Source organism: Oncorhynchus mykiss, chromosome Y (genome assembly GCF_013265735.2).
Source record: "Oncorhynchus mykiss isolate Arlee chromosome Y, USDA_OmykA_1.1, whole genome shotgun sequence".
NCBI classification, from domain to species: Eukaryota; Metazoa; Chordata; class Actinopteri; order Salmoniformes; family Salmonidae; genus Oncorhynchus; species Oncorhynchus mykiss.
The window spans coordinates 32,154,295-32,225,993 of NC_048593.1; the positions used below are offsets into that span (position 1 = coordinate 32,154,295).

Genomic DNA, 71,699 nt, shown 5'->3' on the forward strand with positions numbered 1-71,699 from the left:
ATACTGTCTCTTACTCATGCATACTGTATGAACATACACATACTATTGATTCTCAGGACCCACATAGACTTATCCCTCCATGCTGTCTCTACATCCTCAGGACCCACATAGACTTATCCCTCCATGCTGCCTCTACATCCTCAGGACCCACATAGACTTATCCCTCCATGCTGCCTCTACATCCTCAGGACCCACATAGACTTATCCCTCCATGCTGTCTCTACATCCTCAGGACCCACATAGACTTATCCCTCCATGCTGTCTCTACATCCTCAGGACCCACATAGACTTATCCCTCCATGCTGTCTCTACATCCTCAGGACCCACATTGACTTATCCCTCCATGATGATTCTACATCCTAAGATGCACCCACACATGAAATGAAGTTACACAATGTGTCATTTATCTCAGCTTAAGATAGGCATAGCAATTCCTTAGGTATGTAATGTGAGAGATAGACACCGATGGTTGAAGAGTGTGTATGCAAATCCTTATGCCATCTGTTAAAATAAAGCTGACACATTTATCTCCATCAGCTAACTGCATCGTTTGTGCACATATCCCTACGCTATCTATTCAGATGAAGCTGCTTCAGACGCTGTGCTGTTGTTACACAAATACTGCATCAAAGTCACACGTTACTGAAAACAGTAGTTGTGAAATGGATCCTGAACATCACACTCAGAGATATCTAGGGTCATTTTAGGGTGACTTACGTACAGTGTACTCACATTGTTTTATTGATTAAATAGGAAACATAGATCATGTATAAACACAAATATTGTCCTCATCTGAGCATGACTACCGCTATTTTTATTTATACTTATTTTACCAGGTAATTTGACTGAGAACACATGATCATTTACAGCAACGACCTGGGGAATAGGTATAGATTGGTGGGATTGGTAAAAGGGATGCACCCTTCCATAATCTGAAGCGTTCAGCATCTACTCAGTGTAACTCAAACTCCACAGGGTCCGTTATACAGGCTTACCCCCTGTCCAAACCTTCCATAGGTGCCGTCCCATCCATAATGAACTCCATCCAGAGCAACAGTCTTTCCCAAAGTACACAGTGTGATTGATTGTTATTTATGAGCAGGCAGCAGCTAGGCAGGGTCTGTACGGTTCCACACAGTGTAAATAAAAAACATGGAGAAAAGTAGGAAGAGTCGTCTGGCTCATATTGCCGTACATCCAGAGATGTTACAGGATACTGGTTTGTTTGTTGCGTTTCTTCAGAGGTGTGGACCCTCTCTTGGCACGAAGGCTACAGTATCACTTATCAAAAGAAAAAGAAAACAGGATTTTTAGACAGTAATTCAAAAAGAGGGAGTAACAAAAGATAAAAAGTATTGTAGAAAAAGTAGATTTTTCACTCTGATAGTCAGTAGGAAAAAAGCACCCTTAAGAATATCTCTCTCTTCCATGTGTTGTTGCTTCTGACCGTGGTATGCTACCGTACCGTGTCCCTTTCATGATACATCCCAAACAAACGTTGTTGTGACCGTCCTCCTCAACCACCATTTTATCCCAGGTTGAGATTAGCCCTGAACCTTGGCTGAATGCATCTGTCAAGTTGGCACAATACAAGGGAGCCATGGTCATTACTCCGGTTCCCAGGGGATATGTGTTGTTGTTCTTCAGCCTCAACCTCCATGTTAGTGTTGCTCTGAAGCTGTCGTTGGTGTGGATAAGTAAAGAGACTTCAGCAATGTGGGATAGAGAGCCATTTGAGAAAGTCATGAAGATGAACCAGAGCAAAACAATTGGACTGTCTTTGTAAATATACAGGGCAAAGGGTGCCAATGTGATAATGTTAAAATAAGGATTTTGAGTGAAAGCAACCATTTGGATGTTTATGTTTGAAGCAGTCTCTTAGCATTATTTTCTGATTTGAGTGTTGGCAGCTGTGGTGGCTGTGAGCTTATTGCCGATCCTGCGGACAGGAACCTTGGACAAAGGTATCTTGGAGCGCGGGAGCTCCTTAGCTCCTTGGGGGACAGGGATATTGCACTGGACTCCCAGCTTGACAGGTATCTTGGAGTCACGTGGTATACCCCTGTAGACTGTGGGTTGCCGGAGCTGGCGACTCTCCTCCGGGCTATGTTTTACAGGGGACAGGCTGGCCTCAACTTCAGCTTCAGCAGAGGAGTTACTAATTGTGTCCTTGCTGACTTCGTGCCGTAAGCTGGGGCGTTGACTCCCCTCTTCCAGCCCTGTAATAGGTGGGTCCCAGCACCCCTTGTGGTCAGTGGGCTGACTCTCACGGAGTGGCAACTTGCCCGTCCTGCCTCCACCACAGACAGGGATCTTACTGAGCCCTGCTGCCCTCACTGGGCGCGTCTTCTTCTCTGTGGGGGGGCCCTGGGGGACCATGTGTATTTCATTCTGTGTAACATGACGTTTCTCTTCTCTCTTGGGTGACTTTTTCCAGGCACCCCGCACATCCATGCCGTTTGGACTCGTCATGTCCTCTCCTCTATTCAGAGAGGCCTTGCGCTCACAACCCTTCACCTGAGCAGAGGCAAGGGGTGTATCCTGCAGAGGGAGAGGGGTGAGAACAGGAGAGGGCATAGAGGAAGGGACTGGGGCAGGGGCAGAGACAGGGGTTGTCTTAGACATAGGGACTGGAGTTGTGGTAGGGGCAGGGGTAGGGAAAGGAGGAGTCTTAGACATAGGGATTGGTGTTGGAGTAGGGGCAGGGGGAGCCTTTGAGTCAGCTAGAATTGAAGAGGGGGTTTGTACAGGAGCAGGGCTAGTGACTGAGGCTGGCACTGGAACCGGGATAAAGGGAATTTTAAATGTTGAGCTCAGGACAGCCATAGGATAAAATGATGTTAGGGAAGGAGGTGCGGTAATGGAATCCAGACATGGGGCAGAGCTAATTTTGGGTGGTGAGGTAAAGGTAAAAGTGGCTGGGGGGGTTACAGGAGCTGGCTTGGATGAGGTTACTACTGGAGCAGGTGGGAATGAGGTTACTACTGGAGCAGGAGGTGGGGATGAGGTTACCACTGGAGCAGGAGGTGGAGATGAGGTTACTACAGGGGGTGGAAGTGGGGATGAGGTTACCACTGGAGCAGGAGGTGGGGATGATGTTACTACAGGTGCTGGAGGTGGGGATGAGGTTACCATTGGAGCAGGAGGTGGGGATGACGTTACTACTGGAGCAGGAGGTGGGGATGAGGTTACCACTGGAGCAGGAGGTGGGGATGAGGTTACTACTGGAGCGGGTTTGAAAGTAGAGGTAGCAGTGATGCCAATAGGGGCAGGGCTTGGGGTGGATTTTGTTGTTGGTGGAGGGGAGGGTTTTGTTTTGGGGCTTGATTTGGTGGTAGGGCTAGTGATAGTTGTGGGCATAGTTGAGGGTTTGGTTGTCACAATAGGGTTAGGTTCAGGTTTTATCGACCAGCTGGTAGGTTCAGGTTTGGTAGTAGGGGCAGAGGAAGGGTTAAGCATTGGGATAGGGGTTGTACTAGCTGAATTAGCAGCAGTAGGAGCAGGGGTTGGTATAGGGGAAGGGGCAGATTTGGCTGAAAGAGTAGTTGAGGTACTCTCTCCAGGCACATCTCCCTTGGTCCCAGGTCCGGTTCCGACAGTGGTGCTGGCTTTGCCCCACTCTGCCTCCACTTCAGCAGTGATGTCTCCACATCCGGACAGCGAGTCGAAGCTTATCAGAGAGGAGATGTCTGCAAGCAGCGACCTCAGACGATCCACAGCAGGATCCAACGGTGGTGGTTCAATGGTGGGCAGAGGCGACGCTACATCCTCATTAGATCCAGTGACACTGTATGTAGCCGCTGAGAGAGCCGTTGTCTCTGGTGGGATAGCGGCTGAGCTCTCCTGCACTGTGGGGCTCTTGGATGAAACAGGGGACCCTTGTCCAGACTCAGGTTCTGGGACATCCAGGCTGTGAGGCGCAGGTCTGGGTGTCAAAGTCATGTCCTCCTTGATGATCTCCATGCTGTTTGTACAGGACGACATGAGGAGAGGGCTCGGAGGGGTATCGGTCTCGTCGCTGGCCTCCTCTCGCTGATTCCATCCCATACTGCCGAAGAGACCTTTCAAACCCCGACGCTGGCGTATTGTTGGCTGAGACTCTGTACGGAACCTCCGGTCTACTCCTCCTTGTCGGCTGCGCTGCAGCTTCATCAGGAAGCTGAGGGATTTGGCGGAGGTGATGGAGGAGATGGAGGGAAGCTCGGCAGAAGGGATGGGGGGATTTCCATCATCACCCAGGGGCTCCTCCTCTGGTTCCTGCTCCTCTCTCTGACTCACCTCTGGTTCTTGCTCCTTCTCCGGCTCCTTGTCCTTCTCCAGCTCCGACTCTGCTGCCACAGACTCCTTTAATCCATCCACTGTCTTGCTCCTGGCGATAGGTGATTTGTTGTTCCCCTCGCCTTTGCCACGTATGGAGAAGATGCTGCCTGGCTTGCGCTTCCCAAACAGCTTGAAGGCTTTTCTGATTTTTCCAGGAGGCTGGGGATCGCATGGCGAGGGTTCGCTACTCTCCGACTGTACATCCATTTTGAATCTCTATATTCCTGTCTGCTGTTATCTTCCTACTTCGTGCCTTATTTCTATCACCCACCTATAGCTAACTGAACATTTACCATTATTTTCTCGTACCTAACGCTTTTTCCCGTCTCTGCAGACTGGCTGTGCTTCAATTGCTTGCAGTATGTTTCTCTCTCCTCTCTCTATCCCTCCCTTTGCCTATCTCTCCCCTCCAGCTCTTTCTCCTCTATTTCGCCCTCACATGCCCCTCCCATCTCCCTATCCCCTCTTTTTCTCTGGCTGCTCCTGCAGGTCTCCATGGCAACTGAGGGGCTGAGCAGCTTTCGTCAGTGATGGAGCAGAGCCAGAGGCTTTCATCATCCCACCCCAGACACCACTCTCATCTTTCTTACTCTTTCTCTATCGCTGATACCCCCCTCCTCTCTCTATCTCTCTGTCTCTGTATTTTTGTTTACAACACTGTCTGAGTTTCATGTCCCCTGTGTTGTTACGCATTTTACCTGTTTTATGTTGATGTGTGTATGTCTCTGTCTTTGCCTGTAAATGCAGCGTGTCATTCCTGACCTGTTAAGCATGTAGGGCTATATTAATTCATTGATTTTAAGAGTGCATGTGGCATGAGTTTGCCTGTAAATGCTCCCTCCCAACACAAATCCTCACTGCCTTGACCTCTCCAACAACTCCAACAACAATCAAGATCAGGGAGGATGACAAACAAGCCTTTCGTATTAATTACATAAATCCAATTGAATAAAACATGGTTCCATTCCTGACGGATTCATGTCCCACATATAGGATTTGTGTAAATCTGGAAAATTAGGATTTGAAGGATTGTGGAATTTGAGAGCTATTAAAGCTCTAATGTACTTATGTTGCACATTATTGCTGAATAGCATAGAGCTCTGTCTGGGCTGAGCATGTAGTCTCTGAGAGGATCTTTCCTTCTATATCGCCTGGAAGCAGAGAACTAATTTTCTCTCACTCTCTCACACAAATGAACATACACACACACACGCACATACATCTTCTAATGGAATTCATTATGCACTCCACTCAGAGAGCTTGTTGCCATCCTATCCAACACAGTTTCTTGAGTGTGATTCCACCCTCTTCCATCTTCATTATCTCGCCTAATTTTTGCATCATTCCTCAATTTCTGTTTTTACATGCCTCTTTCCTCCACTCCTTCCCATTTGAGTAATTCAGCAGACACTCTTATCCAGAGCGACTTACAGTTAGTGCATTCATCTTAAGATAGCTAATTGACTGAGACAACCACATATCAGTCATAGTAAGTACACTTTTCCTCATTAAAGAAGTTATCAGTATAGTTATAGCTAGTAGCAAAAGACGAGTGCAAAGATTTTACTCCATCACTCTTCCCTGTCTCCATCTTCCACATCCACCTCTCTACCCCGGTCTCCATCTTCCACATCCACCTCTCTACCCCGGTCTCCATCTTTCACAACCACTTCTCTAACCTGGTCTCCATCTTTCACATCCACCTCACTAACCTGTCTCCATCTTTCACATCCACCTCTCTAACCTGTCTCCATCTTTCACATCCACCTCTCTAACCTGGTCTCCATCTTTCACAACCACCTCTCTAACCTGGTCTCCATCTTTCACATCTACCTCTCTAACCTGTCTCCATCTTTCACAACCACCTCTCTAACCTGGTCTCCATCTTTCACATCCACCTCTCTATCCTGGTCTCCATCTTTCACATCCACCTCTCTAACCTGTCTCCATCTTTCACACCTTTCTCTCTTCTCTTTTCCGCTTCATTCATTCAGACTTAAAGTACTACTTTCACCAGAACACTTTAGTATCAGGATAAGATAAGACCCAGATGCAGACAGTCTCAAAGTAACAATGTTTATTACAGCAACAGGAGCAAAGGTAAAAGACAGGAGGCAGGCTCAGGGTATGGTCAGACAGAGGTCGATAATCAAGATACGTGGTGCCAAGGTACAGGACGGCAGGCAGGGGCAAGCAGAGTGGTCAGGCGGGTGGGCTCAGGGTCAGGACAGGCAAGGGTCAAAAACCAAGAGGACGAGAAAAGAGAGACTGGGGAAAAGCAGGAGCTGATACAAAAATGCTGGTTGACTTGACAAACAAGACGAACTGGCAACAGACAAACAGAGAACACAGGTATAAATACACAGGGTGTATTTGGTGCTGCCATGGTGCTGTATCCCCGGATGAAGCGAGGATAGAAGTTGGCGAACCCCAGGAAATGTTCCAGCTGCACCCTGGACGAAGGCTGGGGTCAATCCACCACAGGCCTCACCTTCCCAGGATCCATCTGGAAACTACCAGCTGAGATGATGTACCCCCAGAAAGGTGATGGTGGAGCGATGTAACTCGCACCTCTCTGCCTTAACAAACAGCTGGTTCTCCAGGAGGCGTTGAAGAACCTGTCGAACGTGGAGCACATCTTCTTGGGGGGAGTGGGAGAAGACGAGGATGTCATCAATGTAGATGAAGATGAACCGGTTCAACATGTCGCGGAGAACATAATTTACCAGAGCCTGGAACACAGCAGGGGCGTTGGTGAGGACAAATGGTATGACCAAATACTCGTGGTGGCCACTGGCCGTGAGTTGTGCACTCATCCCTCTCCCGTATCTGCACCCGGTGGTTAGCGTTCCGTAGATCCAGCTTGGAAAACATGGTGGCCCCCTGTAGTGGATCGAAGGCAGAGGAGATGAGTGGTAGCGGGTAGCAGTTCTTTAACCTTATTGCATTGTCCCCAGTAGTCAATTGTCCTTCTTCTATAAAATAAGAACCCTGCGCCGCCGAGAGAGGACGAAGGACATATAAATCCTGCAGCTAGGGAGTCCCCAATGTAGGTGTCCATAGCCTTGAAGTGAAGTGAAGTAGCCCGAGCCTTGTTGATCATCTCCCGAATGTCCTGGTACTCCGCGGGAATGGCAGAGTGGTCCGGGGCACCTTCTCGAGCCCCGGGGAGGAAGTCCCGGGGCAGGTTGCGCTGACTTCAGACACTGGGCGTGGCAGAATGGACTCCAGCCCATGATGGCACCAGTAGACCAGTTGATTAGGAGATTGGGTCGCTGGAGCCAGGAGAATCCCAATACCACTGGAATCTGAGGAGACTTGATGAGCAGGAATTGAATAGTATCGCTGTGATTCCCTGACACCCGTAGGTTGATGGGAGTGGTAATATGAGTGACCCAGCCTATAGACCGCCCATCCAGTGCTCTAACATCCATGGGAGTGGAGAGAGGCTGAGTGGGGATGTTCAGCTCAGAAGCCAGAGTAGCATCCAAAAAACTCTCATCCATCCCAGAGTCAATGAGGACCCGAAAAGATTTAGACTGGTTTCCCCACAGCAGAATGGCATGGACAGGGGTGCGAGCAAGAGAAGAAGAAGTACTCACTCCTACCAGTGAGCCTGATCTCTTTAAAGGACAAGAGGACACAGAATTACCAAGAGTCCTTTGCTCTTTGTGTCAATCCTGTATTGCCGTTCCGCTGGCAATAGCCCAGCTCTACCTAGTTGCATAGGCTCGGGAAGCGTTGACTCAGCCGTCTTCGGCGACTCTCGGGCAAGGTCAGGAAGCCTCGGGTTCTCTTGGAAATGGGATCGTCGGGGACTTCCGGGATGACTCGGATGCAAGGTGGAATCCCTGGACGTGTGAGCGAAGTCACCCATCGATTCTGATGGTCAAAGCGATGAGGAAATCGAGATCCGTAGGTAACTCCTGAACAACAAGCTCGTCCTTGACCTCCCCCGAGACGCCTTGCAGGAACATATCTAACAGTGCTTCCTGGTTCCAAGCACTCTCCGCTGCCAACGTGCGGAAATCCACCACATAGTCGGCCACAATGCAGGAGTCCTGCCGAAGCTGAATTAGCTTCCGAGCAGTTTCTCTTCTGGAGAACGGGGTGTAAAAAACCTTCACCTCTCCCACAAATCCCTCCAGACTAACGCATATGGCCAGGCTGACTCCCATACAGCAGTAGCTCACGTGAGAGCCCTCCCGGACATCCACGTGATGTCACTCCAAGATAGCCTGAGGGGAAAGAGGAGGGCTGAAGCTCGTAAATGAGGGCACACTGAGCTAGAAGAAACACCCGACAGATGCTCTACTCTCCATTGAAGCGTTCCGGGGGGGTAAACGGTGCTCCCGAGAAGGTGGAGTGGTCGATGAGACGGCTCTGCTAACAGCTGGGTTTCCGAGCGGCTGTGGGATTACCACCATGGTAGGCTGCCTCCCAAACTGCGGAATTGCTTCGGCAAACTGTCCAATGCCCGGTCATGGCGTTTAGCCAACTCATTAAATAGTACCCGCAAAACACCCTTCTCAACATCAACAGTGAGGAGGCGAATCCGGGATGCTGGCCTTCTAGGCAGAGTTCCTCTGTCCAGTGTCTGTGTTCTTTGCACCTCTTAATCTTTTATTTTATTGGTCAGTCTGAGATATGGATTTTTCTTTGCAACTCTGCCTAGAAGGACAGCTTCCCGGACTCACCTCTTCACTGTTGATGTTGAGACTGGTGTTTTGCAGGTACTATTTAATGAAGCTGCCAGTTGAGGAGTTGTGAGGTGTTTGTTTCTCAAACTAGATACTCTAATGTACTTGTCCTCTTGCTCAGTTGTCCACCAGGGCCTCTCTCTCCTCTTTCTATTCTAGTTAGAGCCAGTTTGCGCAGTACTTTGAAGGGAGTGGTACACAGCGTTGTATGAGATCTTCAGTTTCTTGGCAATTTCTCACATGTAATAGCCTTAATTTCTCAGAACAAAAATAGACTGACGAGTTTCAGAAGAAAGTTCATGGTTCGGGCCATTTTGAGCCTGTAATCGAACACACAAATGCTGACGCTCCAGATACTCAACTAGTCTAAAGAAGGACAGTGTTATTGCTTCTTTAATAAGCACAGCAGTTTTCAGCTGTGCTAACATAATTGCAAAAGTGTTTTCTAATGATCAATTAGCCTTTTAAATGATAAACTTGGATTAGCTAACACAACATGCCATTGGAACACAGGAGTGATGGTTGCTGATAATGGGCCTCTGTACGCCTATGTAGATATTCCATAAAAATAATATGCAGTTTCAAGCTACAATAGCAATTTACAACATTAACAATGTCTACACTGTATTTCTGATCAATTTGATGTTATTTTAATGGACAAAAAATTTCTAGGTGACCCAAAAACTTTTGAACGGTAGTGTACATACCCCAACCAGAAGCCATGGATTACAGGCAACATTCGCACTGAGCTAAAGGGTAAAGCTGCCGCTTTCAAGGAGCGGGACTCTAACACGGAAGCTTATAAGAAATCCCACTAAGCCCTTCGACGAACCATCAAACAGGCAACGCGTCAATACAGGACTAAGATTGAATCGTACTACACTGGCTCTGACGCTTGTCAGATGTGTCAGGGCTTGCAGCTATTACAGACTGCAAAGGGAAGCACAGCCGAGAGCTACCCAGTGACACGAGCCTACCAGACGAGCTAAATAACTTCTATGCTCGCTTCGAGGCAAGTAACACTGAAATATTGTCAGTGAAACACCAGCTGTTCCGGACGACTGTGTGTTCACGCTCTCCGCAGCCTTTAAACAGGTCAACATTCACAAGGCACCTGGGCCAGACGGATTACCAGGATGTGTACTCCGAGCATGTGCTGACCAACTGGCAAGTGTCTTCACTGACATTTTCAACCTCTCCCTGTCTTTAATACCAACATGTTTCAAGCAGACCACCATAGTCCCTGTACCCAAGAACACTAAGGTAACCTGCCTAAATGACTACAGACCCGTAGCACTCACGTCTGTAGCCATGAAATGCTTTGAATGGCTGGTCATGGCTCACATCAACACCATTATCCCAGAAACCCTAGACCCACTCCAATTTGCATACCAGATCCACAGATGATGCAATCTCTATTGCACTCCACACTGCCCTTTCCCACCTGGACAAAAGGAACACCTATGTGAAAATGCTATCCATTGACTACAGCTCAGTGTTCAACACCATAGTGCCCTCAAAGCTCATCACTAAGCTAAGGACCCTGGGATTAAACACCTCCCTCTGCAACTGGATCCCGGACTTCCTGACAGGCTGCCCCCTGGTGGTAAGGGTAGGTAACAACACTTCCGACACGCTTTACTTCAACAAGGGGGCCCCTCGGGGGTGTGTGCTCAGTCCCCTCCTGTACTCCCTGTTCACTCATGACAGCACGGCCAGGCACGACTCCAACACCATCATTACGTTTGCTGATGACACAACAGTGGTAGGCCTGATCACTGACAATGATAAGACAGCATATAGGGAGGAGGTCAGAGACCTGATCATGTGGTGCAAGGACAACAACCTCTCCCTCAATGTGATCAAGACAAAGAAGTTGATTGTGGACTACAGGAAAAGAAGGACCGAGCATGCCCCCATTCTCATAGACGGGGCTGTAGTGGAGCAGATTGAGAGCTTCAAGTTCCTTGGTGTCCCATCACCAACAAACTAACATGGTCCAAGCACACCAAGACAGTTGTGAAGAGGGCACGACAAAACCTATCCCCCTCAGGAGACTGAAAAGATTTGGCCTTGGTCCTCAGATCCTCAAAAGGCTTTACAGCTGCACCATCAAGAGCATCCTGACGGGTTGCATCACTGCCTGGTATGGCAACTGCTCGGCCCCCGACCGCAAGGCACTACAGAGCGTGGTGAGTACGGACCCAGTACATCACCGGGGCCAAGCTTCCTGCCATCCAGGACCTCTATACCAAGACTCCAGCCACCCTAGTCATAGACTGTTCTCTCTGCTACTGCACGGCAAGCGGTACTGGAGCGCCAAGTCTAGGTCCATGAGGCTTCTAAACAGCTTCTACCCCCGAACCATAAGACTCCTGAACAGCTAATCAAATGGCTACCCAGACTATTTGCATTGCCTGTTTCTAGGTAGGAGCACTGTACTTTGGCCAATAAAATAATATATATAATAGCTCATCTCAGCTTGAGTAAGGCTGTAGGGTTTGGCCATGTGAAGCTGGGGCTAACATGTGACAAATTATAATCGTACACAAATTGACCTCAGAAATAAACAACATTTGCATATTAAAATAAAAAGAAACAGTAGGTACCCGGCACAGCCTATCTCTTATCTCCAAACAAATATGGCAAGTTTGGCAACCAGGTCATAAACTGACACATGAGGTGAAGCATATAAAACATGTTATCCATTCTCATGTGGTCTAGGCCAGGGGTTTTCAACTGGGGGTCCACGAAGATACTGTAGTGGGTCCTATAAAATAATATAAATAATATTTTATTTTCAGTGTTTTTTTTGTGTTTTTTTTTATATCGCTAGCAACATACCTACAGTAGAAAAGAGGAGAATATATTCTAATGATGTCAACTTTATTTATCAACTACTAATATTGAGCAAACTACACTCATTGGAGCCAATTACACTCACTGGAATATCTGACATAGGCCTTGAAAAAGCATCCGAGAATAGGCTACCAGTGCGGGAAGTGCCACCGGCTGCTGGTAAGCTTTCATTGGCCTAAACAACTGGCCTAAACAACTGCTCTTAGCGAACATGGGTTTGGAGTTACCTTTCTAGATAATAGGCTATGTTAGAGTTTTACACCTCCTCTTCCAATTAGAATGTCAAAATAATTTTACCTTTATTTCACTAGGCAAGTCAGTTAAGAACAAATTCTTATTTTCAATGACGGCCTAGGAACAGTGGGTTAACTGCCTGTTCAGGGGCAGAACGACAGATTTGTACCTTGTCAGCTCAGGGGTTTGAACTTGCAACCTTCCAGTTACTAGTCCAACACTCTAACCAATAGGCTACCCTGCCACCCCAAATCTATTCATTTTAAAATGTTTCAAACTTTTTGTTGCTGATGATAAGACAAGACATTAAAAAATGAATTGATAAAGTATGATGGGGTCTCTGGGTCACCGTATGCCAGGCTCCCTGGGCAAGACAAGGTTGAAGACCCCTGTATTAGGCTTACAGACAGAAGATCTTAATTTGAGCCAGTTTGCTACAGCAGGGAAATAATTTTGCAGGAACAGGAAATGTGAATTATTAAGTGGATTATAATTAATGAACATTTTTTGTAGGGGTTGATAAATGTTTCCTTATGGAAATCAAGTCTGACGTTTTAAAGTGGAAATTACAAACTTAAGAAGCCTTTTCAAACAATGAACACAAGCAGACATTGCAATAGTAATTTATTAGAATCACCCACCCCCACACAATTCGGTAATTTAATAAGATCGTCAATTCACGTCCAGTCTCCATGGCCTACCAGTTCACAGCTGTACAGATGTGTGGTGAATTAATCTGATGGAGAAGAGGCGTTCATTGTTCAGTGAGAAAGGAAGTGGTGAAGCGAAAGGGTTGATGCCGCGTTCATATCAACTGGGAACTCAAAATAATACGAGGTCAAATCATCTTGATCTTCAGGATGGAAATTCCGAGTTGGATGACTATTCGAATCGGGTTTTCCCAGTCGGAGCTCGTATTTTTTCTCCAAGTTCCCAGTTGTTTTGAACAGACTAAATTCGGAGATTTCCGAGTCCCAAACTCCCAGTGGTTTTGAACGCGGCATTACTCTGCCCAAAATCTGTCCACGAAGTGACGGATTCTTGTATGGAGGTCTGTGTCTGTGAGACAGTGTCGAATTTGGTCGAGCAAAAAATGTAACTGCTAATTTTCCACGTGAGGCTTATTTGATCGAATACACGTTTCGTAATTGTGAGGTTGTTACGAATGCACTATATAAGTGGCCGCACGTGGCGTTTCGGCAATTTGGGAAAAAACTACTACATTTATATTGGAGCTGTGCGTGTTGTTCACTCGCGTATCTTCCCTTTCTGATTGGCTAGAATGGTCCCACCTGATATTGACTCCTCCCGTTTGCCTTCCATCTTTGAGGACATGTATTTCCATTTTTCAGTCATTTGTTAGAGCAGCTACTCGACTATCTTGTCAATATAATAGATCATCTTCGGTTCAGTCAAAAAACTGGAGCTTTGACGTCACACCACTATTTTCCGCAGGATTAAAGATGGCTCCGCATCATGTACTAAAGTGCTGTCAACGGAGTTTAGCTTGGATACCTGTTATTTTCATCAACCTGGTCGTTGGCTGGTCTTATTATGCATACGTCGTGGAACTCTGTATCTGTAAGTATACAATTATCGTTTTTGGATGATTAACGGTGTTTGTTTCCTCATTGAAACAAAGTTGCTTGACTGCCCAGCTGGAGAATGTGTAGGATTCGGGAAACAGTACAGAAATGTGGTGGGACGAGAACAGGTGAAACAGTGAAAGACTACTTTGTTGCGGATAGCCAATCACGCTCATAGATAGAACCCTGTTTTAGCCTGTTTCTGCTGCTGATAGTACAATGACATGCATGTCTGTCAGTCAGTCAGTCAGTGAGTGGCTGTAATCAGGGGCATCCCTTCAGCAGGGCAAACAAAGCATTCTGTGATGGGTGGGTCCCCCACTGGTAGTGCCAGGCTACCGCTGGGGGGTGAGAGGAGGGGGTCTGTAGATGTGAGCATACTACTGTAGTACTGTAACTCTGCAGACGCATCAATCAGATGCCCTCTCTAAACTCCTATTTTCTCTCTCTGTGTGTACTTTGTCTGTTTCAGTTACAATCCCAAATAATGCAGAAAAAAGTAAGTAACATTCAGAAACATTTGGTGCTTTCACAACTGTCTTTGATCACACAAACTCTATTGTATACCTGGTTGTTTTTTGTTCTTGCTCCCTCTCTCCAACAGTATCATACCTGGTTGTTTTTTATTCTTGCTCCCTCTCTCCAACAGTATCATACCTGGTTGTCTTCCACCTGTTCTTCATCATGTTTATCTGGTCCTACTGGAAGACTATCTGCAGTAGGCCTGCCAGCCCCTCTAAAGAGGTATACAGAGTAGGGCTGACCCAATTTAGTCTACTGGTCGAAAAGGCTGTAAGGCTGATATTTTTTTTGTGGGGTGGTGGCAAGTATATGTATTTTTTAAATGTATGGCACACGAGACGCCTGTCTGAGTGGACTAATCCATTGTTTGGTTATGGAAATTTCTGTTTCCTATGGAAACGTCGTAAAATAGGCCTACCCAATTACTACTTACCGCATCTCACTAGCTCAGGATATGGCCCAGAATATTTTATACAATGTTGCAAGTTTGCTAGCTCGGACCAAATTAATAGTTGATACAATGTTTCAAGTTCCTTACAGACAGGCCATTTGTAGCCAATGTGATTTATAGGATATTTATTTTTATCAGGATATTTTCTTCCTGCGGGCTGCTATGTTTTTGTTTGTTGGCTTTTTACATATTGGCAATGGCGATAAAGTTACTTTTAGATTTGTATAATTTTCATTTAGATAGAATATTGATTAACCACATGACATTGATTCTGAGATATATAGACTTTATTACAAATTAAAATGTGCAAATGTAAATCGTAACTGGCATCCAGATCAGTAGAAATGGTAGGATAACTTGGCACTCCAAATGGAAAATGTTACTGACCGCTGGTGTAGCCTATTACAGTCTTCTGCTTCTGGTTAGGCTATCTTGATCTCTGGCTCCCACTTGAGTCATTTGTTTCTTAATTTTTAATCACAATGCTTAAAGCATCAGACAAGCTCAGTAGCCAACATATAGTTGATTTCATTCAAACATATGGTGTGTCTATATATGGGAAAATGCATGTTTTCAAATTACGAATGGTCATAAGTACAGACTACTTTCGGTCAGTCAAGATTTTCGTCGGAGACGGCCCTAATACACAGTGTATCTGTCTTCACCAGTAGTACTAATTCTGCCTCCCGTGAGATGCTACACCACAATGCCAGGGGAGTGGGCACTGGGCTGGGTGGTTCCCTAGGCGCTCTGTAATTACACTGTACAGCAGATGTTCACATAGGAGTGTGTGAGAGCATATGGTTGTGAAGTGGGGTTACTCTGTCTCAATCTCAAGTTACTTGTTTCACATTTCAACTGGGCCCTAATTTCTAGATGCATGACTACCGGTACTAACTATGTTATAACATACTTGGTGAAACTCTCTCTGTTCTCCCATCAGTTTTGTCTGGCCAAAGTGGAGAAGGAGCAGTATGAGAAGGAGCAGTCAGACGCTCAGCAGGACATCCTGAAGAAAGCGGCCATAGGATTGCCTGTCTACACACGCACTGGGACCGGAGGTGAGAATACAATACAGTCGACACATGGTTGGAACACACACACCTTGGATTTAAAGCTGATGATGATTGAGCAGGTGTATTGGTGTGTTCTCCACAGCCGTCCGGTACTGTGAACACTGTCAGGTGATCAAACCCGACCGCTGCCACCACTGCTCCACCTGTGACATGTGAGTTCAGTTAGTTCTGTCTCCATGGGGTTCAGATGAGATGCACCATTGGATTTTATGTGGGGTCTTTTTAGATGCTTCAACTCCAAAGTAATATACTATTTTCTCCTTTCCCTTGTTTGTTTGTGCTCTCGCTCTCTCTCAGGTGTGTACTGAAGATGGATCATCACTGTCCATGGTATGTAACACCTCAGTCCGTTCTTGTAATTTAGATGCTTAGCAACAGTACACTCCTTTTGTGTGTGAAGTTCTTTGTTCATACTGACTTGATAGTGATTGGATCAGTGGAGAGTTTAATCCTCTCCATTCTACTGCATCAGCATATTTGATCTGTCTGACCTTTTTACTTGATGAAGTCACTGTTTTGTCTAGTACAGCAATGGAAAAGGAATTACCCAGCTCTCAAACAGATAATTATGTAGACTTTGTGTCATCACTGTATTTTATACAGATTAGAGAATAGAGGCAACTAGTGGAGAAGGCAGCAGGAGCCACGTTGACTGATTAATTTACCCCTCTCTCTCTGTTTCTTGCTCAGGGTGAATAACTGTGTTGGATTTTCGAACTACAAGTTCTTTGTCTTGTTTCTGGCCTACTCCATGCTGTATTGTGTGTTTATCGCTGCTACTGTCTTGCAGTATTTCATCAAATTCTGGACAGTAAGTACTACTAAGTAATACTCTAGCTGCCTTTCATTTCTTCCCTAGCCAGAGCTTAGTGGTTGAGTGTAAACACTGACAGCAGTAAGATCCCTGATCGCATGTTCCAATTAGCCAATACCCAAATCCTCTACATAATCCACCTCAAATTTGAGCAGTCTGCATGTCAGATTTATTTTTTATATCTAATCGCTGTAAAATAGTTGCACACATTTCTCCACTAACAATCTGTCTCTAATACTTTGCCTAAAGCATTGCCGAAGGAGATCTGTTGGGGATTGTCCTCAGGTAAAATGCAAGATTGTCACCATCTGATCGTCATGTTAGTTAAAAAGTAAGGTTGCACTTCTTTGAATAGCCTATTGCCACTAGTGGCAAGTCACAATAAGGTAAGCTAGAGAAGCTCCACCCATAATGGCATTCACAAGCCTTTTGTCTCTGATGTACAAGTCGCTGTTGAGGGATTCTCTTCAGTATGTGTCAAACACTGTTGTCTTGCAGCATAAGCTGTTGTCTGTTCCTCCTTGAGTGTTAAGACTGGGCTTCTGTCCTTGTCTGTGTTGTATGCTGCCTTGCTTGTGACAATGAATGCCCACTGTCATCTTGCCCAACTGAGGCCCAGTGTGGAGTTGGACAGGATTGGTTGTTTAGCATGTCTTATTTTGCATATTGAATTCACAGACAACCAAAGGTCTGTACTGTATGTAGTACCTGCTGGAGCCATTCACTGAACAGACATGTAGGCTCAGATTCTGCTTCTCCAGAATGAGGAGGTGACCCATTGTCATTTACAACTGACTGATCCTGTGTGTCTGTGCACATCCTGTGTGTCTGTGCAGAAGGTTAACATTACTACTGTATGGTTCTGTTGAAAAGTATGACATCACTAATGGCTCTCCTCTCTCTTCCCTCTCAAGAATCAGCTGCCCGACACTCACGCCAAATTCCACGTGTTGTTTCTGTTTTTTGTGGCGGCAATGTTCTTCATCAGCATCCTGTCGCTTTTCAGCTACCATCTCTGGCTTGTGGGAAAGAACAGGACCACCATAGGTAGCTGCCATGCCTCACCATGCTGTAACACAGAACATCTCATCCACTATTGTCTTGATTGATTGTTGACACCATTTTATCATTGTTTGACATAGTATAAGTTTATGTCTTGGTTTTTATTTCAGAGGCTTTCAGGGCTCCTGTCTTCAGAAATGGCCCAGACAAAAATGGCTTCTCTCTGGGCTTCAGTAGGAACGTGGTGGAGGTGTTTGGAGACCAGAAGAAGTACTGGATGTTTCCCATCTACACCAGGTGAAAACACCAAGTCTACTATCTACCTATTCTTTTGGAGATTTACAATCGTTTTTTTTAAGTAGACCACAAAACATTTCAAATACTTAGGATGCTTAATAAGTGAAAAATATATAAAGATAACTTGATCCCATCACTCACCAATATGAAAGCAGACCTAATTAAATGGAACAATCTTCACAGAAATCTAAATGGTAGAGTTAACCTTTTCAGAATGGAATGGCTCCCAAAGTATAGTTATTCTACTTTGCCGAAGTATACTCGGTCATAACAGACGGTGTATGGGCAAATTAAAACTGCTAGAATAGAAAGTGACATTTTATATCTTCCTATGTCTAAATGTTGGTTTTAACCTTCCAGACTTGGAATTGTATCAACTCGCCTCCCAAGGCTTTTACTTGCAACAAATAGTTAAATGCATTAAAGAAGAAAAATGGGTACATTTTGAAGATGCACATGTTCACCCCAGAATCTTTTTACGTGTCTTATTTTCAAAGGAAAAGGCTAAGAACATTAACAACTTCATAGTTAAGAACAACATGGACATTTTTTAAAAATATTCTACAAAAACCAATATGACCTCCTAAAAACACAAGCCTATCAAACAGTCCTTAATTAGCTTTTCAGAATTCACCAATAAATAAATTGGTCCACATCCAAAATTCCAAAAGCAATTTTGGATTGACTAATGTGGATATTTTTAAAATGCATGCAACTTAAAACGTATCACAATGTCTATTTGATTTTTTGGACATCAGAGCAATCTTGAGGGAATCCTATCTGAGTCAGAACAGGATGTTCATATGATAGGTAAGATATACAAGTCTATCCAACTGACAAAAACTATTGGAACTAAAACTGAAAAATAACTGATATTGGCACAAGATGAAGGGAATGTTGGAACATAACTAACGAAATGACAGTTCATGAAAATGTACGCTTAATCCAGTATAAACTAATGTATTGAATTTATTAAAGAAGAGACAAAATTCACAAATTCTACAGCACAACTGCAGAGTCGTGTCTTAAGTGTAAAACTAACAATGAGGCAATAATCCAATGCCTTCTGGGATTGTTATGAAGTCCAAAAGTTAGGGGCGGATTGAGAAAGTTGGCTGTCAGAAGTATTAGTGTAAATGTACTTTTAATCCACCTGTCTGTAAATCCAGACATGGCATATGAGGGTGCAGTGAGCTACCCAATGGGTTGGACAATACCTTTCTCGTCAGTCACCTTGAAAAAAGGTATACGTAACCTGGAAATAAACCAATCCTCCGTTGTTAACACAATGGAAAGTTCAAGTGCTTTATTATGTAAATGTTGAAAGTGCGTGGGCGAAGGAGAGAAACCAAAGGGTGCCGTTTGAGGCCATGTGGCAGAGAGTGATAAGGGCTCTGGAGATGCAGGTGTGATGTTATTTGTATGTTTTGTATTGTTTCAAAAAACATTTAAAAAAGTTTTAATCTAATTATTATAGTACTTAGAAACTTAGTGCAGGGTTTAAATACCAAGTGCCCCCCCCCCCCCGTTCTCTCTCTCCTCTCCTTTCTCTCCGTTAGTCATGGTGATGGACACAGTTTTGTCACCCGGTTGCTGACCTTAGATCCTGAGCAAATAGCTGTGGGCCTCCAGATCAACGGCAAAAGGTTATTTATGGTTTCTCAGGTTGATTTATTTATTTCCTGATTCAGTAAAATGATCTCACCTAATTCATAAAATTAATCTCTGCCTTGTCCTCCAACAGCTCTGTAGATGGTCTGGCAAGCCCCAAGCACATCCTTGGCAACAACATTAACCACATTGAGGGCCATCAGGATGGTATGTAGATTCCCCATAGATATCCTGTACTGTCAAGTAGCCATGTGTCTGTGTGCTGCCTGACCCTAGAACCCTTGTGTTTCAGACGTAGCCCAGACGGTAACTGTGACCATGGAGACTGAATCATAGACAGGTAAGCCTATAGATGAGTTCCGCTGAAGTGCGCGTGTTTCCTGCAGACCTTAGAGTGGAAACTGATGACCACCAGGTGGCTCAAATGGCCAGTTTACATGTCTGCCAGGAGACAACTGAGCCATTAACTGTGATGCCTTACAACCAGCAGCATCTTTGTCTCTACAGAAACCAGCCTTTTATCACATGCAGTACCCCTACTACCATGGACAAAATGTCAAGTAAACGCTCTCGAATAGCCGCCATCCTTTCTATTGTCGTTCTTATGACCACCAAACAGCATCCCTGTTACCATGGACAAACCCTGGACTGTCATGGACACGACATCTGTCACCAGAGCTTTAATCAGCTTTCAGTTTCCATCCTCACCAAACACATGCAGATGCGTTTTCTTTGTTGCTAACCAAAAACGCACAACAATATTTTTTTGGTAACTATTATTAATCTCTGGAACTGCTCTGTTTTTCAAGCCAAAAAAAGAATACTCTTTGCACTAGGTCAGATAAGTGCAGGAAAAGAATACTCTTTGCACTAAGTCAGATAAGTGCAGGAAAAGAATACTCTTTGCACTAGGTCAGATAAGTGCAGGAAAATAATACTCTTAGCACTAGGTCAGATAAGTGCAGGAAAATAATTGCTTTACAGTTATACGCCTCCGTCAAATCAGTATTCACTTGCTTTATTGGGAAAAATGAAGAGGTCACTGTGTCTTAGCACAGAAAATGTGTTAGTGGCTTTGATTTGATTAAACCCAGAGGATACAATGTTGTGTCTTGAGGCCCTGAAGGTCATGAGCACTACTGTCTCAGTTGATTGTAGCGTGTGTGTACTGTATGCACTTTACACTTGAATCCTGTGACTGGTGCTAAGCATATCCATTGATTTCAATAGGACAGTAGGTTTATACGAACCACGGCTTTGTAGGACCCTATGCCTCACCCAAAATCCTCTCCTGCTCTGTATCATCGGAACTTAAATGTGCATTGTGCCTTCAGGACAGTATGGAAGAACAAAGGTATAGTACAGTGCCATAGTTGACCGTAGCATGGTGTAATAACTTTACAATTTATATAGATGGAAATGGAACCCGGAGAGCATTTTTGTTTACAATTTTACGGGCCAAATCCCCACTCATGTTTTGCACAATTCCGTGCATCAGTGATGATATACACTGAGTGTACAAAACATTAGGAAAGCCTTTCCTAATATTGAGTTGCACCCCCCTCAGAACAGCCTCAATTTGTCGGGGCATGGACTACAAGGTATTGAAACTTTTCAACAGGGATCCTGGTCCAATTTGACTCCCAATGCTTCCTACAGTTGTATCAAGTTGGCTGGGTGTCCTTTGGGTGGTGGACCATTCTTGATACACTTGCAAAACAAACTGTTGAGTGTGAAACCCAGCAGCATTGCAGTTCTTGACACTCAACCAGGCACCTACTACCATACCCTGTTCAAAGGCTCTTAAATATTTTGTCTTGTCCATTCACCCTCGGAATGGCACACATACATAATTCATGTCTCAAGGCTTAAAAATTCTTCTTTAACCTGTCTCCACCCCTTCATCTATACTCATTGAAGTGGATTTAACAGGTGACCAACAAGGGACCATAGCTATCACCTGGATTTACCTGGTCAGTCTCATGTTCCTAATGTTTTGTACACTCAGTGTATGTGACCAGGTAGATTTATTTATTTTTTTAATCAAGAATTGTTGGGAGTCAACACAGTTTTTTTCAGAGGTGTGATATCAGAGGTGTATAATTCATTAACATTGGACAGCATTGTTACTCCATTAAGTATTTATTTTCAAGGCTTCTTTTAAGTTGCAGATTTTCCATAGTTTATTTTTGCCATATATTGTTTTCAGATATGTAGCGTTTTTTAAACTGAGTTTATGAAGATTAAGGTATCTGTGAAGTCATCACTTTTGTTCGCGAGAGGGGACTTTTGACACATTTCACAGGAAAGTGAGATGAATTGTTTGATGTCAGAGTTCTATCTTTGAGAATAAGGAATTGCTATTTGTGTTCACTTTATGCAATTCCTGACTTCTCAATCGGATGAATGGCATACATATGGAGAAAAACGGAAGGCTTTGTACCATGTTTTTTAAAGCACATTTTACATCACAAATGCTGCTTTCTTTCATTATTATTGCTGTTTTCTTATTATTTGATTGTTTTGTCGTGGACGATGTACAATGTTGAGCATATACATAAATATTTAATGTACTGAACCAGCTTTGTTAATACCAGTAGGCCAGTTTCCATGTGTAGTAGTCCCTGGGGAAGTTACTGTTCTGCTGTAGTAAATCATGCCAGGATGCTCATAGACCACCAAGAGGAGGCTAGAGCTAGACATCAACCTCTCAATGGACACTTTTTATTATTATTTTTTAAATCAGAATATTTGTGATCGGGTTTCTCAATTTCCAACTGACTATGATCCATGTGGTTTTTAGGAGAGTTGTTTTGGAATTTGCAAGCGGTTTGTTTACTGGATGCATAAATGTTTGTATAACACCCTATCGTGGAGGAATGTAGAGTGAGAGCATTGTGACTAACCAGAAATCCTAACTTTCTCATTTTAAATGAATGCCATAGAGAAGTATTTTGTGCATTGTATATTCACAAAATCTGTTGACGGTAAATCATGGACCAATTTCCTGTTTCATTTTTTTTTTTAAATAATATCTTATTTTTTTATTGAAGCTGTTTTGCATGTTAAGTATTTTCTCACTATTTGTACTACCCTGTCAGCCAGTTTTGGTTGTTCATGTTTTTTTTAAAATATAATCTAAATGTGGAAATAATTTTCACAAAGTTCAATAATTGTTTATTTTGTAGATGAATACACTGTATTAATGTGTACATTTTAACAATAAATACTGTTTTTAGTGCATTCATTCTTGATTAATGCACTTCTACGTTGTTAGAAACAATGTTGGTTGCCTAGATAGTCCCATTACAACAAGGGTAGGGCCTGATAAATATTGGATACCGTCTGATTTAACATTTTAGTTAGACCACTTTATATGATGAGAGCAATGCGCCAAAATAAGCCACTGTCATGTCATAAGTCACTTGGCAAATCTTCAGCAAACGTGAGGGCAAGGTTTAGCAATATAAGACTATTCACACATCGTGGGGTCAACGAACGAGGTGTCAGTGACAGATGCATGGAAAATCACAGCATTCACTGTTACACATTTTTATATTTTTTTATTTAACCAGGTCGGCTAGTTGAGAACAAGTTCTCATTTACAACTGCGACCTGGCCAAGATAAAACAAAGCAGTTCGACACATACAACTCCACAGAGTTACACATGCAATAAACAAACATACAGTCAATAATACAATAGGAAAAAGTCTATATACATTGTGTGCAAATGAGGTAGGATAAGGGAGGTAAGGCAATAAATAGGCCATAGTTATGAAATAATTACAATATAGCAATTAAACACCGGAGTGATAGATATGCAGAAGATGAGTGCAAGTGGGGTGCAAAGGAGCAAAATAAATAACAGTATGGGGATGAGGTAGTTGGATGGGCTGTTTACAGATGGGCTATGTACAGGAGCAGTGATCTATGAGCTGCTCTGACAGCTGGTGCTTAAAGTTAGTGAGGGAGATATGAGTCTTCAGCTTCGTGATTTTTGCAGTTTGTTCCAGTCATTGGCAGCAGAGAACTGGAAGGAACGGTGGCCAAAGGAGGAATTGGCTTTGGGGATGACCAGTGAAATATACCTGCTGGAGCGCATGCTACGGGTGGGTGCTGCTATGGTGACCAGTGAGCTGAGAAAAGGCGGGGCTTTACCTAGCAAAGACTTATAGTTGACCTGGAGCCAGTGGATTTGGTGACGAATATTAAGCGAGGGCCAGCCAACGAGAGCATACAGGTCACAGTGGTGGGTAGTATATGGGGCTTTGGTGACAAAACAGATGGCACTGTGATAGACTGCATCCAATTTGCCGAGTAGAGTGTTGGAGGCTATTTTGTAAATGACATCGCCGAAGTCCAGGATTGGTAGGATAGTCAGTTTTACAAGGGTATGTTTGGCAGCATGAGTGAAGGATGCTTTGTTGCGAAATAGGAAGCCGATTCAAGATTTAATTTTGGATTGGAGATGCTTAATGTGAGTCTGGAAGGAGAGTTTACAGTCTAACCAGACACCTAGGTATTTGTAGTTGTCCACATATTCTAAGTCAGAACCGTCCAGAGTAGTGATGCTGGATGGGCGGGTGTGTGCAGAAATCGATTGATGAACATGCATTTAAGAGCAGTTGGAGGTCACGGAAGGAGAGTTGTATGGCATTAAAGCTCGTCTGGAGGTTAGTTAACACAGTGTCCAAAGAAGGGCCAGAAGTATACAGAGTGGTGTCGTCTGCGTAGAGGTGGATCAGGGAATCACCAGCAGCATGTATACATCATTGATGTATACAGAGAAAATAGTCGGCCCGAGGATTGAACCCTGTGGCACCCCCATAGAGACTACCAGAGGTCTGAACAACAGGCCCTCCCATTTGACACACTGAACTCTGTCTGAGAAGTAGTTGGTGAACCAGGCGAAGCAGTCATTTGAGAAACCAAGGCTGTTGAGTCTGCCGATAAGAATGTGGTGATTGACAGAGTTGAGAGCCTTGGCCAGGTCGATGAATACAGCTGCACAGTATTGTCTCTTATCGATGGCAGTTATGATATCGTTATTTATAACACTTTGTTTTAGAATGAATTGTTTGGCTTGGACAAAAAAAGTGGCAGTTTTAGAAGTTTATCTCTGCATGGTTATGGCATTGAAGTGAAACAAGTTTATATCTCAAGGACTCACAGGAATGTGAGTCCTTGCATCAGGGTTATAGAGTGTGACAGTGTCTACTGTGGGGGAATGAACTCTCTGCTATCCACCTGACTCACTGAGTGTGTGCGGATGGAGAAAAATGTGTGAGAAGCCCACGTCTATGGAGAAGTCACACATGACTCGATCTACAGGTGTCTGTAGGCGAAGCAAGTTTACATTTAAATGCATGGCTTCTTTTTTATTCAGATTGTATTTTATGCTACCTGTCTCTCTGTCTCTCGTACTCGCTCTTCCTTTTCTCTTTCTCTCCATTCCTTTTCTCTTTATTGCTTTTATCTTTCTCTCCTTTTCTCTCCATCTCTTACTAAACCTCTCTGTTTGACTGTAATCCATCCATCCAGGTCTGTTTTTGGATCATCTTTCACGTTCTCCCTTCACTTAATTTGTAACCGGGTAAACTGATTAGACCTAATTGTCTCACCCTACATACTAAAATCCATGTTTTTCTTAGCTCAAATGCAATAATGAAGTTGAGTGATGATGAGACCATCTACATGTAGCCATTAGCTACAGCCCACTGCCGGAAAGTCTTTATTCTAGATTCTGTATATGGGGACAGAGTTTTAGGGATCCAACAAAATCGATTTAGCTAGAAAGGGATGGTTTATTGATTTGAAATTGGTAGAATTTGAAAAAAGGTGTTAGTTATCCTCAACACTCTTGCTGGTCTCAGTTCATGTCATTACTGGTGAATGTTTTCATGACTAAAAGTTACACAGATACACAACAGATGGGGTACGTGATGAAAAACACAGTGAAGGCAATGAAATAGTGGCATTAACAGAGAGACAGTAATTCGATTGGCAGAACGCTGAAATTAAATGGCTCCAGATAATCAGCGAGAGAGAGAGAGAGGTGATATTTTGTATATAAACCCACAACCTTTAAGATTGATGGTTGAACAATACAATACCCACTGGGCAAGAACTGGTTGAATCAACATAGTTTCCACGTCATTTCAACAACAAAAAATATATGTGACAACATTGAATCAACGTGGAAAGCTGATTGGATTTGAAAAAATGTCACCAAACTATTAACCTAAATCCAATTACATGGTGAAATGTTTTGTTGATTTCACGTTGAATTTAGGTTGGCAAATGGAAATCAAAACCAGAAGTTGGACTGACTGTGGGTATTTATTTTCTACTTGGATTCATTTGGTAATATGTTAACTCTAGCATGCTTTCCCAACCCCTTTCATTCCTGTATGTTGGCTGGCAAGAAACGATACACCCCAATCAAAGTTCATTCTCCTGAAACGTAAACGTGTGCTGGATCAAATCAAATCTATGGGAATGTTATTCCACTGAGAGTTACAGGAGCCGAATGTGGGTCATTGGGCTCCCCTTGATAAGGAAGGTTGCTCAATAAATACAGTAGTTCTAAGATTTGAATGAAATACAGTTATCTGCCATTCTCTATGCGAAGGTGGTCTCATTGACTAGTTGGAAAATCTGCAGTTTTCACTGAGCAAACAACTTACTCATCATCAGTCAGAAGTTAATTGCGGGGGAAAGTTCAATATCTATTGCTGTCTGCTTCCTCGCACCTCATATAACTGCAGTCAGTGGGCAAGAGATACATCACTGGTAGTTTATTTTCTGCATATCCTCACAACCTGGCTGGGAGTCCTCACATTACCGACTTCAACTGACTATGGACATGGAAGAAGCTCTCAACAGCACCATCCATCCGAGCTGTTTAGAAGAACCTCCGCTGGCTATCCATGTCATAAAGCGTGAGTTACCCAGATTACCTTATCTATCAGTTTGTAGATAGTGTTTCATTATCAAGTTGTAATTGGGAAAGGGAATTTCACTACAAATTGTACAAAACAGTTTTTGGGACGCAGACTGTTTCTTTTGCATGTTTGACTTCAAATAAATAATATAAATAATAATAATAATAAATAATGATGTCTTGGTCTTCTATCATTCATTTGTACCTGACATGTCAAGCATCCCAAGGCCAAACAGGAGTTACAGAAGTATGATAATATAGTAGGGCTATATTAGAAGTGACTGTTAGTCCTATATAATTATTTTCTCAAATGTGTGTGATAACTACACCGTGGCCATTGGCTTGGCAGAAATGTGACTGATTGGGTCTCTGGCACACAACAAGACGTTATTAGCCCGTTGAGCTAAAGCTCAGGTGTTAGCTCTGGAAGTATTCAGGTCTCCGGTGTAATGCTGAAAATCTAATTTCCTTCATTTTGTGGCTAGTCAAATACTTTCTGTGGCACACGCCAGAGTCAAATACTTTCTTTTAAAGGAACTTCATGTCAGGATAGGCAACTGAATGTTGTTGTTCACCAAACAATCTCTGATACACAGACAAGACCAATAAAACAAATTCTGAATGAATTTGTCCTCCAAATGGAAGGCTACAGTCTAATCCAGCCTGATTGGAGGGACAGCATTTCACTCTGCTCATCATTACATCTCCATGTGTAGGCCACATATATGCATGTTTGGTTTCTCCAAAGTCATTTTTCTGTTCTGAGAAATATGATGGCTCATTTGATGACAAATAACTTGCATGGCCTTTCATCCTTTTGTATTCAGTCAACATCTCTTCAAGGGTGGTTTATTGTTTCTGTAGATAGCCTCGATCTCAGTCCATATGAAACTAATCAAGGATACATTTAGACAGCTGGATTTGCACTGGGCCGAGTGAAGTATTGTTGGGATCTCATCAGCACTCAACCTCAAAAGAGGCTGAATAAAATGGTTTGGAGGCTGTTTCACAAATGCTGTTGTGTCCATGGGGATGTTGTCAGGGCATTGATCTATCCTCAAGAGAGGTTGTTGTTGCCAGGGGCTTCTACTGACCTATACAACCTCTCTCTCTCTCTCCCTCCTGATCCTCTTACTCTCTCCCTTAACTAGAGCTGGATGTCTTTGGTGTGGCTCTGTACTCCATGCTGACCCTCATGTCTACGCTGTCCCTGCTGCTCTACCTGGAGGAGTGTGTGTTTATCTATAGAAAAGTCCCGTCTCCTAAGAAGACAACTATTATGTGGGTCAATGGTGCTGCACCGGTAAGAAGTCAGCTCCCTGTCTCCGCTGGCCTTCACCAGATACAATTGAATGCAATAAGTACTGCCAGTGGATCTCTGTGGTTATAGCTACACTGTCTGGACTGGATGAGTATATAGTCTCGTTAATTGTTATTTTATTGTGTTACTTTTTATCGTATTTTTTACTTTAGTTTATTTAGTAAACATTTTCTTTACTCTATTTCTTGAACTGCATTGTTGGTTAAGGGCATGTAAGTAAGCATTTCACCTGCATACACCTGTATTCTGCGGCATGTGACAAATACAATTTGATTTGATTTGACGATTTGACTGAGACAGCAGTGTATCACTGTGGTTATACATAGCTAGATTGCCTACATGGAGATCACAAACATCTGTTTGGGTGTTAAGGTCCAATGCAGCCGTTTTTATTTGAATTTCAAATCCTTTCTGGGTAACAATTAAGTACCTTACCGCGATTGTTTTCTATTAAAATGGTCAAAAATAAACAAAAATAGCTTCTTAGCAAAACACATTTATTTTGCTGGGACTGTCTGGGAGTGGTGAGGGGAAATCTGAAAATGAGGTGTTATTGGCAGAGGGATTTGGAACTGTCATTCTTGTTGGTATATTAACTAATTTACCGCCTGGTGATGTCACCAGGCAGGTTAAAACTCAATCCCACCAAAACAGGCTGAAATTTCAGGTGGTCTTTTCAAGTAGCTCTTACACGAAAAGGGCATTATCCTAATTTTCACAAAAATTATTCCAACCTCATAGTGTGGAAATATATATAAAACACAGGATAATCACATTTTTGACTGCACTGGGCCTTTAACTTTTAGCTAAACTGTAAATTAGAATGTCTGTCATTCTATGATCATACAGTATTTTATTCATCACTTTATATGAATGGGAACCATGTGGATGATGAATGTTATGACTAAAAGTAACGTTCTGTTTCTGTCTCAGGTCATTGCCACCATGGCTTGTTTTGGGATGTGGATACCAAGGGCTACCATGTTTACAGATATGACGTCCAATTCGTAAGTTTCCTCTCACCAACACACTACTTACTACTTACTCTCTCTCTCTCTCTCTTTCACATACCCTTCTATGAACGCATAAACAATTTGACTATACTGCACTAAGTAGATGCAGTGCTCTTTCACCTGTAGTAATGGGCTGACAGGAAGCCATAGTAAGGAGTACTGACATAAACGGGAGGAGGGTTTTTATGAATGCACTCAACTATGTGACCACAGTTTAACCACTCTCTTAATCATTACACTGTGTTAGAGATCATCCCCAGAGAGTTGGGCGCCTAGGAAGAAAACATGAAGGTAATTACATGTTTAGCTAGTTGAAAAGCAAAGCCTGTGCATCAAGTACAGAAAATGCAGGCTAGACATCCGGCAAAACAATACTCCTATGCATCTGGTTGGCATAAGGGCTCGATTCAATCCCTATCGCAGAAGATCCGTACTATAGCACGATTTAAATTGAGTGGTATAGCACAATTGTAATTTAGCGTTTACCGTAAACGCAGTCTCCGCAAATGCGGGAACATTGCCTTTAAATGTAAATCATGCTATGCAGCAGATCAGAGATCATTCCACATCCCCAGAGAGCTGGAAGGGAAAAATTCAGGAAATGATACAAACAAGCACAAACAAACGTTTTTGGGACACAAACAAAAGTTGAGTGGGCAGACTAACTGGTTTTGAAGGCTGGTGACACACACTTGTTATACAAGTAAAACCTCTCCTTTTCTCTATAGGTACTTTGCAGTGGTGGTGTATAAGATCTTGGTTCTGATGATAGAGGAGAGTGGGGGTAGTGAGGCCTTTCTGAAGAGCAATGCCCAGAAAACCTTCAATATCAGTGTAGGACCCTGCTGCTGCTGCTGTCCCTGCTTGCCACGCGTTCCAGTCACACGGTAACCGGAACAACCCACTGGGAAAAAACTGGTTGAATCAACTTGTTTCCATGTCATTTCATCCCAAAAATATAAATGTGATGACATGGAAAACTGATTGAATTTGCAAAAAATCATCAATGTAAGAGTATTTTGTATTTTTTTTCACCCAACTTTTAGCTTAAATCTAATGACATTGTGACCTTTTTAGTCGATTTCACATTGAATTAATCTTAGTTGACAAGTAATCCAAATGTAAATCAAAACTAGATGACATCTGTGACCAGTGGGATGATGATTCATACTCAGGTCACACTTGGGCCAGAAGATTCTTTGTGTTGGTAATTTTGAACACAAGTGGTTAGAACATGTTAATAACGCTGGTCTGTTTTCATTCAGGTGCATGTTATTCTTGCTGAAGCTGGGGGCTCTTCAGTATGCTATCTTAAAGACAGTCCTCTCAATTGTGTCCGTAATATTGTGGACCAACGGCAACTTTGATCTTTCTGATGTAAGTAACTGTCCTCCTTTCTGTGAAAATCTTCTGAGCCACAACAAACATCCCCTTTACATCTTAAGCTTCAAACTGAGCTTGGTGTCATTCCATTGATTCCACTATTCAATGCCTACCCTCTTTAACCTTTCTCCATGTCTCGATGTTTAGCTGGAGATCACAGGCACGGCTATTTGGATCAACCCATTTATAGGTGTTCTCACCATCATCTCCCTCTGGCCTGTCGCCATCATGTTCATGAACATATGCAACACACTGCGCAGCATCAAGATCATACCTAAATATGCCATGTACCAGGTGAGTCTGTCCATGTCCTACTGCACAAACCAGATAGTCCAGGAACTTCCTGCTCAATGCCGTTGGTGAAATTACATCAGCTTCTGTCCTTTCCTTAGTCCTAGACTTGAGTTTTTAGGAATGTTGTGTAGTGTCTGATTCAGTATGGCCGTATCCATTTCTGCATCCCAATATTCTATGCATCTCCATGATGTCGCTGGTTATGTGTCCATAGTTGGTGCTGGTGCTCAGTCAGCTGCAGACGGCCATCATTAACATCCTGGCCTTGGATGGAACCATCGCCTGCTCCCCGCCATTCTCCTCTAGTGCCCGTGGTACCAGTAAGTGACAGAATAGCTCCAAACCAGCCAAACGAGAGCCATTACTTGATCAATATGAAGTCCATGTCCACCAACCCTGTCTGTCTGTCTCTGTCTGTCTGTCTGGTTTGTCTTTCTGTCTGGTTTGTCTTTCTGTCTGGTCTGTCTGTGTGTGTGTATATGTGTCTGTCTGCAGTGTTGAGTCAGCAGCTAATGATCTTGGAAATGTTCATCATTACCCTGGTGACCCGGTCGTTGTACCGCCGTACCTATGACTCTCTTCCCACCGACCCCCACGAGACCGACAACGACCAGAACAGCAAGATCAGCCTGCAGGCCCCAGAGGGGGAGCACACTGTCTGAGAGATTGGGGTGGAGTGAGAGGGAGAGGGGTGTGTGTGTGTGTGTGTGTGTGTGTGTGTGTGTGTGTGTGTGTGTGTGAGTGTGCGTGTGTGCGTTAAAGAAAGAGAGAGGGATTCTCTACCAAACATTTACACTATTGTTTTACTTGTATATTAATTTTGTTTTGATGGTGTGATACTGTATATTCTGCTGTTCAAGTTGTTGGTTAGTCTTGTATGCGATGAAACTTACTGTATATTAAAAGTTGACCTGCATTATGCTGAATATAATATTAGAACATATACCTCAAACAACATGTCTGTCCCATCCATAGTTCCTCAAGTTGCCTCAGCTCTCAACACGGCTATGTGGAGTTTGGTGTGTGAGGGTGTTGGAAAGAGATGGAGTTTATAAACAAAAGTGGGTTAATGGGGGTGTGAAATATGTATTTTATATTCATATCAATAAATATAGTGAATTACAACTAGTCCTAGTCAAAAGTTTGGACACATCTACTCATTCAAGGGTTTTTCTGTAGTTTTTACTATTTCCTACATTGTATAATAATAGAGAAGACATGAAAACTATAAAATAATACATATGGAATCATTTAGTAACCAAAAAAGTGTTAAACAAATCAAAATATATTTAAGATTTTAGATTCTTCAAAGTAGCCATCCTTTGCCTTGGTGACAGCTTTGCACACTCTTGGCATTCTCTCAACCAGCTTCACATATGCTGAGCACTTGAATTGTGTTGGCTGCTTTTCCTTCACTGTGCAGTCCAAATCATCCCAAACTATCTCAATTGGGTTGAGATTGGGTAATCACTCTCCTTGGTCAAATAGCCCCTGCACAGCCTGGAGGTGTGTTTTGGGTCATTGTCCTGTTGAAAAACTAATTATAGTCCCACTAAGGGCAAACCAGATGGGAAGGCGTATCGCTGCAGAATGCTGTGGGAGTCATGCTGGTTAAGTGTGCCTTGAATTTTAAATAAGTCAGTGACAGCGTCACCAGCAAAGCACCCCCACACCATCACAACTCCTCCTCCATGCTTCACGGTGGGAACCACACATGCAGAGATCATCTTTTCATCTACTCTGCGTCTCACAAAGACACGGCGGTTGGAACCAAAAATCTCAAATTTGGACTCATCAGACCAAAGGACAGATTGCCACCAGTCTAATGTCCATCGCCGTTTCTTGGTGTCCATGATCTTTTTGGCCTTCCTGTGATATCGGGTACTGTAGGTGTCCTGGTGGGCAGGTAGTTTGCCCCCAAAAATGCGTTGGGCAGACTGCACCACCCTCTGGAGAGCCATGCGGTTGCGGAATGGTGCAGTTGCAGTACCAAGCGGTGATACAACCTGACAGGATGCTCTCAATTGTGCATCTGTAAAAGTTTGTGAGGGTTTTAGATGATAAGCCACATTTCTTCAGCCTCCTGAGGTTGAAGTGGACCTGTTAGGCTTTTTTCACCACACCATTTCAGATCGTCAATAATGTGTATGGTGAGGAACTTGAAGCTTTCCACCTTCTCCACTGCGTTCCTGTCGATGTGGATAGGGCCGTGTTCCCTCTGCTGTCAGCTCCTGTGTTTTGTTGACGTTGATGAGAGGTTATTTTCCTGGCACCACTCTCCCAGGGTCCTCACCTCCTCCCTCTAGGCTGTCTTGTCATTGTTGGTAATCAGGCCTACTACTGTTGTGTCATATGCAAACTTGATGATTGAGTTGGAGGCGTGCGTGCCCACACAGTCATGGGTGAACAGGGAGTGCAGGAGGGGGCTGAGCATGCACGCTTGTGGAGCCCCTGTGTTGAGAATCAGAGAAGTGGAGGTGTTGTTTCCCACAACTCAGACGAGGAGACAGGGATAAGGTAACCATGGTATTTATTGAAAAGCAGGGGGGAGATGGGGTGAGACCAGGGGGAGCTTGGGTGGGTACTAGGGAACCAGGAACTGAGTTTGCGGCTGGGGCAAGGGGAGTAGGGGCAGGGTAAGCAGGTCCGAAGCGGAATCCTAGGAAGCAGTAGAGCGGGGGTCCTGGGCAGGGGAGCAGGACTGACAAAACGAGGGACTGATGACCAGAGTCAGAGCGGACGGAACTGTAGCAGACATACAAGCAGCGTCAGGCTAGGGAAAACAGGCACTAGAGGATAATAAGATCTATGCAGTAACAAACGGCTTGAAATGCCGACTGACAGAGCAGAGGCTACGATCTGGCAGCGTGGAAGTGGCAGTTCTGAGTGTTTGTAGAGGTCTTGATTATGGAACAGGTTGCAGCTGGTGGGGATCTGCTCTGACTCCAGTACACCTGTCTCCACTCACATAATCAGATACACCCACACAGAGAGAAGGAGAGAGCACTGGGGGAGTGGCAGGTTAGGGAGACACAGGATGAGAAGTAGAGGGCGAGGCAGGGGCAGATGTAACAGGGTGTCAGGTAAGGTAGAAGTGATATGATCCTTAACTAGCCTCTGAAAGCACTTCATGAAGACAGAAGTGAGTGCTACATTGCGATAGATATTTAGTTCAGTTACCGTTCCTTTCTTGGGTTACATCGAAACCTCAAATAATATTATATTTTTCTTCCTCGTCAATGTCTATAAAGCCATTTCTGGACTTCGGTGAGTATAGAAAGAAGTTCTGCAAGAGTTTGAATATCATGGACACAGATATGGTATAGGGTTGCCACTGTGTTGAAAATAAGACGGGTGGCTTTTACTCTACGACAGTTCCACGGTAATAGAGTGATGCTGAGACCCATTTTTTCACTTTAAAAAATTATATTTTTAACAATTGCCACTGAAAATGTCTCTAAAACACATTTACTTGAGGAACAGTATTGATGGAAAGTTTGGTAGAATGCCATTCATAATCTCCCAAGCAGTTGCCTTGTCAAGCAGTGATGCAGCCAATCAATATGCTCTCAATAGTGTAGCTGTAGAACTTTTTGAGGATCTGAGGGCACATGCCAAAATCTTTTCAGCCTCCTGAGGGTAGAAGAGGCATTGTCGTGCCCTCTTCACAACTGTGTTGGTGTGTTTGGACCATGATAGATCCTTAGTGACGTAGACAAAGAGGAACATGAAGCTATCAACCCACTCCACTACATCCCCATCGATGTGAATTGGGCAAGCTCGGCTCTCCATTTAATGCGGTGCATGATCAGCTCCTTTGTCTTGCTGATGTTGAGGGAGAAGTTGTTGTCCTGGCACCACACTGCCAGGTCTCTGACCTCCCTATAGGCTGTCTCATCATCGCCGGTGATCAGGCCTACCACCTTTGTGTCGTCTGCAAACTTAATTATTATGTTGGAGTCATGCGCTGCCACACAGTGGTGGGTGAACAAGGAGTACAGAAGGAGACTAAGCACGGACCCCTGAGGGGCCCCCATGTTGAGGGTTAGCGTGGCGATGTGTTGTTACATACTCTTACCACATGAGGCCATCCCATCAGGAAGTCCAAGATACAGTTGCAGAGGGAGATGTTCAGTCCCAGGGTCCTTAGCTTAGGGATGAGCTTGGATGGCACTATGGTGTTGAATGCTGAGCTGTAGTCAATGAACAGCATTCTCACGTAGATGTATATTTTGTCCAGGTGGGAGAGGGCAGTGTGGAGATGCAATAGAGATTGTGTAATTTGTGGATCTGCTGGGGTGGTATGTGAATTGGAGTGGGTCCAGGGTGTCTGGGATGATGATGTTGAACAAAGCATTTCATGGCTACAGATGCGAGTGCTACGGGACCATAGTCATTTAGACATGTTACCTTGACGTTCTTGGGCACAGGGACTATTGTGGTCTGCTTGAAACATGTAGGTATTACATTTAAATAAACTAGAATTAAAGTCAGACTAAGTCAGTGGCACAGGTAGAATTATCCAAACAGAAGATATATCTCTTTCAAATGTTGATATTTGGTTGCGTTGACAACCAAACACCACTCAATATCACTTTTGAAATACAATATAGCCTATTAACTTGTCGACAAATTAATAAATTATACTGTATGTTGGATTCACATCTCCAACCAAAAATCTAAGTTAAAGAATGGGATTAAGCCAGTGGCTCAGATGGAACTATCCAAGCAGTAGATACAGCTCCTTTAAATGTTCATGTTTGGTTGGCGGTTTCAACCAAACACAATTCAATATAACGTTTTCAATACAGTAAATAGCCTAAAGTTAAGGTCATCTTACAAACTAATATAACATTTAACCTTAAATTGAGTAACATATCCATGGCCACATTTTGAGGTTACTGTAACTATACATTTCTTCTTGTGTAATCATATAAAGTGTGCATGTTCAAGATAGCATGCATAGGTCATCACAGATCAGTGGAGATCTTCACATTGCTGTAATAATCTGCGCAGAATCTCAAACGGCATTGATTACTTGCACCGTGTACATTCGGTTCTGATATTAGATGAAGCACAGTTGTATAAATAAGCGAAATATCAGGTACATCAAGAGCTTTGGGGAGCTGCTGGACTATGAGCACAAGGTGTCCAGCAAGTGAGTTGACATGTACACAGTGACACCAGGCACCCACCACATCTTCACCAGCACAAAGACTTCTGAGGGTCCTCACACCATATTTCTCTGTAACTGCTTTCTAGACATCCTCGTCAAAATCCATAACGGGCACAATGACGTGGTCCCCACCATGGCTCAGTGTGTTATAGAGTACAAGCAGAAGTTTGGCTTTGACCTTTTCATCAGCAGCAACTCTTCTACATCTGCATAGCTTGCTGTTTGGGGTTTTAGGCTGGGTTTCTGTATAACACTTTGTGACATCTGCTGATGTAAAAAGGGCTTTATAAATACATTTAATTGAATACTTTCTGGATCGCTTCTACACCATAAGGATATCCTTCCGCATGCTCATCAACCAGCACTGTAAGTACACATCACCAGCCAATAAGCATGAACAGTACTGTGGGCTTTTTATATGTGCGTGTCAGAAGTTCAGTCTAAAATCATTCACTTATAGTGGATGTTCTGACTTATAGTGGATGTTATGACTTACAGTGGATGTTATGACTTACAGTGGATGTTATGACTTATAGTGGATGTTATGACTTATAGTGGATGTTATGACTTACAGTGGATGGTATGACTTATAGTGGATGTTATGACTTATAGTGGATGTTATGACTTATAGTGGATGTTATGACTTATAGTGGATGTTATGACTTATAGTGGATGTTATGACTCCAGTGGATGTTATGACTTACAGTGGATGTTATGACTTACAGTGGATGTTATGACTTACAGTGGATGTTATGACTTATAGTGGATGTTATGACTTATAGTGGATGTTATGACTTATAGTGGATGTTATGACTTATAGTGGATGTTATGACTTATAGTGGATGTTATGACTTATAGTGGATGGTATGACTTATAGTGGATGGTATGACTTATAGTGGATGTTATGACTTATAGTGGATGTTATGACTTATAGTGGATGTTATGACTTATAGTGGATGTTATGACTTATAGTGGATGGTATGACTTATAGTGGATGTTATGACTTATAGTGGATGGTATGACTTATAGTGGATGTTATGACTTATAGTGGATGGTATGACTTATAGTGGATGTTATGACTTATAGTGGATGTTATGACTTATAGTGGATGTTATGACTTATAGTGGATGTTATGACTTACAGTGGATGTTATGACTTATAGTGGATGTTATGACTTATAGTGGATGTTATGACTTATAGTGGATGTTATGACTTATAGTGGATGTTATGACTTATAGTGGATGTTATGACTTATAGTGGATGTTATGACTTATAGTGGATGTTATGACTTATAGTGGATGGTATGACTTATAGTGGATGTTATGACTTATAGTGGATGTTATGACTTATAGTGGATGTTATGACTTATAGTGGATGTTATGACTTATAGTGGATGTTATGACTTATAGTGGATGTTATGACTTATAGTGGATGGTATGACTTATAGTGGATGTTATGACTTATAGTGGATGGTATGACTTATAGTGGATGTTATGACTTATAGTGGATGTTATGACTTATAGTGGATGTTATGACTTATAGTGGATGTTATGACTTACAGTGGATGTTATGACTTATAGTGGATGTTATGACTTATAGTGGATGTTATGACTTATAGTGGATGTTATGACTTATAGTGGATGGTATGACTTATAGTGGATGGTATGACTTATAGTGGATGGTATGACTTATAGTGGATGGTATGACTCCAGTGGATGTTATGACTTATAGTGGATGTTATGACTTACAGTGGATGGTATGTCTTATAGTGGATGTTATGACTTATAGTGGATGTTATGACTTATAGTGGATGGTATGACTTATAGTGGATGTTATGACTTATAGTGGATGTTATGACTTATAGTGGATGTTATGACTTATAGTGGATGTTATGACTTACAGTGGATGGTATGACTTATAGTGGATGTTATGACTTATAGTGGATGTTATGACTTATAGTGGATGTTATGACTTATAGTGGATGTTATGACTTATAGTGGATGTTATGACTTATAGTGGATGTTATGACTTATAGTGGATGTTATGACTTACAGTGGATGGTATGACTTATAGTGGATGGTATGACTTATAGTGGATGTTATGACTTATAGTGGATGTTATGACTTATAGTGGATGTTATGACTTATAGTGGATGTTATGACTTATAGTGGATGTTATGACTTATAGTGGATGTTATGACTTACAGTGGATGGTATGACTTATAGTGGATGTTATGACTTATAGTGGATGTTATGACTTATAGTGGATGTTATGACTTATAGTGGATGTTATGACTTATAGTGGATGTTATGACTTATAGTGGATGTTATGACTTATAGTGGATGTTATGACTTATAGTGGATGTTATGACTTATAGTGGATGTTATGACTTATAGTGGATGGTATGACTTATAGTGGATGTTATGACTTATAGTGGATGTTGATGAAGATCTTGATAAGATGATACTTTGTGTTACAGCACTCATTTTCGGTGATGACAGAACCACCTCCCATCCCAAGCACATTGGAAGTATTGATCCTACGTGCAATGTCCCTGAGGTGGTGAAAGGTGAGCAGAATTAAATTAAATTGATCCTAATCCTTGTCAAATGGTAACTTTGAGTCAGGCTGCATCTGGAAAACAACTTATTGAAGTAGTATTCAATGAAGGGTCTATGTTGTGTACAGCCTCAGGTTGGTCAATGTTGAACACAATGCCACACACTGTAAGTCTTCTGTGTCTGTCCTGCTGCTTCATGAGCATGTACCCAATGTCCTGCTGCTTCATGACTATTTACCCAATGTCCTGCTGCTTCATGACTATTTACCCAATGTCCTGCTGCTTCATGACTATTTACCCAATGTCCTGCTGCTTCATGACTATTTACCCAATGTCCTGCTGCTTCATGACTATTTACCCAATGTCCTGCTGCTTCATGACTATGTACCCAATGTCCTGCTGCTTCATGACTATTTACCCAATGCCCTGCTGCTTCATGACTATTTACCCAATGTCCTGCTGCTTCATGACTATGTACCCAATGTCCTGCTGCTTCATGACTATTTACCCAATGTCCTGCTGCTTCATGACTATGTACCCAATGTCCTGCTGCTTCATGACTATTTACCCAATGTCCTGCTGCTTCATGACTATTTACCCAATGTCCTGCTGCTTCATGACTATTTACCCAATGTCCTGCTGCTTCATGAGCATGTACCCAATGTCCTGCTGCTTCATGAGCATGTACCCAATGTCCTGCTGCTTCATGACTATTTACCCAATGTCCTGCTGCTTCATGAGTATGTACCCAATGTCCTGCTGCTTCATGACTATTTACCCAATGTCCTGCTGCTTCATGACTATTTACCCAATGTCCTGCTGCTTCATGACTATTTACCCAATGTCCTGCTGCTTCATGACTATGTACCCAATGTCCTGCTGCTTCATGACTATTTACCCAATGTCCTGCTGCTTCATGACTATTTACCCAATGTCCTGCTGCTTCATGACTATTTACCCAATGTCCTGCTGCTTCATGACTATGTACCCAATGTCCTGCTGCTTCATGACTATTTACCCAATGTCCTGCTGCTTCATGACTATTTACCCAATGTCCTGCTGCTTCATGAGCATGTACCCAATGTCCTGCTGCTTCATGACTATGTACCCAATGTCCTGCTGCTTCATGACTATTTACCCAATGTCCTGCTGCTTCATGAGTATGTACCCAATGTCCTGCTGCTTCATGACTATTTACCCAATGTCCTGCTGCTTCATGACTATTTACCCAATGTCCTGCTGCTTCATGACTATTTACCCAATGTCCTGCTGCTTCATGACTATGTACCCAATGTCCTGCTGCTTCATGACTATTTACCCAATGTCCTGCTGCTTCATGACTATGTACCCAATGTCCTGCTGCTTCATGACTATTTACCCAATGCCCTGCTGCTTCATGACTATTTACCCAATGTCCTGCTGCTTCATGACTATGTACCCAATGTCCTGCTGCTTCATGACTATTTACCCAATGTCCTGCTGCTTCATGACTATGTACCCAATGTCCTGCTGCTTCATGACTATTTACCCAATGTCCTGCTGCTTCATGACTATTTACCCAATGTCCTGCTGCTTCATGACTATTTACCCAATGTCCTGCTGCTTCATGACTATTTACCCAATGTCCTGCTGCTTCATGACTATGTACCCAATGTCCTGCTGCTTCATGACTATTTACCCAATGTCCTGCTGCTTCATGACTATTTACCCAATGTCCTGCTGCTTCATGACTATTTACCCAATGTCCTGCTGCTTCATGACTATTTACCCAATGTCCTGCTGCTTCATGACTATGTACCCAATGTCCTGCTGCTTCATGACTATTTACCCAATGTCCTGCTGCTTCATGACTATTTACCCAATGTCCTGCTGCTTCATGACTATTTACCCAATGTCCTGCTGCTTCATGACTATGTACCCAATGTCCTGCTGCTTCATGACTATTTACCCAATGTCCTGCTGCTTCATGACTATTTACCCAATGTCCTGCTGCTTCATGAGCATGTACCCAATGTCCTGCTGCTTCATGACTATGTACCCAATGTCCTGCTGCTTCATGACTATTTACCCAATGTCCTGCTGCTTCATGAGTATGTACCCAATGTCCTGCTGCTTCATGACTATTTACCCAATGTCCTGCTGCTTCATGACTATTTACCCAATGTCCTGCTGCTTCATGACTATTTACCCAATGTCCTGCTGCTTCATGACTATGTACCCAATGTCCTGCTGCTTCATGACTATTTACCCAATGTCCTGCTGCTTCATGACTATTTACCCAATGTCCTGCTGCTTCATGACTATGTACCCAATGTCCTGCTGCTTCATGACTATTTACCCAATGTCCTGCTGCTTCATGACTATCTCAAATCAAATCAAAGTTTATATGCCACGTGCGCCGAATACAACAGGTGTAGAACTTACAGTGAAATGCTTACTTACAGGCTCTAACCAATGGTGTGAAAAAAAAGGTGTGTGTGTGTGTGTGTGTGTGTGTGTGTGTGTGTGTGTGTAGATAAGTAAAGACAGTAAAAAGACATTTGAGAAAAGAGTAGCAAGGCTATATATAGACACCTGTTAGTCAGGCTTATTGAGGTAGTATGTACATGTAGGTATCGTCAAAGTGACTATGCATATATGATGAACAGAGAGTAGCAGAAACGTAAAAAGAGTGGTTAACAGGTGATGGGACACAATGCAGATAGCCCGGTTAACCAATGTGTGGGAGCACTGGTTGGTCGGGCCAATTTAGGTAGTCTGTACATTAATGTATAGTTAAAGGGACTATGCAGATAAGATAAACAGACAGTAGCAGCAGCGTAAAAGAGGGGTTGGGGTTGGGGGGGTGGAGCACACAATGCAGATAGTCCGGGTTACCATATGTTTACCTGTTCAGGAGTCTTATGGCTTGGGGGTAAAAACTGTTGAGAAGCATTTTTGTCCTAGACTTGGCACTCAGGTACCGCTTGCCATGTGGTAGTAGAGAGAACAGTTTATGACTGGGGTGGCTGGGGTCTTTGACCATTTTTAGGGCCTTCCTCTGACACCGCCTGTTGTAGAGGTCCTGGATGGCAGGCAGCTTTGCCCCAGTGATGTACTGGGCCGTATGCACTACCCTCTGAAGTGCCTTGCGGTTGGAGGCCGAGCAATTGCCGTACCAGGCAGTGATGCAACCGGTCAGGATGCTCTCGATGTTGCAGCTGTAGAACCTTTTGAGGATCTCAGGACCCATGCCAAATATTTTTAGTTTCCTGAGGGGGAATAGGCTTCGTCATGCCCTCTTCACGACTGTCTTGGTGTGTTTGGACCAATCTAGTTTGTTGTTGATGTGGACACCAAGGAATTTGAAGCTCTCAACCTGCTCCACTACAGCCTCGTTGATGAGAATGGGGACGTGCTCGGTGCTCCTTTTCCTGTAGTCCACAATCATCTCCTTAGTCTTGGTTACGTTGAGGGATAGGTTGTTATTCTGGCACCACCCGGCCAGGTCTGTGACCTCCTCTCTACAGGCTGTCTCGTCTGTTGTGTCGTCAGCAAACTTAATGATGGTGTTGGAGTTCTGCCTGGCCATGCAGTCGTGGGTGAACAGGGAGTACAGGAGGGGACTGAGCACGCACCCCTGGGGAGCTCCAGTGTTGAGGATTAGCGTGGCAGATGTGTTGCTACCTACCCTCACCACTTGGGGGCGGCCTGTCAGGAAGTCCAGGATCCAGTTGCAGAGGGAGGTGTTTAGTCCCAGGTTCCTTAGCTTGGTGATGAGCTTTGAGGGTACTATGGTGTTGACGCTGAGCTATAGTCAATGAACAGCATTCTCACATAGGTGTTCCTTTTGTCCAGGTGGGAAAGGGCAGTGTGGAGTGCAATAGAGATTGTATCATATATGGATCTGTTTGGGCGGTATGCAAATTGGAGTGGGTCTAGGGTTTCTGGGATAATGCTGTTGATATGAGCCATTGCCAGCCTTTCAAAGCACTTCATGGCTACGGACGTGAGTGCTACGGGTCTGTGGTCATTTAGGCAGGTTGCCTTTGTGTTCTTGGGCACAGGGACTATAGTGGTCTGCTTGAAGCATGTTGGTATTACAGACTCAATCAGGGACATGTTGAAAATGCCAGTTGGTCAGCACATGACCGGAGCACACGTCCTGGTAATCCGTCTGGCCCTGCAGCCTTGTGTACAGTGCCTTGCGAAAGTATTCGGCCCCCTTGAAATTTGCGACCTTTTGCCACATTTCAGGCTTCAAACATAAAGATATAAAACTGTATTTTTTTGTGAAGAATCAACAACAAGTGGGACACAATCATGAAGTGGAACGACATTTATTGGATATTTCAAACTTTTTTAACAAATCAAAAACTGAAAAATTGGGCGTGCAAAATTATTCAGCCCCTTTACTTTCAGTGCAGCAAACTCTCTCCAGAAGTTCAGTGAGGATCTCTGAATTATCCAATGTTGACCTAAATGACTAATGATGATAAATACAATCCACCTGTGTGTAATCAAGTCTCCGTATAAATGCACCTGCACTGTGATAGTCTCAGAGGTCCGTTAAAAGCGCAGAGAGCATCATGAAGAACAAGGAACACACCAGGCAGGTCCGAGATACAGTTGTGAAGAAGTTTAAAGCCGGATTTGGATACAAAAAGATTTCCCAAGCTTTAAACATCCCAAGGAGCACTGTGCAAGCGATAATATTGAAATGGAAGGAGTATCAGACCACTGCAAATCTACCAAGACCTGGCCGTCCCTCTAAACTTTCAGCTCATACAAGGAGAAGACTGATCAGAGATGCAGCCAAGAGGCCCATGATCACTCTGGATGAACTGCAGAGATCTACAGCTGAGGTGGGAGACTCTGTCCATGGGACAACAATCAGTCGTATATTGCACAAATCTGGCCTTTATGGAAGAGTGGTATTTCTTAAAGATATCCATAAAAAGTGTTGTTTAAAGTTTGCCACAAGCCACCTGGGAGACACACCAAACATGTGGAAGAAGGTGCTCTGGTCAGATGAAACCAAAATTGAACTTTTTGGCAACAATGCAAAACGTTATGTTTGGCGTAAAAGCAACACAGCTGAACACACCATCCCCACTGTCAAACATGGTGGTGGCAGCATCATGGTTTGGGCCTGCTTTTCTTCAGCAGGGACAGGGAAGATGGTTAAAATTGATGGGAAGATGGATGGAGCCAAATACAGGACCATTCTGGAAGAAAACCTGATGGAGTCTGCAAAAGACCTGAGACTGGGACGGAGATTTGTCTTCCAACAAGACAATGATCCAAAACATAAAGCAAAATTTACAATGGAATGGTTCAAAAATAAACATATCCAGGTGTTAGAATGGCCAAGTCAAAGTCCAGACCTGAATCCAATCGAGAATCTGTGGAAAGAACTGAAAACTGCTGTTCACAAATGCTCTCCATCCAACCTCACTGAGCTCGAGCTGTTTTGCAAGGAGGAATGGGAAAAAATGTCAGTCTCTCGATGTGCAAAACTGATAGAGACATACCCCAAGCGACTTACAGCTGTAATCGCAGCAAAAGGTGGCGCTACAAAGTATTAACTTAAGGGGGCTGAATCATTTTGCACGCCCAATTTTTTTAGTTTTTGATTTGTTAAAAAAGTTTGAAATATCCAATAAATGTCGTTCCACTTCATGATTGTGTTCCACTTGTTGTTGATTCTTCACAAAAAAATACAGTTTTATATCTTTATGTTTGAAGCCTGAAATGTGGCAAAAGGTCGCAAATTTCAAGGGGGCCGAATACTTTCGCAAGGCACTGTATGTTGTACCAAAATAAAGTTTCTGTAGGCTATCGATTAACTGGTCGTAATTTGAACTGTAGTTGTCACGCCCTGACCTTAGAGATCCTTTTTATTCTCTATTTTGGTTAGGTCAGGGTGTGACTAGGGTGGGCAATCTAGTTTTCCTATTTCTTTGTTTGGCCTGGTATGGTTCCCAATCAGAGGCAGCTGGCTATCGTTGTCTCTGATTGGGGATCATACTTAGGCAGCCTTTCCCCACCTTAGTTTGTGGGATCTTGAGTTTGTACAGTTGCTGTGTAGCCTGCAGAACTTTACATTTGTTTTGTATTTAGCTGTTTTTCGGTGGTCATTTTAATAGAAGTAAGATGTTCACCTACCACGCTGCACCTTGGTCTCCTCATTCAACAAACGATCGTAACAGTAGTGTATGTGTGAAGTCCTTCCTTATTGCAGTTTACAAAATATATAGATATTATAGTTTACAAAATATTAGCAACACCTGCTCTTTCCATGACATCGACTGACCAGATGACTGCAGATGAAAGCTATGATCCCTTATTGATGTCACTTGTTAAATCCACTTCAATCAGTGTAGATGAAGGGGAGGAGACAGGTTAAAGAAGGATTCTTAAGCCTTGAGGCAATTGAGACATGGATCATGTATGTGTGCCATTCAGAAGGTGAATGGACAAGACAAAATATTTAAGTGCCTTTGAACAGTGTATGGTGGTAGGTGCCAGGCGCACTGGCTTGAGTGTGTCAAGAACTGCAACATTGCTGGGTTTCTCATGCTCAACAGTTTGCCGTGTGTATCAGAAATGGTCCACCACCCAAAGGACATCCAGCCAACTTGACACAACTGTGGTAAGCATTGGAGTCAACATGCTCCAGCATCCCATGTGTTTGTCTCTGACCTCCAGGCCCTGTCCAGTGAGTCCTTTGAGCATCTCCCGGTCTTCAACAAGTCAGCGTGGAGACACTACCAGACCGGCCCTGAGCCAGATGACTGGAGCAACCTGTCCTACAGTGACAATATACTGTGTAAAACTAGAAGATTGGTTTGTCATGTTATGGCAGTATGCAATGGATTTCAGTAGATAAAGGGATGATCCAGTTAGTATGTATGTGTGTGTGACTGTTACTCAGGATGCTAGTAGGTCAGTAATTGAAAGCTTGATATTGCAATATGGTACTGTAAATTTATAAGAGATTATAATCACATTGGATGCTTAAGAAATGCGTAGGGCAGTATCAGAATACTTTGAGACATATCCTACTTTCAATTACTTTTTAAAAAATTGTACCAAAGTCCTCAAATTAAATTGATTTAGGAAATTTGAGTAGGTCAAATACTCTCAGAAAGGATTGTTTTGTATTTAATATTTAATAGAAACTACTTATGTCATAAAACTGTTTTTTTACTGTATACAGTGCATTCGGAAAGTATTCAGACACCTTTAATTATTCCACAACTTTATTCTAAAATTGACTAAATCCATTTTTTTCCTCATCAATCTACACACAATACCCCATAATGACAAAGCGAAAACAGGTTTTTAGAAATGTTTGCAAATTTATAAAATATAAAAACAGAAATACCTTATTTACATAAGCATTCAGACCCTTTTCTATGAGACTCAAAATTGAGCTCAAGTGCATCCTGTTTTCATTGATCATCCTTGAGATGTTTCTACAACTTGATTGGAGTCCACCTGTGGTAAATTCAATTGATTGAACCTGATCTGGAAAGGCACACACCTGCCGATTTAAGGTCCCACAGTTGACAGTGCATGTCAGAGTAAAAACCAAGCCATGAGGTCAAAGGAACTGTTCGTAGAGCTCCGAGACAGGATTGTGTCGAGGCACAGATCTGGGGAAGGGTACCAAAACATTTCTGTAGCACTGAATGTCCCTAAGAACACAGTGGCCTCCATCATTGGGGCAGTATTGTGTAGCTTGGATGAAAGGTGCCCAGAGGTGCCCAGAGTAAACGGCCTGCTCCTCAGTCCCAGTTGATAATATATGCATATTATTATTAGTATTGGATAGAAAACACTCTAAAGTTTCTAAAACTGTTTGAATGATGTCTGTGAGTATAACAGAACTCATATGGCAGGCAAAAACCTGAGAAGAAATTCAAACAGGAAGTGGGAAATCTGAAGTTGGTCGATTTTCAACCCAGCCCCTATTGAATACACAGTGGGATATTGGCTATGTTGCACTTCCTAAGGCTTCCACTAGATGTCAACCGTCTTTAGAAACTTGAATTACGCTTCTACTGTGTTGTGGAGCCGGATGGGAGCTCTTTGAGTCAGTGGTCTGGCAGAGAGCCAGGTCCTGGTCACACGCATTTCACATGAGAGCGACCTGCGTTCCATTGCTTCTCTACAGACATAGGAATTCTCCTGCTGAAACGTTATTGAAGATTTATGATAACAACATCCTAAAGATTGATTCTATACTTAGTTTGACAAGTTTCTTCGACCTGTAATATAACTTTTTGAAGTTTCCGTCCGACGTTCGGCTGGACCTGCACGAGCGTTTGGATTTGTGTACTAAAAGCGCTAACAAAAGTAGCTACTTGGACATAAATAACGGACATTATCGAACAAATCAAGCATTTATTGTAGAACTAGGATTCCTGGGAGTGCATTCTGATGAAGATTGTCAAAGGTAAGGGATTATTTATAATGTTCTGATTTCTGTTGACTCTAACATGACGGATAATTGTCTTTTTTTTCTGAGTGCCGTCTCAGAATATTGCATGGTTTGCTTTTTCCGTAAAGTTTTTTTGAAATCTGACGCAGCGTTTGCATTAAGGAGAGATATATCTATATTTACATGTCTAACAATTGTATTTATCGACATTTATAATTAGTATTTCTGTAAAATGATGTGGCTCTCTGCAATATCACCGGATGTTTTTGGAACTAGTGAACGTAACGCGCCAATGTATACTGAAATTGTTTTATATAAATATGAACTTTATCAAACAAAACATACATGTATTGTGCAACATGAAGTCCTATGAGTGTCATCTGATGAAGATCATCAAAGGTTAGTGATTCATTTTATATCTATTTGTGCTTTTTGTGACTCCTCTCTTTGGCTGGAAAAATGGCTGAATTTTTCTGTGAGTTGGTGGTGACCTAACATAATCGTTTGTGGTGCTTTCGCTGTAAAGCCTATTTGAAATCGGACACTGTGGTGGGATTAACAACAAGATTACCTTTAAAACGGTATCAGATACATGTATGTTTGAGGAATTTTAATTATGAGATTTCTGTTGTTTTGAATTTGGCGCCCTGCACTTTCACTGGCTGTTGTCATATCTATCCCGTTAACGGGATTGCAGCCCTAAGAAGTTTTTAAATGGAAGAAGATTGGAAACACCCAGACTCTTCCTAGAGCTGGCCGCCTGGCCAAACTGAGCTATCAGGGGAGAAGGGCCTTGGTCAGGGAGGTGACCCGATAGTCACTCTGACAGAGCTCCAGAGTTCCTCTATGGAGATGGGAGAAACTTCCAGAGGGACAACCATATCTGCAGCACTTCAACAATCAGGCCTTTATGGTAGAGTGGGCAGACGGAAGCCACTCCTCAGTAAAAGGCACATGACAGCCCGCTTGGAGTTTGCCAAAAGGCACCCAAATGACTTTCAGACCATGAGAAACAAGATTCTCTGGTCTGATGAAACCAAGATTGAACTCTTTGGCCTGAATGCCAAGTGTCACATCTGGAGGAAACCTGGCACCATTCTTACAGTGAAGCATGGTGGTGGCAGCATCATGCTGTGGGGATGTTTTTCAGCAGCAGGGACTAGAAAACTAGTCAGTATCGAGGGAAAGATGAACGGATCAAAGTACAGAGAGATCGTTGATGAAAACCTGCTCCAGAGCGCTCATGACCTTAGACTGGGGCAAAAGTTCACCTTCCAACAGGACAATGACCCCAAGCACACAGCCAAGACAACGTAGGAGTGGCTTCAGGACAAGTCTCTGAATGTCCTTGAGTGGCCCAGCCAAAGCCCGAACTTGAACCTGATCGAACATCTCTGCAGAGACCTGAAAATAGCTGTGAAGCAACACTCCCCATCCAACTTGACAGCTTGAGAGGATCTGCAGAAAGAATGGGAGAAACTCCCCAAATATAGGTGTGCCAAGCTTGTAGCGTCATACCCAAGAAGACTCGCTGTGATCGCTGCCAAAGGTGCTTCAACAAATTACTGAGTAAAGTATCTGAATACTTATGTAAATGTGATATTTCAGTTTTAAATTGTTTATACATTTGCAAAAACGTCAACAACAAAAAACTGGATTCAAGCCATTTTAGAATATGGCTGTAACGTAACCAAATGTGGTAAAAGTCAAGGGGTTTGAACACTTTCCGAATGCACTGTATCATAGACAACTGAACACACATTTAAGCATGTTGCTAAAATAAAGCCAGGTTTAGACAGTGAAATAGTGGTATTAGTTGTATGTATTTGTGTGGTTCAGGAATCAGAAGTGAGAATGGAGTTTCAACAGTGCATTCAGTTACCTTACGACCTACACAATAAAATAACAAAAATATGGTAGACTGTGGGCGAAATTTTACACACACACACAGTGCACAAAGTAACCATGTACAGGTAACTGACAAAATAAAGGAAACACCAACATAGTCTTTTACTCTGGCGTTGGGCCACCACAAGCCACCAGAACAGCTTCAATGCACCTTGGCATAGATTCTACAAGTGTCTGGAACTCTATCGGAGGGATGTGACACCATTCCTCCATGAGAAATTCCATCATTTGGTGTTTTGTTGATGGTGGCGGAAAATTGGCTCAGGCACCGCTCCAGAATCTCCCATAAGTGTTCAATTGGTTTGAGATCAGATGACTGAGACACACCCACACACCATTTAAACCCTCTATGCTACTTTGAGTCTCCTCTTTCAAAGTCACTGAAATCTTTTCTTCTAGCCATGTTAGCCAACATAATGGGCAACTGGGAATTTTTATACATGACCCTAAGAATGATGGGATGCTAATTGTTTAATATACACAGGAACCACACCTGTGTGGAAGCACCTGCTTTCAATATACTTTGTATCCCTCATTTACTCAAATGTTTCCTTTATTTTGGCAGTTACATCTACAAAGTCAAAAATCTGAATCTATCTTTGTCTATGTTTGAAATACACATGATTATTGACACATTCAAAATAGTTACAGCTGACAGAAGCATGTCTTTGAGGATGTAAAGACCAAGCTTCCCTTGTCCTGTATCTCTCATTTAGTCAAGTGTTTCTTCAAGTGTTTCCTTTATTTCGGCAGTTACCTGTACACTGAGTGTTTGAGGGACAGTGCTGTCTCTATTTCTCGTCGTCATCCCCCTCACTCATGCTGCTGAGGGAAGTTGAGGGATGGGCAGAGGCACCCTTGGGGTAGGTGGCGGAGGAACGAGGAGAACGAGGGGATTGAGAGGAGGGAGGCGATGGGGAGCGCCCTCTGGTGGGGCTGCTGCTGGGGGAGCCACGGGGCGAGGCGACGGGCGATGCGTAGGGTGACAGAGCCTGGAGCATGCGTCCACTTTTCTCCTGGATCACATGCTGCTCACAGAGAGGGAGAGAGGGGGAGAGAGAGGAAGAGAGGGAAAGACAGGGGGAGAGACAGCATGATATGTTTTGTTATTGTTTGTCAACTGAGCGTTTTTTTCCTAAACTACTTGTTCATATTGTCTAGTCACTTACTTTGAGGAATGGGATCATTACTAACCATCTTCCCCTATTGACCTTTCATGCTTCCTAACATAGTATCTATCTATTGTGGGCTAAAGATAAACTTACCCACGCTCCACCTGGACCAAAAGACTCCAGGAAATTACTAATGAACTCCCGGGACTTCTCCTCCCACTTGTGGATGAGGTCTTGGCTCTTCTCTTCCACCGAGTGCACAAAGTGCTTGGACTTCTCCTCTACTGTCTTTACCGTCTCCTTCATACGATCCACCTGGTTTTGAAGACGGATTTTCTTCTCCTGCACAAGTTAGACATGCGGTTGGCTGTAGGGAATCAGCTAAAGATGGTCTAGTGTTTATCAACCACCAATACTGAAACAACCATTCATCTTCCTCAAATGCAAGCTAATGTAACAGATGTTTATTCCAACTTCATTCATTGTTCTATGGTAATTATGATTTCATTCTTACCCTGATGAAGCTAACGTTGAGGTCACTGGCTGTGTAGCCTCTCTGCAGGTTACGTCGGACATAGAGGTCGTAGTCTCTCACTATCCTGGTGATGAGGTCAGATGTAGAGATGCCGTCTGTCCTCTGTGTGGCCACGAACATCCCTGAAACCCAACAGAGAGAACAGTGCTCAATCACAGTCAAGATGACACAGGTAGTGACAAATAGTAGGCTGTAACTCAGCAAACACACACAGATACAATCTCCATTGGCTACAGGTTAATATCTGTTTCAGAGCAGATCAGTTAGTTACCTGCTTCCTTGATGTGTTTGTAGACATCCTCTGATCCAGCAGACGTGTATGGGATATCATCATGCGCTACAAAGTCAATCTGGGGAAATCACAGGATAGCATTAAGGTGATTTTATAACAGAAAAAAGGGACATGCTCTATATCAGATTTTAAGGCTGATTGTTAGTAATATTGAGTAATGTACAGCAATGGTCTCCAACCCTTTTCAGTTACTGTACCACCAAGTACATTTTGCTCTGCCCAGAGAACCCTTGAAGTACCCCCTCATTTACATTTTACCAGTAAGCTTATGGTCTCATGAGTCTTCTCAAGTACCCCCTGTGGGTAGGTCCTAGTACCCGCTGTGGATAGGTCCTAGTACCCGCTGTGGATAGGTCCTAGTACCTGCTGTGGATAGGTCCTAGTACCCCCTGTGGATAAGTCCTAGTACCCCTGTGGATAGGTCCTAGTAACCCTGTGGATAGGTCCTAGTACCCCCTGTGGATAGGGCCTAGTACCCCCTGTGGATAGGTCCTAGTACCCCCTGTGGATAGGTCCTAGTACCCCCTGTGGATAAGTCCTAGTACCCCCTGTGGATAAGTCCTAGTACCCCTGTGGATAGGTCCTAGTAACCCTGTGGATAGGTCCTAGTACCCCCTGTGGATAGGGCTTAGTACCCCCTGTGGATAGGTCCTAGTACCCCCTGTGGATAGGTCCTAGTAACCCTGTGGATAGGTCCTAGTAACCCTGTGGATAGGGCCTAGTACCCCCTGTGGATAGGTCCTAGTACCTGCTGTGGATAGGTCCTAGTACCCCCTGTGGATAAGTCCTAGTAACCCTGTGGATAGGTCCTAGTAACCCTGTGGATAGGGCCTAGTACCCCCTGTGGATAGGGCCTAGTACCCCCTGTGGATAGGTCCTAGTACCTGCTGTGGATAGGTCCTAGTACCCCCTGTGGATAAGTCCTAGTACCCCTGTGGATAGGTCCTAGTAACCCTGTGGATAGGTCCTAGTACCCCCTGTGGATAGGTCCTAGTACCCCCTGTGGATAGGGCCTAGTACCCCCTGTGGATAGGTCCTAGTACCCCCTGTGGATAGGGCCTAGTACCCCCTGTGGATAGGTCCTAGTACCCCCTGTGGATAGGTCCTAGTACCCCCTGTGGATAGGTCCTAGTAACCCTGTGGATAGGGCCTAGTACCCCCTGTGGATAGGGCCTAGTACCCCCTGTGGATAGGGCCTAGTACCCCCTGTGGATATGGCCTAGTACCCCCTGTGGATAGGTCCTGGTACTCCTGTGGATAGGTCCTAGTACCCCCTGTGGATAGGTCCTGGTACCCCTGTGGATAGGTCCTGGTACCCCCTGTGGATAGGGCCTAGTACCCCCTGTGGATAGGGCCTAGTACCCCCTGTGGATAGGGCCTAGTACCCCCTGTGGATAGGGCCTAGTACCCCCTGTGGATAGGGCCTAGTACCCCCTGTGGATAGGGCCTGGTACCCCTGTGGATAGGTCCTGGTACCCCCTGTGGATAGGGCCTAGTACCCCCTGTGGATAGGGCCTAGTACCCCCTGTGGATAGGGCCTAGTACCCCCTGTGGATAGGGCCTAGTACCCCCTGTGGATAGGGCCTAGTACCCCCTGTGGATAGGGCCTAGTACCCCCTGTGGATAGGTCCTAGTACCCCCTGTGGATAGGGCCTAGTACCCCCTGTGGATAGGGCCTAGTACCCCCTGTGGATAGGGCCTAGTACCCGCTGTGGATAGGGCCTAGTACCCACTGTGGATAGGGCCTAGTACCCCCTGTGGATAGGGCCTAGTACCCCCTGTGGATAGGGCCTAGTACCCCCTGTGGATAGGGCCTAGTACCCCCTGTGGATAGGTCCTGGTACTCCTGTGGATAGGTCCTAGTACCCCCTGTGGATAGGTCCTAGTACCCCCTGTGGATAGGGCCTAGTACCCCCTGTGGATAGGTCCTAGTACCCCCTGTGGATAGGGCCTAGTACCCCCTGTGGATAGGGCCTAGTACCCCCTGTGGATAGGGCCTAGTACCCCCTGTGGATAGGGCCTAGTACCCCCTGTGGATAGGGCCTAGTACCCGCTGTGGATAGGGCCTAGTACCCACTGTGGATAGGGCCTAGTGCCCCCTATGGATAGGGCCTAGTACCCCTGGTTGAGAAACACTGATGTACAGTATATGTGACCCTTGTCCAGAAGTGCTGACCTTATGTATCTTCAGGAAGTCAGGGCTGAGGGTCCAGGGAGCGTCCCGTACCACCTCATCCACATAGCGACAGTGTATCAGGGCTTCGTAGCGCTCAGACTCTGTCATCACCGTGTAGCCCTTATACCGGTGTGTGAGTTCATCACTGCAGACTTCGAGGACAGACACACAAAAACCTAATTTACACCTTGTGCCGCTAAAATGTGAGTTTTGTGATCTGATCAATATGATCCAATCGCTGTCTGTGATCTATTTTAAAGGCACTATTTACCTCCCACTATGAGATGTGTGTTGGGGAACAGGTTCTTGGCTTGCATCAGAGCGCGAGCATGTCCAGAGTGGAAGAGGTCAAAGATCCCATCAGCATAGACTCGGACCGGCCGGATTGCTATAACAAATGAAAAATGCTAATTTGATCTGTCGCTCTCCACGTTCTCCCAGTCTCCATCCCTCCCTCTGTTGACTGCCTCTTACCTCTGCTTATCCTTTTTCCCAGGTAGCCTAGCGGTTAAGAGCATTGGGCATGTAACCAAAAGGTTGCTGGTTTGAATCCCTGAGCCGGCAAGGTGTGAAAATCTGCCATTCTGCCCTTAAGGCAGTTAACACCCAACAACAACTGGGTGCCAATGACATCGATTAAGGCAGCCCCCCTCACCTCTCTGATTCAGAGGATTTGGGTTAAATGCAACGTTCAGTTGTGCAACTGAGTAGGTCTCCTCTTTCGCTTGTCATTCCTCACTAATCCTAGCAGGAGTGATCAAACTGGTGGTCACACTGACCTCTGATTAGTCTGACTCACCTGTGACTGGTCTGACCTGGTAAGACCACAGAGTAGATGACTGACCTGGTGTGCCTCTCTTGGCTTGGGCGATGGTCAGCTTTTCATGAGGGACCTCCGACTCATATCCTGCTTCCTTGGCAAATAATGCTGGCTCTCTCAGCCTCTGAGATGGAACAGAAAGCGTTACTGATGTAGGATTTTAATTTGATCGCTCTGAGAATTTTAGTACCCCTGTGGATAGGGCCTAACACAGCAGGAAATGCAAACTGGTAGTGTATTCGAGGTTAAAAAGGCTTCTAAATTTTGTCATTTCCACTTTAAAATGTCCGACTTTGCCCTAACGAAAAATGGATCAACCTCTACATAAAATATTCCATTAATTATAATCCACATAATAATTCACATTTCATGTTGCTGCAGGGTTATTTTCCTGTTGTAGCAAACTGTCTCAAATTAAGATCCTACGTCTGTAACTGACCTCGTGGAAAGGGATGTCTGTACATAAGTAAAGGCGTGTATATTCACAGTTCTGGAAATCATCAGGGCTTTAATAAGCGTTTGAATATATAAAGGATTTCTGGCTTCATGCGTGTTTTCCTCTGCATGTGAGAGCTAGTGGGTGGGAGTGTATATGGTTATTAGGAATTATCTGTAGAGTTGTCAGTACACTTTGAACCCTGAACTGTTTGAAATATGCCCATGATTTGAGAAAAGACTAACAAAGGGTTTTAAAAAATCTATGTTAATGTTTAAGAATTATTTCATTGACTGTAGAGATCAATTTACCATTCAAAGAGCTAGACCATTCCCATAATGCTTTAACATTTACAGTGAAAATATCATAACATTTATTGAGGAATAATTTGTAGCCGCCTATGTTATACAAGTACATTATGGGCTACATTTGTATTTTCAACTATTTGATATGCCACCTCTCGGTAGTCTGACTGACTCACCTTGCGGGGTCCCCCCGTGCTTTGCTGTTGGGGCTTCTGTGACCCCCTGGTGGCTCTGGAGCCGCGTCTCCTTCCCACCATGCTGGATGATCTGTTGCCCTGTTTACCTGTCGACTGGTACCTCGTCAACCTGGTCGTCCTCCAACCCTGTCAGTGTTACACTTCTGCAATCTGTGAGGGAGTTTTAAAGTTTGCATGTTGCTGGCTGGTCTGACCCCGGTGACACAAATCTAACGTGCAAAGTTCAAGCCAAGTTGGTAAGAGTATTAGGGCACTTCAGGCCTCTTTCATCAGCCCTGTAGAAGACACAGGGTGGATCAGGAGTTCCCCGTGTAGGTCTAAACAGACCTTTACAATCGGACTGTCCTCTTATTTTTTGACGTAGGCCTAGCTTCTATGTTAATGTCCTCATTCTGTTATCTGCCTTATTATTGGCTCATCCATTTGAAATAGATGTTTAACTTTGTCTCATGGAATAATGTAATTTTATTTTTAACATGGTATTTCCTACTTTCATTCATAGAAATTGCTCTTAAATATGATCTGACTGAGGCAACCTCTTGACCCAAACATAATAGTGGGACAAGTTGTTCATGAGGCAGCCTCAAGGTGCCTATCTATCAACTCCACTGATTATGCAATGTTTAGTGAAACCTCATTCACTCAAACAACGTCATTAACTGGCCATGCGACACACCTTTGATCGTAAATCCACTTTATCAAGATTCCCAATTCACCTCAAGCATAAGGGCACTATGCACTATGCCCTTATGCCTGAATCAGCAGCACATGGAGAAAACAGGTTTTATTAGCCCACTGAGCTACAGGCCATAGCACAAGGAGCTAACAAGTCTTCAGGCAAGGTTAATCATGACATTTTTACATTTTAGTCAATTAGCAGATGTTCTTACCTAGAGCGACTTACAGTACTGAGTTCATACAGTGTGGCTCAGTTGGTAGAGCATGGTGCTTTCGCCAGGGTTATGGGTTTGATTCCCAATGCTGGACCAGTATATGCACTCACTACTGTAAGTTGCTCTGGACAAGAGATTCTGCTAAAATGTAAATACAGTTCATACTTTATTTTTTCTTCTCCATACTGGTCCACCATGGGAATCAAACCCACAACCATGGCGTCACAAGTGCCAAGCTCTACCAACTGAGCCACACGGGATTATCATCAGTCATCAAGTAAGCATGGCTCATTGAACCACCTCTGTTTTGACCTCTCCACAACAGTGATGTTGTTGAGGTTGAAGCATGTTAATTATCAGTAAGGCCTCTCAGAAGTTTAAAACTCTGTCTAGGATGGATGGGTATGTAGAATCAGTAGGGGATGTCATGGAGGCAGAACTATCTGTGGGCCTGAGTTCCAGCTCCAGCATACTGTAAGACAGACCATGATTGCATACCCTTTTCCTTGAGGGCTTGAAATTCAGTATTTATGTGATGGACGATAAAATAACTATTGCTGCAAAGTTCAGGCCATATGTATGTGTTATTAGTTAAGCACACCAATCGCTTCACATTGTTTGAATTAAATGTGCCAGTTCCAAGTGTAAATATTGTCTCCCTCCATTGAAGTTTCAGACCAGTGGAGGGCAGTAGAGTACTAGTCTACAGCTGTGTAAGAAGCAATGCCTTTGGAAAGTATGGCGCCAGCTGGCAATTGGAAACACAAATATACAAGACTGGTTGAATGTAGACTGTTTGAATGTAGACTGGTTGAATGTAGACTGGTTTAACATTAACTGAAATATTGAGACCTCAGAAAAGACATGGATAATGAAACCAAGCATCTAGTAGGTCCTGACCATTGATGCTGGTCCCTGCTGCTGCTGCTGACATGACCAGGTTGTCAGTCAGTCTTGGTGGGTCTGGTCTGTGGGAGTGACATCACCCCAGTGGACACCTGTTCTGTAGGGGGGGGATGTGGGGTGGGATCCTTTTATCTGCTCTATTGGGTTGGGAGGCCCTGAGAGGGAAGAATGGGGGGTGTCAAACAGCTGCGTGTCTCTCCTTGATTAATAGATGGCTTATGGGGGACAGACAGTACTGGGGCTGCTGAGCCTGGATCAAATGGGACAAGTGCTCTGGTCCTCATTATCTGACTGGTCGCCCTGTGTTAGTTCAGTGTCCTCAGTAAAGCGTTTGGTGGTGTTATCAGATCAAAACAGATTAGATAACTGAACACTGTCCATCTTTTCCAGCTTTCTCAATTAACAGCTTAGCGCTCAAATCAACAAATGATGGTTAACTTAACAGCCGGGCCGTTTAGCTAGATTATAAATGTTCTACTAGCTTATCCAATTAAACACAACTGTTCAAGGTTATCAAATGAACAGTGAGATGATCCTATTGGCCTTATCCTCCCCAGAGTCCCCTCCATACCCCTCCATGGCCCTCCATAACCCTCCCTCTATGCCATAGTCAGGGAGAGGCAGTGACGACAGGACCTTTCTTGAGAAATGTGAAACTAGACAGCGCCCAGCTCTCAACAATGGTACTCATATTTCGGCCAGCCTTGTTCACGGTATGGCTTAATGGCTCCTGGGCAAGGGGATCTGTCCCTCAGGACCAATGTGTGATTGTAGAGAGGGAGATGTTGTTGAAGGAGATGCTAGGCTTCAGACAGACTGTAGTTCCCTGTGGCCTGTTTGCCATTTGACAGGCTGTCAGAGTAGCATTAGGTCTGTACTTCTGAAGATGGTAGTATGGGTAATCCACTTCCAACCATTAACCACATGAATCATTTTTATCGTATGGTAGGGTATAGAGGGATTTCCATGTGTTGAAGGAACGATGAGTAGAAGGGAGGGTTTGTATGTGATTTTGTGGCTACATGCATCCATATCAAATCATATCAAGTCAAATGTTATTGGTCACATACACGTGGTTAGCAGATGTTATTGTGAGTGTAGCGAAATTCCACAATAAATGCCTAATACACACAAATCTAAGTAATGGAATAAGAATATATAAATATAAATCTATGGATGAGCAATAACAGAGCGGCATAGGCTAAGATGCAATAGATAGTATAGAATACAGTATATACATATGAGATGAGTAATGCAAGATATGCAAACATTATTAAAGTGTCTAGTGTTCCGTTTGTTAAAGTGGCAAATTATGTCAAGCCTGTATGTAGCCAGCAGCCTCTCTGTGCTAGTGATGGCTGTTTAACAGCCTGATGGCCTTGAGCTTGAAGCTGTTTTTCAGTCTCTCCGTCCCAGCTTTAATGCACCTGTACTGACCTCGCCTTCTGGATGGTAGCAGGGTGAACAGGCAGTGGCTCGGGTGGTTGTTGTCCTTGATGATCTTTAAGGCCTACCTGTGACATCAGGTGCTGTAGGTGTCCTGGAGGGCAGATAGTTTGCCCCGTTGATGCGTTGTGCAGATCGCACCACCCTCTGGAGAGCCCTGCGGTTGTGGGCGGTGCAGTTGCCATACCAGGCTGTGATACAACCCGACAGGATGCTCACAATTGTGCATCTGTAGAAGTTTGTGAGGGTTTTAGGTGACAAGGCAAATTTATTCAGCCTCCTGAGGTTGAAGAGGCGCTGTTGCGCCTTCTTCACCACACTGTCTGTGTGGGTGGACCATTCCATTTTGTCCTTGATGTGTATGCCTAGGAACTTAAAACTTTCCACCTCTCCACTGCTGTTCCTTCGATGTGGACAGGGGGGTGCTCCCTCTGCTGTTTCCTGAAGTCCACGATCATCTCTTTTGTTTTGTTGATGTTGAGTGAGAGGTTATTTTCCTGACACCACACTAGGAGAGCCCTCACCTCCTCCCTATAGGCTGTCTCGTCGTTGTTGGTAATCAAGCCCACTACTGTTGTGTTGTCTGCAAACTTGATGACTGAGTTGGAGGTGTGCATGGCCACGCAGTCATGTGTGAACAGGGAGTACAGGAGAGGGCTGAGCACGCACCCTTGTGGGCCCCCAGTGTTGAGTATCAGCGAAGTGGAGATGTTGTTTCCTACCTTCCCCACCTGGGGGCGACCCATCAGGAAGTCCAGGACCAAGTTGCACAGGGTGGGGTTGAGACCCAGGACCTCACATTGATGATGAGCTTGTAGGGTGCTATGGTGTTGAATGCTGAGCTATAGTCAATGAACAGCATTCTTACATAGGTGTTCGTCTTGTCCAGATGGGATAGGGCAGTTTGCAGTGTGTTGGCGATTCAATCGTCTGTGGACCTATTGGGGCGGTAAGCAAGTTTAAGTGGGTCTAGGGTGACAGGGAAGGTGAAGGTGATATGATCCTTGACAAGTCTCTCAAAGCCCTTCATGATGACAGAAGTGAGTGCTACAGGGGGATAGCCATTTAGTTCAGTTACCTTTGCATATGATTGTGGCAGTGCATAGGTAGCCACATTTTCTGTCCTAAATGCATGCAGGCATAAGTGTGGGTAGTGTGGAAGTAGTGAACCTGTATGTTTGTAGCACAGGAGGCTGGTGGCGCCTTAATTGGGGAGGACGGGCTCGCGGTAATTGCTGGAGCAAATTTGGTTGAATCTTATCAAATACAGTGCATTCGTAAAATATTCAGACACTGACTTTTTGGCAAAACTGTTTTGGTGACGACATGATTCCATATGTGTTATTTCATAGTTTTGACCATTATTCTACAACGTTGAAAATATTACAAATAAAGAAAAACCCTTGAATGAGTAGGTGTTCTAAAACTTTTGACCGGTAGTGTACATATACTATTTGACAGCCACAAGGCACCCATATCTCAGAGAAAGAGCATTAGTTCCATTACATTGCAGTAGTAAAATATCATGTGTGTCTCAGTGTTTGTTTTAAAATTGAGAGAATAGGGTCGGCTCAAGCATGTCTAGCTTCTGTTCAGGCAGTGGTTTTCTTCTAAGGCCTGGCGCCCCCTCCCCCAAACCCTTGTGGAGTTTTTGAGTTGAAGTACCATTTTTATTTCTAGCTTTCAAATATACAAATTCTCCTCTTTTCCTCTCCCCTTCAACCCCTCCCCCGGTCCTTAGTGTACAAGAAAAAGTAGTGCACTATGTTTTCTGTCAATATACCTGGTAAAATAATGGTTCATAAACAACTGTAAAGGGGGGGCTATAAAATCTGTGAATTATATATATTTACCCAAATTATGTTTTCTCAGTTTTATTTTTCCTGTTTTTGGATTTGTGCTAGTTTTTCACTCTCAAAATTACAATTGTTCATAGAGAAAAAGGGAAATTGGATGTTCTGAGTCTATGTCAATGATTAAATCACATCAGAAGACCATTTTCTTTACGTCTGGAAGAAAAATAACAAATTGCGCATCTGGACCTTTATTTGCACATCTAGCAAGTGATGAATGTCCATCTAATGTTTGTTTTTTAACCTTTATTTAACCAGGCAAGTCAGTTAAGAACACATTCTTATTTTCAATGACGGCCTAGGAACAGTGGATTAACTGCCTGTTCAGGGGCAGAACGACAGATTTGTACCTTGTCAGCTCGGGGATATGAACTTGAAACCTTTCGGTTACTAGTCCAATGCTTACTAGGCTACCCTGCCGCCCCAATGTGCAGGTTTAGGGATGGTTCTGTACTGCTGCTGCTCATGTCATGGCAAAGTAAGCTAATAACAAATAATATATACAAATTATATACTCACTCATGATATACTTCTGCCAGGTAAGTCTACTTAATTTAACATTTAATTTAGAAGGTTTTGGTAAAAGTATTTCTGTCAACCCACAAGACTGTTATCACGTCAACTGGCTACACATTTCTGTCAACCCACAAGACTGTTATCACATCAACTGGCTACACATTTCTGTCAACCCACAAGACTGTTATCACATCAACTGGCTGGCTACACACAGAGTGATAAATAAATGTGCGCCACACAGATAGACAGGGGCAATATTGCTGGACATTAATTGGAAGATATTGTGTTAAGTTTGGCTTTTTAAGCCAATAGTGGCTAACCAAGGGTGGGAGAGTGTCAATTTTGTGTTGATTAGTTAGTAGCTGGGAGCTTGTGGTTGTCTGATCTTTGGGAGATTTGTTTATGTTAGTCTGCGGTGGAAAACGTGAAAAATTGCTTGTACTTTTAGCATTTTTTGGCGAGCTAATCATATGTGGGCTCAAAGCTACTGGTAGCTGGCGATCCACCTGTTGGAGACCAGCTGCTCTTAAGCATGCCAATGATGTTGGCATGCAGGGCAGCAGATATCACAATTACATTCTATTGTTGATGGTGAACCAGATCTTTCCACAGTGTTTAAACCAACATGGGTCCCTACTTTTATTAATGGTGGTTCCACTTGCTTCTTGGAAACAGGTTAAATAGTAACCTGCCATCTGAGTGAATTGAATGGCCTCTTGGCACTGAAATGTTCCCCAATGAGATGGCCTACTTCAGAAGGCCAAAGGTTTGTTTAGTAAGGCCCAGAATACAACACAAACAGCAATGATTATTGAGGCATTATGACCCTGCTCGTATTTCTACTTAGAAAACGTTCAGTGTGACACAATTAGCACCTCGGGCCAGGCTTAATCAACCCTCTCTGACCCAGCAACACAAAGATGTTGAACTAGCCGACTGCCGGATTAGATACGAGAGCCATCCAGGAGCTAACTCTGTGCTGCAGCACAAAGCCAAAAACATACAGCCAAGCAAGACCATCACACCACCTGTATCTACTTCATCACCACCACAGGCTGTATGTACCCTGATGTCTCCAGTGATCCAGAATTGGGCTTTATCTGGTGGTAACCTAGGTCTAGGACCCTGGTTGAGTGTAAGAGCGTTAGACCAGTAACCAAAAGGTTGCTGGTTTGAATCCCTGAGCTGACTAGGTGAAAAATCTGTTGATGTGCCATTGAGCAAGGCACATAACCCAAATTACTCCTGTGAGTCCCTCTGGACTTAAATGTAAATGCAATCCCTCCATGGTAATGTGGGTCAGTTATTTCTCCCCAAAGAGGGCAGTGTAGTGAGGTTTAATGAAGTTAAGTTTATGACTAATGGCTCTGTGCCACTGGACTGTGGAACACTGTGAGAAGTCTGACTTCTGACCTCTTGGCCACTGGCCACCAGCCACAGAGTTAAATTAGACCCAGTATCTGTCCGTGGACCTGCCTCTGTTTGAAAATGTGGAGCATGCCTATGGCAATAACTCACCCAGGGCTGGGACAGGGGGAGGCAGGGGTGGAGGTGTGTGGAGGAGAGATATGATCTGAGTAAAATTTTTCCCAAGCACATGTTCGTCTGCACTCCCAAATTATGTACTCTCTGTTGTCAGAACCACAAAACGTGTCGTTTGATATTTCAGGAACAAGACATAATGGGAGAGGTGCATGCATTGTGACGGGGGATACTGGAAAATCACGTTGCCAGTATGCATTTGATATGGCATGGCTACACAGGAATGGGGTCAGACTCATTAAGGATTGGGCTGTGGCTTAATGGGACTAAATTAAATGAGGGTTATTGGATAGTGCTGGTGGTTGTATGGTATGAGGTGGATGTATAGGTTATACCACATTGTTAGGAGGTGGAGTGATGTCTGTGTGTGTTTCTAATGTGTTGGGGTATGCACCAGGCAGTACCCTCATTGTCAAGATGTTTGTTGCGTAGATGACAGGCCCGGCCAGGGGAAGGGTATGTTTGGGATGAGGTAGGTCTTGATTTTCAAAGGTTTCATGTCCAGAATGCTGGCCTCGCTGCCTGCTGAAGTGATTTCAGGCGGTTGTATTAAATAAGAGGTGGTATTTCTGGGGACTTAAGGGTGCAGAACAGGGTGAGTCTCAGTTCTATGATCCCAACACTGAGGCATGCCCTTCCCGGCCTCCAGGCCTGGTTACTGACCTTCAAGTGACATCAGAATGACATGGTCACAGAGGCTGAGCTGTAAATTAGACAGGAAGAGAGCGAGAGAGTGGGATATAGAGGGGGGAGAGAAGAGAGAGAGAGAGGGAGGAGAGAAGAGAGGGGGAGATAGAGAGGGGAGGGGAAGAGAGCGAGGGGGAGACCGAGGGATAGAGAATTAGACATCATGTTCAGGGAAAATGTTTAAGGATATCACTGATTTGAAATAAACTAATTATTACAACTGACATAGAGAAAAGCAAGGAGAGAAAAGCTGACCGTAGCAATTTAGTCAAAGCATGAATTTTGGTATAGTTTATAAATATTTAGGAACAACACAATGTATATAGTTTGATGACCACAGCATACAGCAGGGATCATCAACTACTGTCGATTCAGGCGCGGGACAATTTTTTTCTTGAGCGGCTGGTCAGGGGGCCGGAACATAATTACAAATCATTGTAGACTGCAAAGAACCCCAAACAGAAATAATATTTGATGAAAACATAACAATTTCAAACCTTGCTTCCAGGTGTAAAATTTTTAAATATGTTTGCTCAGAAAACTTGGGGGAAGGGGGGGCAAATTGAGTCACCCGCAGGGCATATTCGGTCCACGGGCAGCCAGTTGGGGAACCCTGGCCTACAGTATGTAAGTGTCTATGAATATCCCATGCTTTGGAGACAATGGCATTCAGTTTCTCCATTGGATATTTGTGTGAGTGTTGAGTATATCTGTGTGTGCTCCTTGAGTGGTCTGAACAGAGATTGACTTCATCACTACTTGTATTTGTGAGAAGTATTGACATATCGAATGCACCAAGCTGTCTGTTTAAACTATTAGCACACAGCTCAGAGACAAGTGGTGGAAAAAGTACTCAACTGTCATACCCGTGTAAATAGAAAATGACTCAAGTGTCAGGGAAAATGTATGGAGTAAAAAGTACATTATTTTCTTTCGGAATGTAGTAAAGTAAGAGTTATATATAAAATATAAATAGTAAAATAGTAAATAGTAAAATAAAGTACAGATACCCCAAAAAGTACTTAAGTAGTACTTGCAAGTATTTTTACTTAAGTACTTTACACCACTATCAGAGACACCTGCGTACCTGCCACCAGAGGTCTCTTCACAGTCCACAAGTCAAGAACAGACTATGGGAGGTGCACAGTAGTACACAGAGGTGACGTTGCAAGGGTTATGTGACACGTGTAGAAGCTAACCTCATAGCGTCCTATGTTTTGATTGGCTTGAAATGTGTCTGTTGGCTTGCGTTTAAAGTCGAGCCCCTCCAACCTCCACCCTGGGGAGCATTCCTAGGCCATGGTCAAACTACTTGTCTTTCACTGACACCGCCACCCCAGTCCCTCAGCTGTCAGTCCTGTCAAAACACTGTCTCACCCTTTGGCCCCGGGGTCAAAGGTTAATGAGCTCTGTGACAAACTCAACACAGAGAACAGCACTCAGAAATCTAGGCCTAGATTCAATCAGATCAGGTGTTAACAGGCGATAGCAGACACCCGCATAGCGGATGTTTTGGCAGTGTTAGAGGTGGAACTGTTTTACAGCCGTCAAATCGGTGAGCAGCTGCTCTTGAGATCATTGTCAGGAAGCCATAGCCGTGTTAGAAGTTCAGAATGAAAAACTGTGTTATCTAGAAATAATTACGCTCAAGTAAACAAGGCTGCATTGGATTTCTGTTAATGTGACTCTATGAAGCCAATGGCAATGTCCGCTGTAGCTATAATGCCAGGAACCGCTTGTGGATTTGACAGCTCTAACGCAGTTCCACCCCAGACACCGCCAAAACAACTGCTATGCGGATGTCAGCTAAAGCAGATCTAATTAAATAGAGACCTTAATAAGACAAGTGGAACTGTAGCCTTGTAGTCATCACTGCTCTCTCATCACTGCTTATTCATTAGGGGATAGAGATGTCTTTAGTAATCTCTCTGTTTCCTCTCCTTCTCTCTTTCTCACTCTCGCTATCTCTCAATTCAATTCAAGGGCCTTTATTGGCATGGGAAACACATGTTTACATCGCCAAAGCATATGACAAACAATAAACAAAAGTGAAAAAAACAATCAAAAATTAACAGTAAACATTACACTCACAAAAGTTTCTCTCTCCCTCTGTTTGTCTATCCATCTTTTTCTCTCATTCATTCTGTCTCTCTCTCATTCTCTTTCTTCTTGGTCTCTAAATATCACCTCTGCCCAGCACCATGTGGCCATCCTAAGAAGGTGTGGAGACCACAGTCAGTAAACCATGAATGAGAGAGCTGTGTGGAGTATGTAGCTAAGCTGTTCCTGTAGACAAGCAGAACAATCAGGAGTAATGAAAAACTGCTCCTGTAGACAAGCAGAACAATCAGGAGTAATGACAAACTGTTCCTGTAGACAGGCAGAACAATCAGGAGTAATGACAAACTGTTCCTGTAGACAGGCAGAACAATCAGGAGTAATGACAAACTGTTCCTGTAGACAGGCAGAACAATCAGGAGTAATGACAAACTGTTCCTGTAGACAGGCAGAACAATCAGGAGTAATGACAAACTGTTCCTGTAGACAGGCAGAACAATCAGGAGTAATGACAAACTGTTCCTGTAGACAGGCAGAACAATCAGGAGTAATGACAAACTGTTCCTGTAGACAGGCAGAACAATCAGGAGTAATGCCAAACTGTTCCTGTAGACAGGCAGAACAATCAGGAGTAATCAGAATAATTACTCACAGCTCTGCTTCAGTGGTCTCCCACCACCGGAGAAGTCTTCTAGGACAGTGTTCAGTGACTGTGCTCTGAGGTGATAATAACGGTGCTAAGTCAACCCACCTGTTGGAACAGCAACAGTCACACAGATCATTCAGTTCTTTTCATGACCCCAGACCACAGCCACTTATTACAAGTTGAGTAGAGCTCCACCAGATCCCCATGCAGACTGTTTGATTAACTCTAGGTTGATCATGATGAATTTAGATTGGAATCTGCCTCTTTATTTATGGAGATTGTATTTTTGCAGTTGTTTCCCCTCTGATCTCTTTAAGCTGAGTCTCATGACCCCTGCCATTATGACCATTCATATCCAATCACCTAACCTCAGAATCCAAGCTGACCTTGCGAGGAGGAATGACAAGCAGAGCGATAGGGCTGTTCTGGCATTAGATAAGGCCTCTTCTCCCTCCCTCAGCTTATAAAAGGGGACCCATAAGCCGTTCTGTGGAGTCGAGCTTCACACAGAAATAGCCGCACTGTGTCCTTGTCTCAGGTGGAGCTGGGGACGAGGGGTGAGTTTGGGGTTGGGCTTGCTGTTGACAGGACGCAGAGCTACAGCATCTCCGTTTGCATGCCCCAGATTAGCGCCCTTATTTCTGAACCACAGGACCATGTCACCCACCTGTCCACATCCCTCTACTGCAGAGGTCACCCCCACATACACACACACACCATGACACATGCTAATCACATACACACACACACCATGACACATGCTAATCATATACACACACACACACCATGACACATGCTAATCACATACACACACACACCATGATACATGCTAATCACATACACACACACACCATGATACATGCTAATCACATACACACACACACCATGACACATGCTAATCACATACACACACACACACCATGACACATGCTAATCACATACACACACACACACCATGACACATGCTAATCACATACACACACACACACCATGACACATGCTAATCACATACACACACACACACACCATGACACATGCTAATCACATACACACACACACACCATGACACATGCTAATCACATACACACACACACACCATGACACATGCTAATCACATACACACACACACCATGACACATGCTAATCACATACACACACACACACATAATACACATGCTGTACGTAAATACATTCAAATTACAGTCTACACATACACTTCTCTACCTGCCCTACCACTTACATACTGTACTACGTGTCATACAGCTGAATATGAGCTGCCCAGTCCGTTGTCTTATTTGTCTTATGCTCTTAGAAAAAAAAGTGCTAGAACCTAAAAGGGTTCTTCAGCTGTCCCCATTGGAGAACCCTTTGAAGAACCCTTTTTGGTTCCAGGTAGAACCCTTTTGGGTTCCATGTAGACCCCTTTCCACAGAGGGTTCTACCTGGAACCCAAAAGAGTTCTACCTGGAACCAAAAATTGTTCTACCTGGAACCAAAAAGTGTTATCCTATGGAGACAGCAGAATAACCTTTTTGGAACCCTTTTTTCTAAGAGTGAAGGTTGCGGCCCATTCTATGATTGTAACCAATAACCCTCGGATACAACTGCATAGTTCTCTGCTGCCCACAAGTTGCTGTGGTAAAAATGAACCAGTACAAAATTAAGTTATGTGAATTTACCACACAGTTGGAGTTCCCATCATCATAAGCCTCTCTCTCTCTCTCTCTCTCTCCCCCTTCTCTCTCTCTCCTTTCTCTCTCTCTCTCTCTCCCTCTCTCCCCTTCTCTACCTCTCTTACTCTCTCTCCTCTCGCCATTCCTCATATCTGTTTGTGTGTCTCTCTCACTTATTGCAGCTGTTAGGGCAGAGAGGGGGTAGAGAGGGGGCCCTGTCTGCCACACAAGCGTTTCCTGATTAGCAGTCATTAGTGGTTATTATGACTCCGCCTGTGTGTGGATCTCAAGTCCCATTTAAATGCTGTTTATAACCCTCTCACTGAATTATCCTCCATTTAAAGGAAATCATAGTGGCTTACTCTGATGCAGTGATGAATTACTGAATAAAAGTTCTAATTAAATGTGTTTTTTTCCTGAGGTTGTCAGGAATTCTGGCAGCAAGTCTCTCTTAGCAGCTGTTAGAGTTCGTCACAGTGCACACCATTTCCTAGTTTCAAGCAGATACAGAGAAGTTGGGAAGTTAACTGTGTGTGTATGTGCGTGCATGCATGATTGTGTTACGCTGTGCCTGTGTGTTGTTCAGACCCCTCATGGACAACTTAACTAAAATGCAGTTGTTTTAACCCCTGCGACACACAACCCAAACGGCACCATCTGTTAAACCCCCACTTTATCACAGGCCCATTACCCGTTCATACAGAGTGATGTGTAAACATTTTGGAATTCCTCCATCCAATTAAGAGAGCCGTTTGCAAACCAGTGGATTGGGTTTCCTCTGCATTTACAGCACTGATAATGGAGACAGCTCTAAATGTCCACTAATTAGCCAGAGAATTAGAGACATCTGGGAGATAAACGCTGTAGCCCACTGAATGTGGCCTGGTACACAGCAGAACACGTCACACTGCACAGATCTACAGTATTACAGGACACTCATAAACCACAGACAAATCATGTTCAGGGACAGAAGTTTGTCTTGACCCATACGACCTGATCTTGTGACCTAACCCATGTGATCTGATCATGTGACCTTATCATGTGATCTGACCCATGTGATCTGATCAGGATAAACTCCTAACCCATATCGAGGAGTCTACAAGGAAGACTAATGAAGCTCTCGTCAAATATCTGAGCTTTCCCACTATCCTCATCTCCCTTTACAGTACATGTAAAACATTTACAAAAATAAGTTGAATTTGAAAAATACTTTTAACATTGTAGAACCAATTTTATTTCTGTAAACTTATGTTTACAATTTTTATTTAAAAAATAAAGACAAATGGCTTGGCCAAAAATGATTGGCACCTGGAGCTGGTACTTGGTTACACAGCCTTTGGCCAAGATAACTGCACGGTGCCCTCCACTAACTGCTGTTTTCTGCTCTTGCCATAGGTTACGGACGCTATTCAGATCTGAACTCTTCATTGGCTACTCCAGAAAAGTCCCGTGTTTATTCTTGAACCATTCCAGGGTGCATTTGATGTGTGTTTGGGGTTGTTGTCCTGCTGGAAGATCAACAACCTTCAACGCTGGAAGATCGACAACCTTTCAGAAGTCTCTAAAACCTGACCCTTGGCAACACAGTGACTAGGGTCGAATTTCAATGACAGACACTTTAGGCATCTCACGGCCTACGTCACTACTCTAAAATACTAAACAGTATCTACTTTAGCAAGATGTAGATTATGGAGGTTGTTTGTAATGAGTGGCTAGGTTGCATCAACTACCTTCAATAAAATCACTACAAAGGTTTTTTCCTGTAAACTTTGGTTTCGAAATGTGACGTTCTGGCAAAAATGTCTCGTGATTTGTTAGGAGAGTCCCGGGATTTATTGTCTTCCCTTTATCGACGTAGGTAGTGGCATAGTTCCTCTATGCCAAAAGAGTCCATCATTGAAACCGTACCCTAGTCACTGCTTTTGCCTAGGGTTGGGTTTACGAGACTACACAGTTTTATCAAATGTAAACTTGCTGCATAATCCAATGTCTATTTGTCACGCCCTGATCTGTTTCACCTGTCTTTGTGCTTGTCTCCACCCCCCTCCAGGTGTCGCCCATCTTCCCCATTATCCCCTGTGTATTTATACCTGTGTTCTCTGTTTGTCTGTTGCCAGTTTGTTTTGTTTCGTCAAGCATACCAGCGGTTTTACCTCTGCTCCTGTCTCTTGTTTGTGCCTGCTTTCTAGTTTTCCCGTTTTTTATCTTTCTGCCCGCCCTGACCCTGAGCCTGCCATCCTGTACCTTTGCCCCACTACTCTGGATTACCAACCTCTGCCTGACCTGACCCTGAGCCTGTCTGCTGTCCTGTACCTTCGCCCCACGACTCTGGATTATCGACCTTTGCCTGCTTTGACCTGTCGTTTGCCTGCCCCTGTTGCTGTAATAAACATTGTTACTTCGACAGTCTGCATTTGGGTCTTACTTGAAACGTGATTCTATTGATACATCCATTATTACTTTGTTCACAATAACAAGATCACACATTACAGATCTGCTCACGGCACCCCCTTGAGAATATAAATGATTCATGTTTAGCCCAATATGGTAAAGCACCCTTAATGAGAGTCTAGTTTGAACAAATACATTGTGGAAAACAGAACAAAACACCTTATACACCTCCTAACCTAGGCCTGACTTGTCCTAACCCCTCCCAAGCCAATAACCCAGGGCCACCTGTCTTGTAATAAAGACGTCCTCTTAGCAATAGAAGACTGGACAAATACAGGGGTCTGTTTATGTTTTATAGATGGGGGAAAGTAAAGATGGGGAGTTGAGGCTAACATGGCTACAGATAAGAAATGGCCATTGTTTGTTTAGAGTCCTGTCCAAACAGAGGCATTAATGAATTGAGAGGTGGAGAGTCCTGGACACCTCACTACTGTCCTCATTAGCAGGCTTACATTCTCAGGGGGCAAAGGCAAATATACATTTACACATTCACTCCCCAGTCTGGCCCAGCGTCACTAGCAGAAATAACAGTGTTGCACAAAGACCTGGTATTTACCCTGCTTTAATGGAGGTTGCCATGGCGTTTCACAAATCATTGTAATTATGCTCACCATGCGGGTCACCCATGGTAACCGGCTGGTGGAAGGGTAGGATGGGGGGGGTTGACTGGAGAGGAGGGAAAGTGATAATCTGTGATAAATAATAGGTTGAATTGCTGAATATAAAGCCCTTGATTAACCAGAAAATGTAAAAGAGGGCTTATTATTTAGGCTTACTCTTCATCGGTTAGGGCCAGGGTGGGAGAGGGCTTATTCTTTAGGCTTACTCTTCATCGGTTAGGGCCAGGGTGGGAGAGGGCTGACCAAAGGAATACCAAGGGACAGAGAGATACAGTATATAGAGAGATGAGCAACAAAGAGAGACAGGTTGGCTGCTTTGAATGCTGAGCCCTTGTAGCCTTGCTCTGTTTTGTTAAATTACCTGGAATTCATTGCAGAGGTGTCTGTGTTCATTGGATTAGAAATTGACTGGTATAATTATGTAATTGGTAGAGCTTTATCCTCGAAATAAGCTGTCAGCTGGTGGAATTGATTTATTTCCCTTCCCCACTTCTCTGACATCCTCATTTCCAACCATAATAACTGACTAAATTACACTGTATAGACTGCAGTGCCATCATATGGCATCTTTCCATTTAAGTGTTGCCTGTATAGTAGTCATTAAGCCTTCCCAAGAAAAACAACCATATCAAATGTCTATATACCCACAGCCTGGACTTAGAGTTGAGTTTAGTTACCATTTTCTAGCATAAGGGACGTGTGAGTCCGTTATTGAAGGCAGTGGGATTGTAAGCTAGTGTTCAGACATCGGACATTGTAGGAGATGACCCAGGTCAAATGAATGGGAGAGAAACCTGCCACATTGCACGAGAGTTGAGGGGATCATCATTAAATACGATCGAGAGATTCATTCCTCGTTTCATTTCATTCACATGGCACTGACTTCTCCTCTGTTGAGTAATTTGCCTCAATAAATATTTTAAAAAGGACAAATATTGCCCAGATCAATTTGTGTTTGTTCCGCTGGTTAACCATGAAAGGTGCATGCTGCTACAGCCATACCTGGCTAGGAATAGTGATTCATTAGTTGTGGTAGTGAGTGGGAGTGTCATACCAGTGTGACTTTAGCTCATTTTGCCAGGGGAAAGGCAGGTGCCAATTAGATCTGAGTAAAGGTTCTTCTATACATGCACTTCTATTGTAAAGTGTATTATGAAACCCCCATCACAGGACGAACAGCCCCACTCCCCCTTGCCCTGCCCACTATCCTGATGGACTAAAATTGCTCCAAGTAGACGGGATTGATTCAATGGTTTCTACTGATTTTGAAAGAAACCTCTGGTTTATAATGATACTATTCAAGCTGTTACAATGGATACTGATTTGAGATAGACAGTTGAGAGCAACAGAGTGAGGGGGGGGGGGGGGGGGAGAGAGGGTGGGGAGAGAGAGAGAGAGAGACGGAGTGAGAGAGAGCGTGAGAGAGCGCGGGAGAGAGAGACTGATTTGGGGACTTGTCATGGGGTTGTTGAGCTGCATGTTTGTCCAAGAGGACTGAGGTTTTGTGGACAGTAACTGTCCCCCTCATCTTTTTATTGTTCTCCCGCCTATATCTCCCCCTATTTCATTTCCCCCTCACTTTTCCCTTTTCTTCCTCAGTTGTATTGACAGTTTCCTATTTTCTCCAGTTCAAATTGCAGCATGTTAATTCTCCCACAAATTACAGCAATAGCAGGTATCTCTCTGTGATACTTTATAGAGGGGAGCAATCAGGGATAATTGAGTGCCTTTCAGATGGAGCCCAGCACATTCACTCCATTCAGATGGAGCCCAGCACATTCACTCCATTTCAAAGAGGATCCATTTATGGCCTAATCGCTCTTTAAGCACTGAATTTCTGGAACACAAATGATTTTGCTTAAGTGTATTTGGGAATCATAGTCTTTTGAGGATGGATAATAGAAATCAAATCCCTTTCACGAGAGCTGACATTTCTACATTTTCCAATTGAAATTAATTTCAAAAATTTAGCATGAATATCTTCAAATTGCTGACAATTATACCTTTTCAATGGGAACAAATTACGCGTAACAAAA

The 71,699-nt window shown here is 43.7% G+C and overlaps 3 protein-coding genes across 10 annotated transcripts; 2 read left to right on the plus strand and 1 right to left on the minus strand.

Moving 5' to 3' along the window:
• Nucleotides 1–13,006: 13,006 nt before the first annotated feature.
• On the plus strand, nt 13,007–22,715 carry LOC110510057 (palmitoyltransferase ZDHHC20). 4 transcript variants are annotated; one of them, XM_021591343.2, is made up of 14 exons: nt 13,015–13,694; nt 14,172–14,198; nt 14,349–14,443; nt 15,616–15,733; nt 15,831–15,900; nt 16,046–16,078; nt 16,439–16,559; nt 16,812–16,847; nt 17,477–17,609; nt 17,735–17,861; nt 19,421–19,507; nt 19,606–19,679; nt 19,765–19,812; nt 19,980–22,715. In XM_021591343.2, exons 1-13 carry the CDS (start codon nt 13,577–13,579, stop codon nt 19,806–19,808), a joined length of 1,083 nt encoding a protein of 360 aa, XP_021447018.1. In that variant the 5' UTR covers nt 13,015–13,576; the 3' UTR covers nt 19,809–19,812; nt 19,980–22,715. The 4 variants fall into 4 exon arrangements, with proteins under 4 accessions (XP_036823596.1, XP_021447018.1, XP_036823595.1 ...); XM_036967701.1 differs by lacking the exon at nt 14,349–14,443 and having other exon boundaries at nt 13,007–13,694; XM_036967699.1 differs by lacking the exon at nt 16,812–16,847 and having other exon boundaries at nt 13,148–13,694.
• Nucleotides 22,716–24,579: 1,864 nt separating this feature from the next.
• Nucleotides 24,580–31,556, plus strand: LOC110510058 (organic solute transporter subunit alpha). Its single transcript, XM_021591345.2, has 8 exons — nt 24,580–26,414; nt 27,568–27,719; nt 28,671–28,744; nt 29,479–29,637; nt 30,016–30,127; nt 30,281–30,427; nt 30,642–30,747; nt 30,923–31,556. Exons 1-8 carry the CDS (start codon nt 26,333–26,335, stop codon nt 31,087–31,089), a joined length of 999 nt encoding a protein of 332 aa, XP_021447020.1. The 5' UTR covers nt 24,580–26,332; the 3' UTR covers nt 31,090–31,556.
• Nucleotides 31,557–48,696: 17,140 nt separating this feature from the next.
• Nucleotides 48,697–65,177, minus strand: LOC110510059 (choline-phosphate cytidylyltransferase B-like). Of its 5 annotated transcripts, none has more exons than XM_036968071.1 (11): nt 64,926–65,177; nt 64,307–64,427; nt 62,192–62,231; nt 54,352–54,522; nt 53,459–53,558; nt 52,886–53,002; nt 52,615–52,766; nt 50,418–50,496; nt 50,126–50,268; nt 49,765–49,953; nt 48,697–49,527 (listed from the first exon to the last, which is right to left on the minus strand). In XM_036968071.1, exons 4-11 carry the CDS (start codon nt 54,430–54,432, stop codon nt 49,291–49,293), a joined length of 1,098 nt encoding a protein of 365 aa, XP_036823966.1. In that variant the 5' UTR covers nt 54,433–54,522; nt 62,192–62,231; nt 64,307–64,427; nt 64,926–65,177; the 3' UTR covers nt 48,697–49,290. The 5 variants fall into 5 exon arrangements, with proteins under 5 accessions (XP_036823966.1, XP_036823965.1, XP_036823968.1 ...); XM_036968070.1 differs by having other exon boundaries at nt 61,933–62,231; nt 64,926–65,170; XM_036968073.1 differs by lacking the exon at nt 64,307–64,427 and having other exon boundaries at nt 64,926–65,170.
• Nucleotides 65,178–71,699: the final 6,522 nt, after the last annotated feature.

Bases quoted from the DNA above. Each gene is read 5' to 3' on its own strand.
- LOC110510057 (XM_021591343.2), top strand. From the start codon at position 13,577: ATGGCTCCGCATCATGTACTAAAGTGCTGTCAACGGAGTTTAGCTTGG. The intron at 14,444-15,615 runs GTATACAGAGTA...TTCTCCCATCAG, and splicing joins CTGCCAGCCCCTCTAAAGAG to TTTTGTCTGGCCAAAGTGGA. The intron at 16,848-17,476 runs GTAAAATGCAAG...TTCCCTCTCAAG, and splicing joins CTGTTGGGGATTGTCCTCAG to AATCAGCTGCCCGACACTCA.
- LOC110510058 (XM_021591345.2), top strand. From the start codon at position 26,333: ATGGACATGGAAGAAGCTCTCAACAGCACCATCCATCCGAGCTGTTTA. The intron at 28,745-29,478 runs GTAAGTTTCCTC...TTTTCTCTATAG, and splicing joins ACAGATATGACGTCCAATTC to GTACTTTGCAGTGGTGGTGT. The intron at 30,748-30,922 runs GTAAGTGACAGA...GTCTGTCTGCAG, and splicing joins CTCTAGTGCCCGTGGTACCA to TGTTGAGTCAGCAGCTAATG.
- LOC110510059 (XM_036968071.1), bottom strand. From the start codon at position 54,432: ATGGTGGGAAGGAGACGCGGCTCCAGAGCCACCAGGGGGTCACAGAAG. The intron at 53,559-54,351 runs GTGAGTCAGTCA...GTTCCATCTCAG, and splicing joins GCACGGGGGGACCCCGCAAG to AGGCTGAGAGAGCCAGCATT. The intron at 53,003-53,458 runs GTCAGTCATCTA...CATTTGTTATAG, and splicing joins AGCCAAGAGAGGCACACCAG to CAATCCGGCCGGTCCGAGTC.